The sequence below is a fragment of the Haliotis asinina genome, chromosome 14 (genome assembly GCF_037392515.1).
Source record: "Haliotis asinina isolate JCU_RB_2024 chromosome 14, JCU_Hal_asi_v2, whole genome shotgun sequence".
In the NCBI taxonomy this organism is placed as follows: domain Eukaryota; kingdom Metazoa; phylum Mollusca; class Gastropoda; order Lepetellida; family Haliotidae; genus Haliotis; species Haliotis asinina.
Window position 1 is genome coordinate 22,930,041 of NC_090293.1, and position 72,089 is coordinate 23,002,129.

The 72,089-nt window shown below is 39.2% G+C and overlaps 2 protein-coding genes across 2 annotated transcripts; both read left to right on the forward strand.

Annotated features, from left to right (window-relative positions):
* Positions 1-26,205: 26,205 nt before the first annotated feature.
* On the forward strand, positions 26,206-37,832 carry LOC137261598 (serine-rich adhesin for platelets-like). Its single transcript, XM_067799376.1, has 12 exons — positions 26,206-26,284; positions 26,814-26,895; positions 27,491-27,606; positions 28,380-28,458; positions 29,540-29,667; positions 34,067-34,139; positions 34,446-34,567; positions 34,908-34,980; positions 35,738-35,868; positions 36,442-36,514; positions 36,789-36,910; positions 37,145-37,832. The coding sequence occupies exons 1-12, from the start codon at positions 26,254-26,256 to the stop codon at positions 37,219-37,221; spliced, it is 1,107 nt and encodes a 368-aa protein (XP_067655477.1). The 5' UTR covers positions 26,206-26,253; the 3' UTR covers positions 37,222-37,832.
* A 20,143-nt stretch (positions 37,833-57,975) lies between these two features.
* LOC137260711 (uncharacterized) lies at positions 57,976-69,096 on the forward strand. The gene is made up of 8 exons (XM_067798295.1): positions 57,976-58,204; positions 61,267-61,363; positions 65,254-65,381; positions 65,645-65,717; positions 66,810-66,940; positions 67,508-67,580; positions 68,222-68,343; positions 69,026-69,096. Exons 1-8 carry the CDS (start codon positions 57,976-57,978, stop codon positions 69,094-69,096), a joined length of 924 nt encoding a protein of 307 aa, XP_067654396.1.
* Positions 69,097-72,089: the final 2,993 nt, after the last annotated feature.

Sequence of the window (72,089 nt, forward strand, 5' to 3'; positions counted from 1 at the left end):
CTCTCAGAACTAACTCCATCTGCTTCTCCATCACATACAAGATGGAACTTTTCGAAGGCTGACTGGCCTTTATTCCAAACTATTTGTAAATCGAAACTGCGACCTGGCTGTTTCAGTGATATAACCGAACCGATAACCTTTGCTGACATTTTAAATGAAATAGCTGATGAGTGTATACCTAAGTCCTCTACGACTCCACATGTACGAAAGCCATGGTTTAATACAGATTGTAGACAAGCTAGAAAAGCGAGAAAAAAGGCAGAAAATTATTTCCGTCGTCACCCAACCGTCCACAACTTGAATAAATTTAAAATACTCAATGCGAAGGCACGTCGCACCTTCAAACAAAATAAAAGGCAATCTTGGAGGAACTATGTGTCCAAACTTAATTCACGTACACCAATATCAAAGGTATGGAACATGGTTCAAAGAATTAAAGGTAAAGGTTCAAAAGCTGCTGTTCACCATCTTAAAGATGGGGATAATTTAATTACTGGCACATCTGAAATTGCAAATAAAATTGGCGAAACTCTTGCCAAGAATTCATCGTCGGCGAATTATGTCCCTGAGTTTCAGAGATATCAGAAACAACAGGAAAAGATAAAGCTTAATTTCGATTCACATAACGGCGAAGATTACAATGAAGTGTTTTCTTTACATGAGCTCCATACGGCTCTTGAGCAAGCTCATGACACTGCAACAGGTGATGACAATATACATTACCAGCTTCTGAAGCACTTACCTGAATCATGTTTGATGACACTTTTGGATCTATTTGACCAAATATGGACGTCTGGAAAATTTCCTCCTTCATGGAGAAATGCCATTGTAGTTCCAATACCAAAACCTGGTAAGGATCATACAGATCCGTCGAATTATAGACCAATATCGTTAACTAGCTGTGTTTGCAAAACCATGGAACGTATGGTGAATAATAGACTTGTTTGGTATCTTGAAACCAATAACCTTATCACAAATATTCAATGTGGTTTCAGAAAAAATCATAGTACCATTGATCATCTGGTACGTTTAGAATCCTTCGTTAAAAATGCTATAGTCAACAAACAACATGCTGTATCAATTTTCTTTGATCTTGAAAAGGCTTATGATACCACCTGGAAGCATGGCATTTTGAAGGATCTGCATGATTTTGGTTTGAGAGGCCGTTTGCCTCTTTTTATATCACAATTTTTAAAAGACAGGCAATTTCAAGTCCGTGTGGGTTCAACCCTGTCTGATCATTATAATCAGGACCAGGGTGTTCCCCAGGGCAGTATTTTGTCGGTGACCTTATTTAGCATTAAGATCAATAGTTTATCCAAGGTTTTAAATGATTCAATTGATGGATCGCTTTTTGTGGATGATTTTAATATTTCCTGCTGTGGTAAAAATATGCATACTATTGAACGGCAATTACAGTTGTGTTTAAATAAAATAAATAAATGGTGTCTTGAAAACGGTTTCAAATTCTCAAAGTCGAAAACTAACTGTCTACACTTTTGTAGGAAATATAAACCGCATAAAGACCCTGAACTATATTTAAGTGGCACTCCCATTAAAGTTGTAAAGGAGGCCAAGTTCTTGGGCCTAGTTTTCGATTCCCATTTAACCTTTTTGCCGCATATCAAATCCCTAAAAGCCAAATGCCTGAAAGCACTCGATCTGTTGAAAGTTGTTTCCAACTCAAAGTGGGGAGGGGATCAAGCTACCCTCCTACAACTATATCGATCACTGGTCCGTTCAAAACTTGATTATGGCTCCATCGTATATGGTGGAGCCTGCAAAAGCAACCTGCAACTACTAGATTCTGTCCACCATCAAGGTCTAAGACTTTGCCTTGGGTCATTCCGAACTTCACCTATTGACAGTCTTTACGTTGAGGCCGATGAACCATCTCTTACACAACGTCGTATAAAATTATCCTTACAATACATGACTAAATTATATTCTAATGAATCTAACCCTGCATATACCTGTGTGTTCAATCCACTTTATGAGGATCTGTACGACAAGAAGTCTTCTCTTGTTCCACCTCTAGGGCACAGAATTAAACCCTTTCTTTCTTCGGCCGGCATTGGGCTGGAAAACATAGCTCCCTCCCGTCTTCTTTCTTCTCCTCCTTGGCAATTGGTTAGGCCACAAGTTGACCTAACATTGACTTCATTTAAAAAATCAGAAACTAATGAACTACAATATAAACAAGAATATAATCAATTAAAAACTAAATATAGCAATTACAAACCCTTATATACAGATGGGTCCAAGGACGGTGATGCAGTGGCTTGTGCCACTGTCATTGGATCCAGAACAATATCTTCTAGACTACCAGATAACAGCTCTATTTTTACAGCTGAAGCTAACGCCATACTAACGGCTCTTAAATATATTCAAAGACACCCTAAACGTAAACAATATATAATCTATTCAGACTCTCTTTCGTGCCTTCAGGCTATTAAAAAATTGTCGTGCAAACATCCACTTTTAATTGAAATTATTGAAATGTATAATGATCTTGCAACTGGCCAATACGACATCGTCTTTTGTTGGTTACCTAGCCACGTAGGTATTTCAGGGAATACACTGGCTGACATTGCTGCGAAGGCAGCACTCAACAAATCTGTGACTCCACTTCTTATTCCATACAGTGATTATAAAAGTGCAATTAGATCTTATGTCCGTCATCTGATGCAGAAGAAGTGGGACACCCAAGTGGGTATCAATAAATTACATGAAATAAAACCTTACATTGGTTATACCCACTTGGGTTGTCCGTCCAGATTTGAAGAGGTCATTTTGCGACGATGTCGTATTGGTCATACAAGGTTTACCCATGCATACCTGTTGAAGGGTGAAGATCCACCATTTTGCATCCCTTGTGATGAGAGAACCACGGTCAAGCATATCTTGCTTGACTGTGTTGAATTCTCCATCATAAGGGATAAATATTTCAATGTAAAAACACTTTCGGATCTTTTTAACACAGTCAATACTCATTTAATTATTGGATTTTTAAGGGAAATTGATTTCCTTGTTGACTTATAATTGATATGTTCTGTAGATAGTTGTATTTTAATGGTTGGTAGTATATATAAGGAACATTGATCATTAGTGGCTGTACCCTCAACGGGGGTTGAAGTATTGTAAAATAATTGTCCTCCTGAGAGGGTACGTAAGTCCCAAAATTTTCAAAGTCAATTTATACTTTCCAGGACTTTTAAGTGTAGTCTTTGTGTTATTTTAATTTTGGCTAAAATTTCTTAAAATTGCCAGCGGCTGAGGGGATGGTGTAAATCCAACTAGGGACCATGCAGGTAGCAAAGGTACTGTAAGTCCCCATGGTCCCTAGTCTGGTGTTCTACCTTCTGTTGTTGGCGATCTATAGCCTGTTTTTATATTGTATTGTCCATATAACGATATCAGTTTTACCTTTCCACACTAGTTTTAATGCTAACTGTGATATCCTAGTTGTTTTACTGTCCTTCGTTGACAGGTTTTATAATGGACACAATAGTCGTTTTCATTGATGAATGTTCTCGTCACGATATGGCTGAAACAGTGCCGATGTGACGTTAAATTGTAACTCACTCACTCACTCCTTCGTTGACGGGTTTTTACAATGTTTATATGCTCTCTTTCATTGTTGAATGTTCTCGTCACGATATGGCTGAGATATTGCCGATGTGACGTTAAACATTGACTCACTCTGTGCTTATGCTGTTGATCACTGAACTGTCTGGTCCAGACTCGTTTATTAACAGACCGTCCCCATATGATTGGAATATTGCTGAGTTTAGAACTAAAGTCGCTCAAGCTTCACTAGTATGCAACGAAACATCCAAAACTGTAGATACATTTGTTTTTAACAACGTTTCATATCCTTTCATAACGATTTTTGGTCGAATATTGATTGATTACATCCAAACAAATGAGTGAAAATAGTTTGTGAGAAACCCGCACCTATCTGGTCATTACACATCGTTGTTCTATCCTATCCCATTAATGGCTTACAATGCTAAATGACTCGATGTCTTTTGGAAATCTTGCTCAAAGAAGGAAAAACTTTCAAGGATCACAAACTGGATGTTTGATATGATTATTGCTACTTAACCACATACAGATTTCCTTAAATATCACGAATCATGGATCATGTTCCAGCTATAAAACATATCTAACAACAGATATTGTTGGGTACAGTTTCTTTTAACGTATCGCCCTTTAATGAACCATTTGATGGTACGAAATATTGCAATTCTTTCAGAATAGTTAAACCAGTATTAAAGACGTTGTTGCCGTTAACGTGTAGAGAAAACGTTTTACTTTTCATCACACTTTGATCATAAATTCACGGCCCCAGGAACACCTTACCATAGTTATATATCAGTCAGATATATAAACTACAAGAGACCGGTGGCTGAAGAAAATCAAATGAGTCAAGGACGAAACATCAGTTAAAGCTACATTCGACTACATTCGACATTAGTCACACAGAATATGACATTGGACGATACATTTGTTGTTCTCCATGCAACACTGAACTGCGAAATTTCTGTTTCTTCCAACACCCTCTACACGTCACGCCCTCCTCCATTTCGGCTGCCATCAATCACTCCTGCGCAGCCAAAAACGACTTACATTAGTGAAGACGTCACGTCACGTCACTCTGATAGGCATTTTGCTGCCAACGATAAGGAAACCGGTCTATAAGCCATAACTCTTTAAGGTCACATGCAACCAAAGAATCAAACATAATTAAAAGTCAATTTTCACTTATTCATGACATATCATATGCACTGCTGCTTGTAAAAAACACATAAACATCATTATAACCGTACAATCGCGATTCAAAAGTGCAATATTTTGTACTAGGGCTTACTTCCCTCTAAATGAAGCCCTCGGGAGACCGAACCCAGTTACAGCGGGTGCGTGTGCACTCAAGTGTAACGACGGCTTCCGATTGGCTGGTTCATTTACTGATACGCTTAGGGCTCGTCGTGTGTACAGAAATATGATCTGTTTATTTTAGAAGTATGGCGAGGCACAAGAAAGTAGAATTCCTTAAAGATAATAACTTCTTTTATTGTACTTGATGCGTCGTTTCAGTATAGATTCATATACCGTTGTCAAACAAAATCATATACACTCGAAGAAGTTGTTATCCATAAAGAATGTATATAGAGATGTTTGAATTTGAAATAAATGTACTCGGAATTTGCGTTCGATCCAATAAAAAAACCCTTCTCAGTAGAGATGGTAAACTACTGCGTGGCTGGAAACTGTCATTCGTCCAAGTACAACGAAAGACTTGAAACTGACAAGAGTTTGCACCACTTTCCGTCAGTTCCAGTCATCCGAGAAAAATGGATGTAGTTTGTTTCCAACCCACAGACATGTCATGTGCACATGTGTATGTATGTTTGCCTAATTATATAATGTGGCAGAAACTGGACTTGGGTGCACGAGTCATAAATCAATTTATTTTGCTTATGGCGTATAGCCTGATAGGTGTTAAGTTCAAACTGAACGTGGTTAATGATTGAAGCTGTGTATTTCATATTATCTTTCAACAGTCAGGCAGACATATAGGTGTCAGTGAACCACACATTTAGCTTTCTCTGCGACAGAGGCTGCTTACCACAATCAACAAGACTTTTTTAAAGTAACGAGTAGATTATTTACTTGTTTGTGTACACAACCAGGATTAGACAACTGCTCACGACCTCATACTGCGGGCATGCATACTGTTTCAAGCTCCGCGAACCTATTCACTGCGCATGCGTTATGGGTGCAACGCAGCACAGCTGTTGAAATCACATTTTTCCCCAGCGCTGGGTGAAATTTATTGAATCCTTTGAACTCCGATTTTGCGGGCTTTGTTTTAATCGCGTTTTTTCAACTTTTTAGGTTGATTTGGTATTTTAATGATTTTTTTCGGTATGTGCATACTAAAAAGTATCAAAATCTGCACAGTTGTGTTTTACGTTGCATGTGACCTTTAAGAGACCAGACTCGCTCGACCACTGTCAGTTGATTTATTATGGGTGGCACCCATCTGTATCATACCCAGGGATATTCGGATTCCTACCTTTGAAATATATGTTTGTGTGCGTTATCCATGACGTCTTTTAGAGATATGTGCATATTAATATTAAACAAATGTTGGTCCCATACGATTAATGTTTTGTTTCTGTCATTGACTTTCTCATCATAAAAGTTTCCAACAAGTTTGAAACAATAATTTTCAAATGTCTGTATTGCTTTAGCATAGAAAATAAGATTTAACACAGAGTTGTAACTTCCTTGTCTGTGCAAGGTGCGAGAACTGGGCCTGTCCATGCATGCACATACACGCAGTTAGTGAAGTGTTATGGAGTTGATGTGTTTAAGGAGGAAATGCAAACACCACAACAGTTGTCCACCTTTTTCCAACGCAAACACTCACTAGTAACTCCGCTGCAACATCCGCTGTCCCAGAAAGAAAATCTTCACCGTCGTTGTCTGTTTGCTCAGTCAGTACACCAGGCATAGCAATCTCACATATGAGCCTCAAATCACCTCAACCTGAATGATGAATAATTTAATCTCGACAGCACTGACCCTGTGTAATGATCACTGTAAACTATGTCGCTGCTTTCTAACTCTCACGGGCACCCGTGGCGAGCCACCTCCTCGTGGTGGGTGCTGGGTAACGCCAAGAGCTCGCCGACACCCCCGTAGTGGACCCGGGGGAATATTTGGTCCACCAACCCGTTTGCCGTGGGTTGCGGCCCTGTGTCGGCGGAGAATGGGATCCTGGTGGTTGAGGGCAATAGGGGCCTGCAATCGTGCTCCTGTTGCTCAATACACCACTTTGGCCCTGACTTCGCCTAGACGGGTGGTCGAATGGGCCCGGTTCGACCAATCGGCTGGTCATGCCAAGCCCTGAGTATGTATATTCTAATGCATAAATTTCCGAAACTTTTTAAAGTTTCTCAAATGTCTTGGCTAAATCTTTATATATTTGAATTCAAATGAGTCACTTCAATTGTGTGTTGTAATTTGCCTAGAGTCTTATGCCCAGAAGGCGGTGGCTCATGGGCCAATCTGGTAGAATATATCTTCTCAAGATATGTTTCTACTTGAGTATACCCTCCTGGTATCCTTGGTGCCATCTGGTGGAAATCCACAGATATGAGGCATTGTCCTTGTTGACACTCCGTGGTGGGTGGGGAGCCAGGAGGCACCCCCTTACAAAAAACGTTCGCATGATCCTGAAGATTCATTCTCATCTGAGGATGATGATGCTTCACCATCACAAAATAATCAGAAGAATTGGTCTAGGTTTCTGGTCATGTCTGCTGCAGATGGAAATCCACTCAAGTTGAACCCTTTTGCTATAGCAAAGGGTATTGAAGGTTTAGTTGGAGAAGTAAAGGAGGTTAAAAAGCTCCGTTCTGGCTGCCTTTTGATTGAATGTAAGAAACAAATACAATCAAACATTCTCCTTTCAACTAAAGTACTGGCTAATGTTCCTGTCCAGGTTTCCCCTCACAGGACATTGAATTGTAGTAAAGGCATTGTCCGTGACACAATACGTTGCCTCTCAGACATGCCTGAAAAGGACATTCTGTCAGAATTGACATCACAAGGAGTCACTGATGTTAAACGCTTCACATTTAAAAGGAACAATGAAATTTTAAATACCAATACTTATTTATTCACATTTGGTGTCCCAACTCGTCCAGACTCACTTAAAGCTGGCTATTGTAAACTGAGAGTGGATGCTTTCATCCCTAATCCCTTAAGATGTTACAAATGTCAAAAATATGGTCATGGATCAAACTCCTGTCGTAATCCAGCTGCTTGCCATCGATGTGGTGGAACTTGTGAAGATAGTACACAATGTGACAAATCTCCTTCTTGTGTTAACTGCTCGGGTAACCATCCGTCCTCGTCTAAGGAATGTCCCTCATGGAAACTACAGACTAAAATCTCTCAAGTCAAACAGGCACCCGTGGCGAGCCACCTCCTCGTGGTGGGTGCTGGGTAACGCTAAGAGCTCGCCGACACCCCCGTTGTGGACCCGGGGGGATATTTGGTCCACCAACCCGTTTGCCGTGGGTTGCGGCCCTGTGTCGGTGGAGGAAGGGATCCTGGTGGTTGAGGGCAACAGGGGCCTGGAACCGTGTTCCTGTTGCTCAACACACCACTTTGGCCCTGACTTCACCTAGACGGGTGGTAGAACTGGCCCGGTTCTATCAATCGGCTGGTCACGCCAAGCCCTGTGCATGGTGATTATTTTGTGCACATTTCTGTTACTGGGTCTTGGATATTTCGATTTTCCATGCAAAATTATATGTGAAATAACTTGCCTAGAGTCCTATGCCAGAAGGCGGTGGCTCATGGGCCAATCTGGCAATCTAGACCTCCGGGTTCTGTTTGTCTTCAGGGATCTGTCTAGGGCAGAACCAGCCTGACTTATACCTTGTTTGGCAAAAATAGCTACCCGTGTCCATTTTGCTGGAGTATAGCATCTCTGTAACCCTGGTGTCTGTAGTTGGCTTCCACTACAACACCGTCCGCGTTGACACTCCATGGTGGGTGGGGAGCAGGGCTGTTGAATATATTTCCTTCATTATGGCTACCCCACAACTAACTGGTTCTCGGTCAAAAACTAAGAGAAGACACGTTGATGCAGATATTGCTACTTCTTCGGATGAGGAATCTGTACACAATGCTGATTACTGGCCACGATTTTTAGTCGTAACAGGTGTTGATGGTGAACCCCTCAAAATCAATCCCTTCGTAATTTCGAAGTCAATTGAGGGCATATGTGGCAACGTAAAGAATGTTACCCGTCTCCGCTCTGGTTCATTGCTTGTGGAATGTGCTCGGAGACAACAGTCTGTGAATCTCCTCAAAGCCCATCATTTTGCAAATACTGAGATTGTTGTCTCAGTACACAAAACTTTAAATTCATGTAGAGGTATTGTCCGTGACCGTGCAAAGTGCCTCTCAGACATGTCAGAGGATGAGATTACAGCAGAGCTGCAGAGTCAAGGCGTTACGCATGTGAGACGGTTCACTAGGAAAGATGGTGAGAGAGTTATCAAAACAAACACTTACCTTTTCACGTTTGCACTATCAAAAACACCTTCATCAATTAAAGCCGGGTATTTCAACATTGGAGTTGATGTATATATCCCAAATCCTCTCCGGTGTTTCAGATGTCAACAATTTGGACATGGTGCAAAATCTTGCCGTAACTCTCCAGTTTGCTCCCGCTGCAGTGGGAAACATGACGGTACAGACTGCACAGATGTAATCAAGTGTGCAAACTGCAGCGGCGACCACATGTCCTTCTCAAAATCATGCCCATGCTACATGCAACAAAATAAAATTCTCACCATAAAATATTCTAAAGATGTTTCTTTCTCTGAGGCCAAAAAAATAGTAGAAAAGGAGTCCTCTTCTTCCACTTCTGCAGTGTCTTACTCTGCTGTAGTTTCTTCCTCACGTACAAAGGTTGATCAAGGATGTCAAACGTCAATTAACTGGATATCTGATGTACAGACGGTTCTTTATGAAATAGATGCTGAAGTCACACCTTCCCGTTCCACATCTTCCTCACAAACGACTGTGTCTGCTGAAACAGTACCAGAAACTGAAAGTCAGCCTGAACCTGAGATAAAACGAACTACTTTGCTCACAAAGAAGGAAAAACAAAAGCTCAAGAAAAAAGAATCAAAGGGCCTCAAACATATTGAGGTGCCTTTACCCTTGACTGTTCCTCTGGAGGTTCACAATATCTTCGAATCTCTAGATATGGAGGTCTCTCCATCGCTGCCATTGCAGCATAAAGGCCCTCCTCATTCACGATCTCCTATTATGCCCCCATGAACTGCCCTGACAGTTTATTACAGTGGAATTGTAGAGGTCTTCGGAATAATTTATCTGATCTTCAGCTATTGATCCAAGATTTAAAACCTTCTGCTCTTTGTTTACAAGAAACATTCCTCAAAAGCACAGATAAAATTGATTTAAGACAATATGACTCATATCATCACTTTTCTCCCCCAGGCGATAAAGCAACTGGGGGATCTTCTGTTTTGGTGAGGCAGGGTGTCATTCATAGCCCTGTCCCTCTTCGTACCCCTCTCCAGGCTGTTGCAGTTCGTGTGACATTGAATGTCGTGTTCACTTTATGTTCTTTATACATCCCACCGTCATATTGTCTTCAACAATATGATCTTCAGTCACTTTATGACCAACTCCCGAAACCCTGTATAATCATGGGAGATTTAAATGGTCACAACCCACTTTGGGGTAGCAATGACAGCAATACGAAAGGTAAAGTTTTGGAGGATTTTTTCTTAAACAATGACTTATGCATATTCAATGATGGTTCTTCTACATATTTGCATCCAGGAACTGGAACGTATTCGTGTCTTGATTTAGCTGTTGTTGATTCTCATCTGCTAAGTGAGTTCGAATGGTCAGTTCACGATGACCTCTGTGGAAGTGATCATTTTCCCACTTTATTACAATCTGTGACACCATCGGATGTCTTTCCTTCATCACGATGGAACTTTGCTAAAGCTAACTGGGCTTGGTATGAAATTCTTTGTTCTAATAAACTAACACCTGATGTTTTTCTTGATGTTCCTGATCCTATAAATTCTTTCTCTACCGAACTTCATAAAATAGCTGATGAATGTGTTCCGAAGTCCTCTTCTAATCCACATATACGTAAACCATGGTTTACTGATGACTGCAAACAAGCTAGGAAGGCACGAAAGAAAGCAGAACAGTATTTCCGTCGCCATCCTATGGTCCATAATTTAAATAAATTTAAAATTTTAAATGCTAAAGCGAGGCGTACCTTTAAAATGAATAAACGTCAATCTTGGAAAAATTATGTCTCCAAAATAAATTCTCGAACGCCCATGTCTAAAGTGTGGAACATGGTACAGAAAATTAAAGGTAAGGGTACACAATCTAGTGTCCATCATCTTAAACATGGAGATCAATTACTTACTGATAAATCAGATATAGCAAATAAACTGGGTGAAACGCTTGCTAAACATTCTTCCTCTTCTAACTATATGCCGAAATTCCAACAGTATCAAAGACAACAAGAAAAGAAACCTATTAATTTCCATTCAGATAACGGGGAAGATTATAACGAACTATTTTCTATTCATGAGCTTCATACTGCTCTTAATCAAGCTTACGATACTGCTACAGGGCCTGATAACATACATTATCAACTCCTGAAGCATTTACCAGAATCCTGCCTAGGAACTCTCCTAAATATTTTTGATGATATTTGGACATCGGGTAAATTTCCTCCTTCATGGCGTGACGCTATAGTAGTACCCATACCTAAACCTGGACGTGATCATACCGATCCGTGTAATTATAGACCCATTTCACTAACTAGCTGTGTTTGCAAGACCATGGAGCGCATGATTAATAATCGACTTGTTTGGTACTTGGAAACCAATAACCTTATAACAGATATACAATGTGGTTTCCGTAAAAACAGAAGTACTCTTGATCACTTAGTGCGTTTAGAATCATTTGTCAAAAACGCTCTAATTAATAAACAACACGCTGTGTCTATCTTTTTTGATCTTGAGAAAGCATATGACACAACCTGGAAATATGGCATTTTAAGAGATTTACATGATTTCGGTTTGCGAGGTCGTTTGCCTGAATTCATATCCAACTTTTTAAGTAACAGACAATTTCAAGTCCGCGTGGGTTCTACCCTGTCTGATCATTACAATCAGGATCAGGGTGTTCCACAAGGCAGTATTTTGTCTGTCACTCTTTTTAGCATCAAGATCAACAGTCTATGTAAAGTTTTAAACGATTCAATAGATGGTTCGTTATTTGTGGATGATTTTAATATATCTTGCCGAGGTAAAAATATGCACACTACTGAACGGCAACTGCAGCTGTGCTTAAACAAAATAGATAAATGGTGTCTCGAAAATGGCTTCAAATTTTCTAAATCAAAAACCAATTGTATACACTTCTGCCGTAAATATAAACCCCATAAAGACCCAGAACTATTTCTCAGTGGCACCCCTATCAAAGTTGTCAAGGAGGCTAAGTTCTTGGGACTTATTTTTGATTCACATTTGACCTTTGTGCCCCATATTAAATCCCTAAAAGCCAAATGCTTAAAGGCTCTCGATTTATTAAAGGTTGTGTCCAATTCAAAATGGGGAGGAGATCAGACTACCCTCCTTCACTTATATAGATCACTTGTGCGGTCAAAACTTGATTATGGTTCCATCATATATGGTGGAGCCTATCAAAGCAACCTAAAACTACTTGATTCTGTCCATCACCAAGGCCTAAGACTTTGTCTTGGTTCTTTTAGAACCTCTCCTATTGACAGTCTTTATGTTGAAGCCGATGAGCCTTCTCTCAACCAACGCCGTATAAAACTGTCTTTACAATACATCACAAAATTAGCTTCCAATGAGTCTAATCCCGCATTTAATTGTGTCTTTAATCCTCTGTATGAGGATTTGTATAACAAAAAGTCTTCTCTTGTTCCGCCTCTTGGTCTCAGAATTAAGCCATTTCTTGCTGCTTCCGGCCTTGAGTTGGAAAATATAGCTCCTTTCCGACTTTTTTCTTCTCCTCCTTGGCAGTTGATTAGGCCACAAGTTGACCTAACATTAACTACATATAAAAAATCAGAAACGAATGAATTACAGTATAAACAAGAATATAATCAATTGAAACATAAATATAACACTTATAACTCCTTATTTACAGATGGGTCCAAGGACGGCGGTGCAGTGGCTTGTGCCACTGTCATTGGATCCAGAACAATATCTTTCAGATTACCGGATAATAGTTCTATTTTCACAGCGGAAGCAAACGCTATACTAACGGCTCTTAAATATATTGAAAGACATCCTAGACATAAACAGTATATTATCTACTCCGATTCTCTTTCTTGCCTCCAGGCAATTAAAAACCTGTCATGTAAACATCCATTTGTAATAGAAATAATTGAACTATATAATAATCTTGCTACTGGCCAATACGACATCATCTTTTGTTGGTTACCAAGCCATGTGGGCATTTCTGGCAACACAATGGCTGATCTTGCTGCCAAGGCAGCACTCAGCAAATCTGTGACTCCATTTCTTATTCCATTCTCTGATTATAAAGCTACTATTAGAGCGTATATCCGTGATCTGATGCAGAAGAAGTGGGACACCCAAGTGGGTATCAATAAACTACATGAAATAAAACCTTATATTGGTTATACCCACTTGGGTTGTCAGTCCAGATTTGAGGAGGTCATTTTACGGCGATGTCGTATTGGCCATACGAGATATACTCATGAATACCTTTTGAAAGGTGAGGATCCTCCGTTCTGCATCCCTTGTGATGAAAGAATCACAGTCAAGCATATCTTGCTTGACTGTGTTGAGTATTCCATCACAAGGGATCAGTATTTTAATTCACAATCTGTGCAGGATCTTTTTAGCAATATTAGTCCTCATTTAATTATTGCATTTTTAAAGGAATTGGATTTGTTGAATGAACTGTAAATAGATAAATGTTTTACAATTGGAAGATTAAAATAGTAACTCAAATCGTTAGTGGCTGTACCCTCAAAGGGGGTTGAAGTACCGTAAAATAATTGTCCTCCTGAGAGGGTACGTAAGTCCAAAAACATTTGAAGTAAATTTCAGTTTTCCAGCTTTTTAATCGTAGAATAAGTGTGTTTTTACTTTATGGCTAGATTTGTCTAAATTGCTAACATCTGAAGGGATGATGTAAATCCAACTAGGGTCCATGCAGGAAGCAAATGTACTGTAAGACCCCATGGTCCTTAGTATGGTGATCTACCTTCAGTTGTTGGCAACCTATAGCTCATTTTTATATTGTACTGTCCTCTATAGATACGTTGTTTTAGGTCTATTCACTTGTTTTACCTTCTACTCTGTGATATTCTAGTTAGTTTTACTGTCCTTCGTTGACAGGGTTTTACACTGTATGTGCTATCAATTCATTTGTATTTTTATAATTAATCATTCTCGTCACGCTATGGCTGCAATATTGCCGATGTGACGTTAAATATTAACTCACTCACTCACTCACTCAAGTCAAACATGATCGTAATATAGGCTTTATGGAAGCAAAGAAAATTGTTCTTGCGAAAGAGCAACCAGGACCTACTTTTGCCAGTGTTGCATCAGGTGCGCTCACTCATCCAAAACCAAACCTTGCATCTCTCAAAACCATAGGTTGCCAGACTGATTACACATGGGCGAAGACATCTGCACCCACGTTGTTATCTGCTGTAGTGACAGTGCCGCCTTCACAAGAGACGTCCAGCTCACAGACCGTTCTTACATCACAATCAACTCTTCCTTCTCAGAAATCTTGTGATACGGATTCGTCTTTAAGTGAGACACAGACGTCATCACAGCCAGTACGGCTGTCCAGATCAGAAACAAATGTACAACATATTGCAAAAAACAAATCTAAATCAAAAACCGAACCTTCAAAACAGTGTCAGAGTGGTAGAACCTCTAAAGGGGCTAAAAATCAGGTCCAGCTGTTCAATAAATTTGGATCACTTGAAGAGATGGATGTGTCAGACGCCGGCCATTGTCGGGCACACAGCTTGTCACCTTCAAGAAAGGTGAAAGGTCGATCTCCTGTTCATCCGCCTAAGCGATAACTTCGTCACCACTAGTCCAGTGGAATTGTAGAGGACTAAGAACTAATTTTAATGATTTACAACTATTAGTTCAGGACTTTAACCCGTCAGCATTCTGCTTACAGGAAACTTACTTAAAGCAGAATAACAATTTTGAGATACGGAACTATATTGCCTATCATTGTTTTTCTCCTCCAGGCGATAGGGCCATTGGCGGATCATCCATTCTAGTCAAACAAAACGTTATTCAAAGCCCTGTTTCACTTAATACTAATATGGAGGCTGTTGCAGTGAGAATTACTTTACATGTAGCGTTTACACTATGCTCGCTCTATATTTCGCCGTCTTCGACGTTTGCCAAAACTGATCTTCAAGCCCTGTATGACCAACTCCCGAAGCCCTGTATTATAATGGGAGATTTAAATGGGCACAACCCACTCTGGGGTAGTGTAACTTCAAACACTAAAGGGAAATTGTTGGAAGACTTTTGTTCTGACAATGATTTATGTATTTACAATGATGGTTCCAACACATATTTACACCCTGGTACAGGGACCTATTCTGCTCTCGACTTGTCACTCACAAATTCAGAACTACTAAATGAATTTGAATGGTCAGTCCACGATGACCTTTGTGGAAGTGACCATTTTCCTACTATTCTAAAATCTGTAACTCCATCTGATGTTCCTCCATCATCAAGGCGGAATTTTAAAAAGGCTAACTGGGCTTTATATGAAACACTGTGTGCGGAGAAACTTAATCCTGAACGTTTTATTGACGTTCCTGATGCTATTAAATGTTTTTCTGATGACCTAAATTCCATAGCTGATGAGTGTATACCAAAGTCCTCTGTAGTTCCACACATAAGAAAACCATGGTTCAACGATGTGTGCAAACAAGCTAGGAAGGCAAGGAAAAAAGCAGAACATTATTTCCGTCGCCATCCTATGGTGCATAATTTAAATAAATGTAAGATTTTAAATGCTAAAGCACGGCGTACTTTCAAACAGAACAAACGCCAATCTTGGCAAAATTATGTATCCAAAATAAATTCTAGGACACCCATGTCCAAGGTATGGAACATGGTCCAGAAAATCAAAGGTAAAGGTACTAAATCTACTGTCCATCATCTTAAACATGGAGATCAATTGCTTACTGATAAATCAGATATTGCTAATAAACTGGGTGAAACCCTTGCTAAACACTCGTCCTCTTCTAATTATGTACCAAAATTCCAGCAATATCAAAAACAAGAAGAAAAGAAAACTATTAATTTCAATTCTGATAATGGGGAAGATTACAATGAAACGTTTTCTATTCATGAACTCCATACTGCTCTTGATCAAGCTCATGACACTGCTACAGGAGCTGATAACATACATTATCAACTCCTGAAACATTTACCAGAATCCTGTCTGGAAACTCTCCTAAATATTTTTGATGATATTTGGACATCGGGTAACTTTCCTCCCTCATGGCGTGACGCCATAGTAGTACCAATACCTAAACCTGGACGTGATCATACGGATCCATCGAATTATCGTCCGATTTCATTAACTAGCTGTGTTTGCAAGACCATGGAACGCATGATAAATAATCGACTTGTTTGGTACTTGGAAACAAATAATCTCATAACAGATATACAGTGTGGTTTCCGTAAAAACAGAAGTACTGTCGATCACTTGGTGCGACTGGAATCATTTGTTAAAAACGCACTAATTAATAAACAACACGCTGTGTCTATCTTTTTTGATCTCGAAAAAGCATATGACACAACTTGGAAATATGGCATTTTACGAGATTTACATGATTTTGGCTTGCGAGGTCGTTTGCCTGAATTTATTGCCAACTTTTTAAATGACAGACAATTCCAGGTCCGAGTGGGTTCTACCCTGTCTGATCATTACAGTCAGGATCAGGGTGTTCCACAAGGCAGTATTTTGTCTGTCACACTTTTTAGCATCAAGATCAACAGTTTATCAAAGGTTTTAAACGATTCAATTGATGGATCGTTATTTGTGGATGATTTTAATATATCTTGTCGTGGTAAAAATATGCATACCATTGAGCGGCAATTGCAGTTGTGTTTAAACAAGATTAACAAATGGTGTCTTGAAAACGGCTTTAAATTTTCTAAATCGAAAACTAACTGCATACATTTTTGTCGTAAATACAAACCACATAAAGACCCTGAACTATCCCTAGATGGGACTCCCATTAAAGTTGTGAAGGAAGCCAAATTCTTGGGTCTAATCTTTGATTCACATTTAACGTTTTTACCACATATTAAATCACTCAAAACCAAATGCCTGAAAGCACTTGACTTGTTGAAAGTTGTCTCAAATTCAAAATGGGGAGGGGATCAAGCTACCCTTCTCCATCTCTATCGATCACTCGTTCGTTCTAAACTTGATTATGGCTCCATCGTATATGGTGGAGCCTGCAAAAGTAATCTTAAACTTCTTGATCCTGTCCATCACCAAGGTCTAAGACTTTGTCTTGGGTCCTTCAGAACTTCACCTGTTGACAGTCTGTACGTTGAGGCCGATGAACCATCTCTTGCACAACGCCGTATCAAATTATCTTTACAATATATCACAAAACTATACTCTAACGAATCTAACCCTGCATATAACTGTGTCTTCAGTCCTCTTTATGAGGATATATATAGCAAAAAGTCTTCTATTGTTCCACCTCTTGGGCTCAGAATAAAGCCGTTTATTGCTGCTGCTGGAATTGAGCTGGACAATATAGCTCCCATCCGTCTTCTTTCCTCTCCCCCTTGGCAGTTGGTTAGGCCACAGGTTGACCTAACATTAACTACATTTAAAAAATCAGAAACGAGTGAATTACAGTATAAACAAGAATATAATCAATTGAAACATACATATAACAATTACAAACCCTTATTTACAGATGGTTCCAAGGACGGTGGCGCAGTTGCTTGTGCCACTGTCATTGGATCCAGAACAATATCTTCTAGAATTCCAGATAAAAGCTCCATTTTTACTGCCGAAGCAAATGCAATATTAACAGCTCTTAAATATATTCAAAGACACCCTAAACGTAAACAATATATAATCTTTTCTGACTCTCTTTCTTGCCTTCAGGCTATTAAAAATATTTTTTGTAAACATCCACTTTTAATAGAAATTATTGAATTGTATAATGATCTTGCTACTGGCCAATACGACATCGTCTTTTGTTGGTTACCCAGCCACGTTGGCATTTCTGGGAACACACTCGCTGACCTTGCTGCTAAAGCAGCACTCAACAAATCTGTGACACCAATTCTCATTCCACACACTGATTATAAAGCTACAATTAGGTATTACATTCGTGATCTGATGCAGAAAAGGTGGGACACTCAAGTCGGTATCAACAAGTTACATGAAATACAACCCTACATCGGTTACACCTACTTGGGTTGTCAGTCCAGATTTGAAGAGGTCATCATGCGACGATGTCGCATTGGCCACACAAGATATACGCATGAATATTTGCTTAAAGGTGAAGATCCTCCGTTCTGTATCCCTTGTGATGAAAGAATCACAGTCAAGCACGTTTTGCTTGACTGTGTTGAATATTCCATCACAAGGGATAACTATTTTAAATCGGGAACTATGAAGGATCTTTTTAGTAACGTTAGTAATCATTTAATCATTTCGTTTTTAAAAGAATTAGATTTATTACATGACTTGTAAATAGATAAATATTTTAAGATTGGAAGTTGAATCAGGAACTACGATTTTTAGTGGCTGTATCCTCGAAGGGGGTTGAAGTACCGTAAAAATATTGTCCTCCTGAGAGGGTACGTAAGTCCCAAACAGTTGAAGTCAGATTTATTCTTCCACTTTTTTAGCAGTAGAATATGTGTCATTTTAATTTGTGGCTAATCGTGCATACAATCGCTAGCAGCTGAGGGGATGGTGTAAATCCAGCTAGGGACCATGCAGGTAGCAGAGGTATTGTAAGTCCCCATGGTCCCTAGTATGGTGATCTACCCTCTGTTGTTGGCGATCTATGGCCTGGTTTTATATTGTGCTGTCCAAATAATGATACTGTTATATTTTTATAAGTTTCCACACTAGTTTTAATATGAACTGTGATAATCTAGTGTTTTTACTGTCCTTCGTCGACAGGTTCTACATCATATGCACATATATATATATATATATTTTTATGGCACGTATGTTTTCGTCACGATATTGCTGAAATATTGCCGATGTGACGTTAAATATTAACTCACTCACTCACTCACTAACTCTCACGTGAAGACTGATGGTGAACCTATTTGCAAATTATTATCGATACCGAATAAACAAAACATATCTGTATAATGAGTTGATTTCGAGTTACACGTTGAATCCCACTGAGGTTGCATTTCAGTATCCAGTATATATCACTTTAAATTTATCGCATGTTTCTGTTATTCAGACGAGACGCGGAGAACGAGAAGAACCTCTGACAATACTGGAATACTGGAAGTGATGATCTTATCTCTCTGACTTTCGCCCTCACTCACTCATATGTAATAATATACTCTCTTCGTGGACACAGCATCGTCACGGAATTCTCATTACATAATGATGTTTTACACTGCCGCTAACCTAAACAATAACCATTAATCAATTGTTATTGCAATATGCAATCAAAACACAACTGAGCTGAGCATAAGTGCTACTTGTGTCGTAATATGTTGCTGTGGACTTTACCCAAACAGAAAGCTATATCTGAGCCTGACTCCACTTTTCAACGTTTTACATGGGACGAAACGTGGCGGGGACAAACGGTTAGCTTTTTCAAAGAAAATATAACGAATGCGTGTTGCTTTAGGTTTAATATATAACAAACTACTTAACATCTGAAATGAAATATTCTGAGTAATTACGCCATGGTGATGGCACTTTTGAGTTAGAAAACAAAAAAAACTGCATGTATTAGTGCCTGTAAATGTTTCAGGAGGTTCACCGACAACTTGATGGCAAACAGTTCTCCGAGAGGACATTTGAAAAGGCCCCATACCATGTTTCCAAGGACCTAGAAAATATCAACGCAATCTCCCAACCTAGTTTATGTTGGGTGTTTAATCCCAAAAAATGTCAGGTTTAACATATATGTAGCTTCAAAAGTTCACGTCTGTATTTAAAGGAATTTCACTTGATTCAAGTTATAAACCCTGAGCAGAGCTGGTTCTGAATACTCCAAGAACCTGCAATCCCCCGTTCTTTGGCATGGCAGTTTTATCCACAGTTCTACGAAGGATCACTGTAAAGACATAGATTGTTTCCACAAGGATAGCCAAAGATTGTTTGTCAGTATGAATCATGTGTTCCTCACAAGACGAGCCCAGCGTATCTCCTACGTATTACTACTTAATATCTCCTTCGTAGAACTGAATACTTAATGTCTCCTACGTAGGACTTATTATCACCACGCAGAACTTATTATCACCTACGTAAGACTTCTTATCTCCTACGTAGGACTTATCCTCACCTACGTAGGACTTACTATCCCCTGCCTGAGATGATCGATATATGTTAATATACATTAATCTGAAATGGACAACTTAGCTCTCCCAGACACGGGAACCATTTCTTTTTTGAATATTTCAGTCACTGTTTTAGAGTTTACAGCCATGTGTATTATTAGCGTTTAGAGTCTACAGATATGTGTTATATTTACCATTAGAGTCTACTATCATGCGTTTCATTTACTCTAAGAGTCTACTGTTTCCTTCACCATTACACTCGAGTGTTCATCTATACTACCCATAAAACGTTTAGACACACTAGTGTAAATGTAGCCGCATGCACCAGTCAACTGTCCTGAACTAAATTTTGCAAAATATTCCATACTGTTTATAGGTACTGTTGTATAATAAAAGAAATTCGTAACGATGCGTGGTTACTGTCATGCGTTCAACAGATGATTAAACTCGGTGAAACCATGTTAATTCTTATCAAAACTTTACACCAGTTCACATGCACGATATTTGCATATGCTTTTCAGCATTTTGATGAATCATACTCGTGCAGTTAATCTGCATAAGGTTTGCAGTTGTTTCCCCAAGATGATGGAGAAATTCATCTTCGTTGTAACCATGTATACATATATAACATATTGTAGGTGTTTTAAGTGAGTCTAGACTTTTGATGGGTGGTATAATTGTTGCATATTACTATCATGTGTTGTACCGACTGTTGTGCTTCACTGCCTCGCGTTCAGTTTGCAGTATACGTCCCAAAACATTCGATGTTAATTTAAGTCTACCGAGTTTTTAATCGTAGTATTCTTGTTATATTTAATTTTGGCTAGCATTTCGTACACACTATGCTTATATGAACCATTTCAGTGTTAAATGTTCTCGATCACATCGGCAATATTTCAGCCATATCGTGACAAAACATGTCGACGACTGACAGGAAATATACTAGAATATCAAAGATATGAAACACTGTGCAGTAACACTGCGTTAGTGTCATAAATAGCATCGCCGTGCATTTCTACTATCTACCGTCCTACATAACCAAACATTTCTCAATTTAATAACCACACTTCAAAATCCAAACGTTTGAAAGGATATGTTAAGTACTTCGTGGAAAATAGTATGTCCTACCTCGGAGATACCAAGTCCTACGTAGGAGATAATAAATCCTGCATTGTATGTCCTACGTAGGAGATAGTGACACCTAAAACACTTTTTCACCGTGGCCCTACTACGCTTCCGTACCATGTTGGGTGGGGAGCAGGGATGAAATAATGAATTTGGGACATTATATTCCTAAACTGAATATACGAAAATACATAGTATGTTACCACACTGGCATACATATATGGGAAGAACAGATGAACATTCCAATATTTGTGAACTGTTGAATTAAGGGTAAATTTTACCTATGAAACCGGTCATGAAAACTGTAGTTTTCATGGCTTTAATTCAGTATCAGTGTATACATTTGCTGTACACTGATTAATTTGAACATAATAAGCTTGGTGTTCTTAGAATACATCTGAACCAAATCATCTGACATCAGCAATTGTTCAGTCAGATTAGTTAACCAGTTTGGTTACATACTGTTATGGACATTTTGCTTTACTTTGTTATACTGTACATCAGTGCATGCATACAGAAATTAACTGACCATCAGTGATTTTGCTTTATGAATTTTGAGTAATTTGCTCAGTATTGTATCATTATATAGACATTTGCTCAAATTGTATCATTATATAGACACTGAGTAGTATGCTAAACTTACCTGGACTAAAGCATTAACTACTCTTGGTGCAAAAAGTGAAATGGATGTTATGCCATTGTACAAAAGAAGGTTGTAAATAAAATAATGTCAAGATTAATATGATATTTATTGTTATGTTTGTTCCTGTGGTGTGTAAATGTGCAGACATATAGGGGACCTCATGCTGTAAAATTATTGAAGATGTACAAAAAGAATGTGTAAACGGTTTCTCAAAACTGCAAACACTACTACAGTTTGGGGAAGATGTGGCAGAACCATTCTCCAACTTGAAAAGGTATTACTGCAGACTACTGTAATTGGATGAACGCAAACTGTCTCCCCAGTGCCCCAAAGCATGGGCTGCTCATTAAAAATATTCTGTTTAGATTTGAATTTGAAGATTAGCACAATGTGTGAAGATAATCATTCACCTTTTGAAACAAAGGTCATTTTACAACCTAAAACAATCATGATGTCGTTCTATCAATAGTTTGTCTGATTTCTTCTATTAGCAACAAATATGCCTGTATCATGCAATCAAACATTGTATTAAACAGTCTGTTTATTGTGATTTTAATAACAAGAGAATTCAAAATTGAATGTATCCCATGTTCCACTCCTCTCCAACCCCAGATATAGCTACAGTGTTTTTACGTAATTGAACACAATATGAAATACTTAATAACTGTTGTTTTTACTAAATATGTATTTAACAAACATGAGGGCCATCTTGTAGTGTATCAGTGTCTTTAAGACAAGGCACACTTTCCTTTTATGAATGGGCGCTTTCAAAGCAAGCATAAATACACAAATATGAATATTGCATGATGTGTCCGTTTTCCTCCTATATACAAAACTGTAACTCTGTATGGGTTGAGGAATTGGGTATATTCAATCTTATATAATGCTCCGATGTGTAATCAGCCTCCCAGTAGCATCACCCAGATATTGCCATACCTGGGAGTATTATTAATTTTTTTAAGATCAATGCCAATTGCATCACTATGATCAGCAAAGGGTTATATTGAAATGATATATACCAAATGAATACAGATAATAAATAGGCCATATTCTTCTGTTATTATTCGATATTTGAAAGCACATATACATTGTTATAAAAACATTGTTGAGTGAATCCTTTATGCGTTTCAAAAGTATTAGATCTAATTGTTATTACTTGTATAATTTTCTAGTTACAATGACTGGGCCTTCATTTTCTTTCCAACACACCTAATAGGAGAAAATGGGGCCAAATTTCGCATCATCAAATTCCCCCCAAATGAAGTATTCAGTCCAAATATCCAAATATTCAGTCAGTGTGGTCGTTCAGGTCCACGTTTTATGTATACGATTTCGTCATGACATGAAATATCAAAGCACATGTCGGTGATAAAAGAAGGAGGTGTGTCATTGTTCACATATTGCCCACGTAACGACGCTTTTCGTGTCTCGAAACTGCTTAAATAACGTTTTCCAACACTGAAGGTAACGATGGCCGTTGTTCTGGTAACTTACACTTTGCCACAGTATCGATGAAAATACTATGAATAACTCCTAACCACCCGTCCTCGGATATTTCCATAGTAAATGTTTGGCGCGTCTCCAACGCAGTGAAGGCCGACATTCGGCAGAGGTCGCCTGGGTCAGTGTTGGAGCTTTAGCGTAGGTGCAACAGACCCAGGGAACCAGTCTCGTAAACCATTTTGCCAAGAAGTAGTCATCCCTGTGAGCACCAAATATGCTCGGCTCTCTACGAATTCTACAGAATTTCTGCTTGAGTTGGCAAACCAAAACAGGGAAATTTAGTCGAAGAGTTCAACTTAAGCTTCTAATACATAACTTCTAATGTCAGATGATTTAATATCGTCCCTAATAGCCTTCCACTGATTTACCCACCTGAATTTGAAATTGAGGAGGCAAGCAAGGCCGCCTCAACTGTTTCACAATTAGACCTATTCAGACTGACAAAGACCTCCCCACTAGACTGTATGACAAAAGGGATTATGTCAACTTTCCAAAAGTCAACTTCCCTTTCATTTCAAGCAAAATGTTAATGGTTCCGTCCAATGACGTTTACATTCCACTATGTCTGAAGTACAACTGAGCGTGCTCTTTTTATCACGGCTTCATAGGGTACCATTCACTCTTACACAGATCAAAGTTGCAACATTCGAGACCTCAGTAAAGCTTTCAAGGAAGTTTGTTGTAGACATGTGGAAACAGTTTCCCAATTTGATGCATCAGTGTCAGAAAAACTGCAATTCCCCAGCTTGACTTATAGCATGTGTTACCGAATTATTTCAGGTGAACATATGACTAGACTTTGAGTATGATTATGATGCGTGCCACCGGGTAGGGCAGGATACGTTCACAGAACACACGGTATCATTATTATTTCATCATATCGCATTGTGACAAAAAACTGGATTGTCTAGTTCAGACCCGATTGTTTTACAAACAACATCATACATGCAAGCTGAAATGCTGCTGAGACAAGTATCTAGTCATGTAATAGCCATAATTGTAAAATCTGCTTTTGACAGAGATTTCTAAACTAGAATTCTTCACACGCAACGTAAAACATAACTTTGCAGATTCTGATACATTTCAGTATGCACTTACCATCAAACATGCCAATTCAACCTATAAAGCTGAAAAACGAGATGAAAAAAAGCCCGCGAAATTGGAGTTCAAACGATTCACTAATTCCTGCAGCGCGGGATAAAAGTGGCTTCAACAGCTATGATGCGCTGCGCTCATAACGCATGCACGGAGGATAGGTTCGCAGAGTGTGAAACAGTATGCATGCCCGGAGTATGAGGTCGTGAGCAGTAGTCTATTCTTGGTTGTGTACACAAACAAGTACATAATCTACCCGTTACATAGAATAAAGCCCCAAAAATGTTGATTGTGACAAGCAGACTCTGTCACAGAAAAAAACTCAATGTCTGGTTTATTGACCCCTGTATACGTATGTGTGCCTGCCTTGCTGCTAATGACAATTTTTTTCTCAATCAACAATGCATTTCTTATGTCATGAACAGGTGATGTTTGAGTTTTTGGTTGAATGTGATCTTTAAGAATGTGGAAAACGTTTTGTCGCTTCCATTAACTGTTATGCTTTAAGGAACCAAGATATTTTCACCAAAGAGTGAAGTTTGAAGTTCTGTGAAAATCATTTGTCTTACTTCTGACTCGGTATGGTTTGTATTTGAGTCATAGTTCACATACAATGCCCTTCAGCCGAAAAATACGCCCTAACAGTTATTTGCAGATGCATCCATTCAAGGACACTTGTGTGCAATGTTTCAGTTGTTATTGTGACTTTACCAACCGTTTAAGGTTTGCTGCTTCACTATAGATACTGTAGTAGGAGTAGTAGTAGCAGCAGCAGCAGTAGCAGCAATAGTAGTAGCAGTAGTAGTAGTAGCAGTAGCAGTAGTAGCAGCAGCAGTAGTGTAGTAGTAGCAGCAGTAGTAGAAGTAGTAGTAGTAGCAGTAGTAGTAGCAGCAGCATTAGTAGTAGCAGTAGCAGCCAGTAGTGGCAGTAGTAGTAGCAGTAGTAGTAGTAGTAGTAGCAGCAGCAGTAGTAGTAATAGCAGCAGTAGTAGTAGCAGTAGTAGCAGTGGTAGTAGCAGCAGCAGTAGTAGTAGTAGTAATAGTTGTAGCAGCAGCAGTAGTAGTAATAGCAGCAGTAGTAGTAGTAGTAGTAGTAGTAGCAGTAGTAGCAGTGGTAGTAGCAGTAGCAGTAGCAGTAGTAGCAGTAGTAGTAGCAGTAGTAGCAGCAGCAGGAGCACTAGTAGTAGTGCACAAACAAATAGAAAAAAAAAATACCAAAAACAGTCCGGGGGTAACAAAACACGTTGACCTGTTGATGTGCCAGTATGTAGGTTCGTGCAACGTCTTGCCTCTAACGAGAAAGGAAGTTGCGTATTTGCCAGTCAGTTGCTGGCATTTTAAGAAGGGAGCATATGACTCAGTCACTAAACCTATTGTGGAAACACACAATAACGCTATTCATTATTCTTTAACAAATGTTTCTTAAGTTTTAGATTCTTGACATTGGTTTTAAGATTTCAAAGTGTCATTAAGCCAAACGTAATTGCTCAGTTGATGGCGATAAATAACTGAAAGTTGAAGACAAGATAAATCAAATCATATGTCCAGTTTTTAAATACTGGATTTACAGGACCATCTTACTGTTATGTTGAAGTCATGTGACCCAACATGTCGGTGCTATGGAGACGGGCGTTACAAATAGAGGGCTACACTGATCACAGCCACAGTGCCTGTCCGTGCAGACGTGGAAGCAGTTCTCAGGCAAGCATCGGCAGTCATGCTGAAATTTGGCGTCATAGTTCTTCTAGGTAGGGTTTCATTTTGTCTAAATTGATCACAATTAGGCTCGTTTCAGTTGTTTAACAGTTATATCAGACAACAAAGTTTAGTCGTAAGATTTATGAAAATACCTGCACTTATACTTTTATCAGTCGGAATATCCTGTATATGGAAATACTCCAGACTGGACATTACCACTGCTGACACCGTCACCAATTCCTTAGTTCGATGTTCATGTGCATACTACTGGTCATTCAATTGTCTACTTCAGCGTCGATTATATACAAACCGCCGACGACAATGTAGCTAGAATACTGGCGAGTGTGGTTTAAAAAAATCAAAGCAAATATAAAGTGCGACCAGTGGCCTCCTGCTTTATAACTCGTAAACAAGTTAATCACTTGTTGGCTTATGGAGGTTACAGTAATATAATTCTTAATACCTACTATTTTAATTACATGCTTAGGAAATACTTCACACTTCATGATTTCATTAGAGCCATTTGTGCTTTGATAAAAATTTTGTCAGCCTGAAATATCACCTTTGATTCTTTTGCAGTATACTGTCCACCAAGCTGGGCAGAAACTTGTACGGAATGTAAAACAGATTATGGTACACCGGCCGAGGGAGCGAAATGCGCGTAAGTCAATTTACATATCACCTTGTTTGCAAATCATACATTAGATGTGAAAACATGTGATAACCTGATAAAATGTATATCTGTATGCGTACTTGTATGGCTCTGTATACAGTGTTTCGTTAGCTTGTCCATGCTCCTGGTTTGGTGATCAACCTAGAGTTGTTGGCGATCTATAGCCCGTGTTTTATATTGTATTGTCTGCTTCACTTAAAATGTGTTAGTTTCTTGTGCTAGTTTCATATTCATATGTTTGACACCCTAGTCTGTTTGCTGTCCATCGTCGACGGGTTTACGCCTCTTCAAAATGTCTTTATTTTGTACTGTATAAATTGTTTTCGTCACGATATGAGATACTACCGATTTGACGTTAAATATTTACTCACTCACTCATCTTGTTCATGCAAAGTATTCATCTAATAGCAGTTTATTTATTCTTGAGGCATTCTGCTACAAACAGCAGAAACTTGAATCTGCAGCAGATGCGGGAGCAAGTATTGAACATTTCCATTACGTCAGTGCATGCACCTAGCGAGGTACACGTATGTGCGTGCGTCATGTTGAGGCGAATTGATTGTATTTTTCCTTTTCTTTTCAGAGCACTGAAGACGTACCTGACCTGCCTGGAGGGATCTGGGAAGGGTGACGACGGGTGTCCACCTGCAACTGCTGACGCTGCGCTCATACAGGCAGATTTTACAGCAGATTCCTGTAGTAAGTATAGTTTGATTTATCCTCAAGAACTGTTGCGTTCCAGATATTACTTGTGTGAGATCAGACGAGATTTCCTATGAGTTATCTTTTGACAGTATTTTTTTGCACAATGCCATGATATTGCTATGACGTCATGAACTTTATGACATTACAGGGCTCTGACATCGCTTTACTGTGTGATGGCGTGCGCATTTTTCATTGCAATGCAATGACGAGTGATTGTCTTATGATGAACAGAGTGAGTTTAATTTCACTCTCGTGTCTAATGATATCAAATATCAAATATATCAACACTCTTTGATGGAAGTACAAATATCCACTTGTGATTATACAGTTGACATCAGTAGACACTAGGGTGAGATTCTCTACATAGCATTGTATGTCTAGATACGTCAACAGAGTATACAATGCACAGATCTAATGTGTCTTTGAGAGAACAGTGGAATGATTTGACCTTCTGGGGGAGTTGTGTATCATGAACCGATAGATGATTCATGGCGTTGTGTTCATGCTGTCCGTTTGTCCTGTTCCACGGGGTGGAAGGAATACATGCGAATATATAATAATCTTTGAGTTGAATGGTTGTTAACAAACGTTTTCTAAAATGTCCTAAAATTTATTACGTACATTTTGGACTGACTTATGAGAAACAAGATGTAGCAGGTATCTCAGAAGAAAGAAAATAACATGTACACTACCGATGTCTGTCAGGGTATGCGTACAATGGAATGTGTCCCTCTAAATCTGAACTTTCTTCGTCTGTATATTTGCAGCATTTACCGATACCTGTATTTGTCAGAAAGATTTTTGGAAAACTGACCAGAGCGCAGCTCAGGAAGCAGATACTTGCAGGTAATAAATAATTGATAATAGACGTATGAATGTAGAGAGTAGCTGGAGTTTCTTTGAAAATTAGTAATCCTCTCCTATTATAAATACATAGCAGCAAATGTTCTGTGAAAGATTTCAGCGTAAAGTGTTAAATTTGAAGGAACAATATTACTGTTTTCAAACAGTGACAGAAAACATATATTGTCTTTTAGAAAGAAACACAACCTAGAGCCCTTTTGCAAACGCAAAACATGGTCGGTGTTATATAGCGTAGGATCATACAGGATCAGGTATGATCTACACATCTTTAAGGAAAACTGCCATGTTTGAATAGTCGCAACTCGGTCGGACTATCTCTAACCAGATATGCTTTTGTTTTAGATGTATTGAAGTGCTATTGGTCTTTAGGCCTTACCCGTAAGGTAACCCCCTCAAAATAATCTTAATATATAAAGTATATTGACCCAGTTGGAATGATAGTGGATGACGTGTCCGATGTAGTATATCCTTTCTGCTACGAAAAATCAAATTAAATAAACTAAATGCCAGTGAAAATGATGCTGTATGAATGAAAACTGGATGAATGAAAAATATACATATATGTTGATTAGTTCCCATGTATAATGTACTTAGTGCTAAAATTCACGCTCAGTGCGTAACATAGAATATATTTATAATAAAAGATATTTCAAAAGCCGGCGTTTGCTATAAATACGTCACCGCTATCTATGTTTAGCACACAAACTCTTTACATCACGTCTTACCCAATGCCAATCCGTACCGAGACGACCGACCGAACACCGAGAAGGGCTTAGGCACACTCAATAATCCACCTACAGTTAAACCTGACTGGGGATTGTGAGTAAAACAAAATTTCCAAATTGCGTCATAAGGTGTTGTGATGGAATTTGTGAAAGATGTAGGGCTGTATTCTAAAGGTAGGCCAAAACATTACGATATCAGTTCATTATTGCTATCATATCATTTCATGTTGTGATTCCTTGCATAAATAGACACTTCGTGACACTCCATTTGATAGTAAAAGTGTGGTTTGAATTACACTAGCGTCTGTAGTGTTGTCATCGCTTTTGGTTCTACACAGTGCTATCCAGACCTACATCACGTGTTTAAAGGGAAAGACAGCTCTAGCCTGTGATGGCACTGCCACTGTAACTGCCCTAGCTGCCGGTGTAGAGACAAGGATGAAAGCCCTCGATGATCCAGCCTGCAGTAAGTTGTCACAAACTGAATTATAAACGGTTGATTAGATAACGTTGACAACTTCTGTCATTTTGACACTTTACGGGGTTATGGAGGATAAATTTTCTTTTACCAAAACCAACAGCTACAAGATAACTGCCCAGTAGATGATTTGTCACTGAAATTTCAATGTCGTAACTGTTGTCGTCTGCCCACATCTGACGTATTTAATGCAATGACGTACATTTGCTTTCTTCTAACATGCTTTGAGCAAGCACATGATACAGCAACAAAGGCGGATGATATTCATTATGAAACATTTACCTGAATCATTCCTGGAAACACTTATAAATATATTTGATATGACTACAGGGACTTTCCCACATGCCATTGTAGTTCCTATAACAAAGACTGACCGGGATCATACTGATCCTTCGAATTACAGGCCAATCTCTTGTCTGTAAAACCATGGAACGAATGGTAAATAATAGATTAACTTGGTATATTGAAACCAATAATTTAATAACAAATATTCAATGTGGTTTCAGGAAAACTCGTAGTGCCATTGACCATTTGGTACGTCTACAATCCTTTGTAAAAAAAATGCTATAGTAAATAAACAACGTGCAGTATCGATATTCTTTGATCTGGAGAAAGCATACAATACCACTTGGAAGCATGGCATTTAAAGGACTTACATGGTTTTGCAGTATGGCAGTATTTTGTCTGTCACTTTTTAGTATCAAGATCAACAGTCTATCCCAGGTTTTAAATGATTCATTTTTCTTGTCACGGTAAAAATATGCATGCTGTTGAACGGCAATTGCAATTGTGTTTCAACAAAATAAATAAATGGTGTTGCTACGGTTAAGAATTTACCCTGACAACAGCTTAAGAAATCCCCTTGTAAACCAGCAAAACAGAACAAAGACAAGTTGTTTACGTTCAAATTCTATATTGTTATGTAACGAGAGCAAGATATACAAAGTCACAATTCAATATAACAATGCAGATTTCAGGTACAATTCAAGAGAGACAAAATCTAAGTCAGTGGGTCACAAAAATACAATATATCAAACTCACCAAAGTCTTGATGTGAGAGGGAACAGCTATGGCAGAATGTAAACAGTACTAAACACAGCGATCGGTGCGACAGCAGAAAATGTAGATTCACGTGTTGACAGGATTTCAAGCGTTGGCAGTAATCCAGTGTGAATGTCGCCTCTGCACGACAACCACCCTTTATATATATTTACAAAGTCATTTCCCGAAAGTTCGGGCACAAACGAACATTGTCAACACTGTAGAATGGTCTCGAAACAGTATCCCAGAAGTAAACATCGAAAACTAGGAACAGATAAATTCCGGAATGCCAGAATGCTAAAAGTGTTGACCAGATATCAAAACGAAATGTGACCCATAATATTTACTATTCAAAACACTAAACATTGTGACCCAATAATAATTTATTACTGAATTAATAACAAAATATACGGAAAATACATACTCGCAACAGTGTCTAGAAGTTTTCTAAATCAAAAACTAATTGTATACACTTTTCTAGAAAATATAAGCCCCATAAGCACCCAGAACTACTTTTAAATGGCACTCACATGCAAGTTGTAAAGGAGGCCAGTTCTTGGTTCTAATTTTCGATTCACACTTAGCTTTGTTGCCGCATATCAAATCACTAAAAACAAAATTCCCGAAGCCACTCAGTTTACTGAAAGTTGTATCTAACTCAAAGTGGGAAGGGGAACAAGCTACTCTGCTACATCAGTATAGGTCAGTTGTCCGCTCGAAGCTTGATTATGGCTCTATCGTCTATAGTGGAGCCTGTAATAGTAATATGAAACTTCTTGATTCTGTCCACCACCAAGGACTTAGGCTTTGTCTTGGGTCTTTTATAACTTCTCCGATGTTGAAGCCGATGAACCATCTCTTTCACAGCGCCGTATAAAACTATCTTTACAATATATTAAAAAACTATATTCTAGCGAGCCTAATCCTGCTTTCTAACTCTATTCTGACTGTGTCTTTAATCCTCAATACGAGGATTTGTCAAACAAAATGTCTACTCTTGTTACGCCTCTTGGGCTAAGATTTAAACCATTCACTTCTGCTGCCGGCATTGAGCTGGACAATATATCTCCTTCCTGCCTGCTGTCTTCTCCAATCCGTTACGGCACAGGTTGACAAGTCAGAAACCAATGAATTACAATATAAACAAGAATATCATCAATTAAAAGGTAAATATAATACATACAAACCCTTATTTTGACAGATGGGTCCAATGATGGTGACGCAGTGGCTTTTGCTACTGTCATGAGATTCAGGACACTTTCTACTAGAATACCAGATAACAGCTCTATTTTTACTGCAATATGCAAACGCCATATTAACGGCTCTTAACTACATTCAAAGAAACCCTAAATATAAACAAACTATTATCTTTTCCGACTCTCATTCTTGCCTTCAAGCTATTAAAAATCTACTTTTAACTGAAATCACTGAATTGTATGATGATCTTGCTACTGGACCAAACGACATCTTCTTTTGTTGGTTATCCAGTCATGTTGGCATTTCTGTTAACACAATGGCCGATCTTGCTGCCAAGGCATCACTCAACAAATCTGTGACATCACGTTTTATTCCATACAATGATTATAAAGCTACCATCAGACTTTACATCCGTAATCAGATGCAGAAAAAGTGGGACACTCAAGTAGGTATCAATAAATTACATGCAATAAAACCCTATGTCGGATACACCTACTTGGGTTTTCCGTTCAGATTTAAGGAGATCATTATGCGACGATGTCGTATTGGTCTTACGCGGTATTCACACGAATACTTGTTAAAAGGTGAGGATCCTCCGTTGTGTATCCCTTGTGATGAAAGAATCATCGTCAGGCATGTCTTGTTTGACTGTGTTGAATATTCCATCACAAGGGATTCCATTTTTAAATCACGTACTATGAACGATCTTTTTACTAATATCATTTCTCATTCACTTAATGCCTATTTAAAAGAACTGGATTTGTTAAATGAGTTATACATAGATATTTTTTTAGTATTGGTAGTGTCCCAGTGACAAAATGTGCACCTTTTTCATATTTTAATATAAAATATTTTAGAGTATTTTACTGTAATATTTTAATATAATTTGTGTCTATTTATATTGTCCACTTTTATTGTCATAAGTTTCAAGCTTGGCAGACGCTAATCCGTTAATCTCTTGTAACAACATCTAGTTGCCAGGTAAACAGCTTGTAATTAATATAGCTCACCTAGTCAACCGCCAATTCAATTAATTAGTATTGTTTCATAGTTCTCCATGCCATTGTTTAACAAAAGCATGTAGTTTGGTTTTATCGTTAAGTTAAAAGTCTAAATTATAAGTAACTCTGCAACCTATGTCACACTTCCAGAATAAACTTTGGAAACTACATCAGCGACTCCTCATCCTTAACTATTATCTTATGATGTTTTAAGGGTTCTTAGTGGTGAGAAAGAGCACTTTCTCAGTAGTCTAGACTAGTAACCGAGATTGTTAGTGGCTGTACCATCAAAAGGGGTTGAAGCATTGTAAAATTATTGTCCTCCTGAGAGGGTACGTAAGTCCCACAACATTTGATGTAAATTTAGGTCTCCCAGGTTTTTAATCGTAGTATTCGTGTTATTTTAATTTTGGCTAGCATTTTGCACTGTCTCCAGCAGCTAAATGGATGATGTAAATCCAACTAGGGTCCATGCAGGTAGCAAAGGTACTGCAAGTTCCCATGGCCCCTAGTATGGTACTAACGGGATTGGGTGGTCAAGCTCGCTGATTTGGCTGACACATGTCATCGGTTCCCATTTGCACAGATCGATGCTCATGTTGTTGGTTACTGGAGTGTCTGGTCCAGACTCGATTATTTACAGACCGCCGCCATATTGCTGGAATATTGCTGAGTGCGACGTAAAACTAAACTCAGTCACTCACTCACCCTAGTATGTTCGCTCGTCACGCCGAAGACCCGGGTTCGATTCCCCACATGGGTACAACGTGTGAAGCCCATTTTCTGGTGTCCCCCGCCGTGATATTGCTGGAATATTGCTAAAAGCGGCGTAAAACTAAACTCACTCACTCACCCTAGTATGGTGATCTACCTTCAATCGTTGGCGATCTATAGCCCGTGTTTTATGTTGCATTGTCTGCTTTAATTACTAGAATGTTTTACGTTTCCATGCTAGCTTCATACCCATATCTGTGATACCCTAGTAATTTCACTTTCCATCGTGACAGATTTCATTTTCAAAATGTTTTCATTTTTCTCATTGTTTTCGTCACCATATGGCTGAGATATTGCCGATGTGACGTTAAATTTTAACTCAATCACTCAATTCTTTTAACAAAATGTACTAACACACGGACCTGTGTCATTAGCTGTCACCACCGCCTGCCAGTGTGAGATTGATGCCGCAAAAGCAGACATCTCCACTGATGAGAAGAAGTGCACGTGAGTAACAAAAATTAGTACTTTGAAAGTATTATGGTCGAGTATTTCCCAAAGTAACTTTCACGTTTCTCACGCTTTCTTATCTCTAGAAAACGTTCAGAGAATGTGTTATCTACAATGAATTATGTGCACGTTCTAGCTATTTTGAGATAAAGTTATATTCACTATCGTGGGAAAATCCAGAAGCTGCTTCCTGCTACAGGCGAAATCTACAGTGCTAAACATACAACTATCTGTTTTACATAGATTTAACAGGGACTGTGACTGATAAGTGAGTACATGTAATTATATTCTTGTCGTTCACAGTGCCTACAAGGCCCAGTATGCATGCCTCTACCCACTGAGCACAGCTCCCTGTGTCTCCACCACAACTATAGATGCTCTGAAGACGGCTGCAGCTTCGTCGGTCACAGATACAACATCCTGCAGTAATTATGGCATTTGTTGAAAGTATACTTATATTAGTGAATACTATTGACGAGAACATCCATTCCATACACACCAGGATGGCCCGATCTTAAGGGACAGCTGCCAAATCAGACATATCTTTGAACTAACTTTATTGTTACAGTAATCTTGCATAAATACATTTATATTGTGAAGAAAATTTCTCCTTTGCTCTTCAACAAGACCCGAAGCATTCTACAAGCATATCGCAAAAAAGTGTGCAATCTACCACAAAATCTCACCCTTACCCCTCGTACCCCTGCCGCAACTACAGCATATTAAATAGTCGTTCCCTAACAGGAATGGTATTATTTTTCACAGCTTTCGATGACACGTGCCTGTGCCAGAGAACCTATGACTCCGCAGAAACAGAGACGAATCAAGAAAGATGCGCGTACGATTTTCATATTTTCTAATCAAGGTTGTTTCTTGTTTATCAATGGCGTTGATCAATGTGAGTACATTTTATTTACTTTAGGGTAATACTAATGAAGAAAAGAAAACAAAAAATGATTTTTCACTGCTGACTTTAAGTGGTTAATACAATTAGTTATTTCCGCCAGTTGTTTCAAGTGTGTAACTATCTTATTAAAACTGTTTTGTTTGTTAAATAAATGATCCACTTTTGTTAGTGATTTTGTTTCTCTCTGCACAGTGTGACTAAACCCGACAAAAGTGCTTGAATTACTGAGACCACTTGCCCACTTTTCTAAGTGGCATTGTATGGACATACCTTTCTAGCTATGCCAGTTTATATTTGTTTTTAGTGAGTCGAACACTAAGTACGAGATGCGGGCTGTCAATTACCCAGCTTCCATTGTGGAAGCCACGTTGGCAGTGTGCCTGGGATTCATAGCGAATTCCAGCCCTAACAAAAGTGTTAGAATCTGTACCTTTCTTAGGATCATTTACATTTGACCAAACTCCAAATGTCAAGGTGGATACAAAGCCTTCGACCACGCACACGCACACGCACACATTATATATATATATATATATACACAAAGCATGAATATATTTACGGTCATCACACGCATCTAAGTACACCTCGTAATTACTCCATCTCAAATGTGAAATAAGTGTTTGTCTGTGTACAGGCCTGCTGGCTCGCCGAGGATATTCATCTCATTGCAGCTACATCTTTATTACAGGGCTTATAAAACCCAGCTGAGTTGTCTGAGAACTGCACAATCATCCGGCTGTGATGGTACTACCAATAAAAGCGCCATTGCAACGGCAGCTGAAAATGAAAGAGCAGCACTGCCAGATGCGGACTGTCCAGGTAAGACTCTTGCATTATAGAATATAGTTTTTCTGTCGATGATCAGATTTTTTAAGGAAATGCTGATAAGATGAAAACCGTATTACCATGCCCATTTTTGTACAGTGCAATTACAGGTGCACAGAAACATGCACACACAGATCATTGTTCGATAAGCAAAACAATTCTCTTTTTATGTTGAACCAATGTGGACACACGCCGTAAAAATACGTGAATATGCGTTAGGTGGATGTTTTGTACATATTCGACTTTAGTGCTCTGGGCAGAGGTCACAGTTTGCGGTCTAAGATAAATCCAAAGCAACATGTTTCTATACATGCTGTAATCCATTATCAGCACATCCTGGCATCTCTAACAGAGGCAACTCATACACCTAAGCACATTTACTGAATGATTCTGTCAGTGACTCTTGTCAAGTCATCTACATTTTTCCAGGAATTACCAATGGTACTGAACATACTCAAATTCGCAACACCAATAAAAACCAGTCCTAATTATATATTACGTATTCCTCTAGCAGTATGCCCCATGGATAAAGCCATATATATTAACTAAATATTCACATACCTTCAGCTCTGAGTGCCACGTGTCAGTGCGAGGTCAACGCTGCGAACGGAGACGCTTCCACCAACAACAAGTATTGCACGTGAGTGAATTATCGTCAATCAAAGTGTATCAGTCTGAGAATTGGAGGACCACATGAAATCGGTTTGATTTTATTCTGGAATTTGCCACAAAGTAGTAGATACGATGTACCCATTCCCACATCCTGCACTGTGTATCACTACACTACTTTTCTCATCACGCTGTCGTCACCTTAAACTCACCCGATGTTTTCCTCATTCACCCAGAAACTTTCACATCTAAATATTTCAGGGTGATTAATGAAAATAACGTTCTTAGCGTATATTTTCTTGCAGTGTTCTCACCGATCTGAAGACCTGCCTGAATAAAATCACCACCACTACCGAAGTTGGGTGTTCCACCCTCACCCAGGCAGATCTTGTAAAGGACACTGACACCAAGATAACTGCTGCCAAGTGTACGTAAATGGATTCCTAATATTCTATATATCCAAGAGTGTTTCACACTGTACTCGCACTACATACACATGTTTTCCGTATCCAGCTGACATATCAGTACACTATTATTCTGTGGAAATATTCGAAAATTACTTTTGCAGCAAGGCGGCAAGACCTTTTACCCCACCAAAAGACTATGTTGAGATTAAAAATGCTAATCAATATATTTAAGAAATTACCTCTTACATTTTCAGGTGGGAGCTCTGCGGACCATGTTACTTATACCATGGCGTCACTGATCGTACCTGTTCTTATACACTTGTTTACGTAAATGTAATTCATCTCCAGTTGGCTTTTGGACGTTAAGGATTCTTCCAAATTCTTACCAATACAGTATCACCTGCTGTGCCTAACTATGACATAATGAGTGTTTAATGCTTACATTTGACTTCTACATATGCGTCACCTGTTTCCAATAGGTATTACTTGTTTCCAATATGTATTACAAACAAAAGTTTATTCAAATTCATGTTCGCTCTGCTGTGACTACTAGTGTTTTCCTGAACCCGTTTATTCATATAAGACGGTATTATGGTTTGACTTATTTGAGCATCTAGATGATTTTATCATTAAAAATAGAATTTCTGAAAACTGAAAAATGCAATTATTTGACTGCCATGTATGACGTGGATTATATATAATTCATGTAACCACTGACAAAACAATGTGTGGTCATACGAAGCGTGAGACATGCCTGAATTTATACTCTAGGTTCAGCTTTTGACAATTTATATCACTTCTTAGCTGTTTATTTATTCTGTTTTGGAGCTTGAAAATCTGCGAGATGCTCAAATGACTCAACCCACGTGTCCCGTACCCGAATGATGTGTTGAGCTTACCACGGTGTTTGTTCCGCTGAAATAAACGGTACTGTTCACGACATCTATTGGCATCTTTGTTGTAGTTTACTTAGAATCAGTCATTTTATGCTCATAGTCATGGTACGTATACACTCAAAGGTGAAATTATGCATAGATTAGCCGTTGACTGAGAGTGTCAGGTTTTTAACAAGTCGGGACTGACAAAAGTATTTTTTACTCAAGCAGGACGTGCTTGAATCATGGCGTATGAAACCACCCCTAAAAGAAATGCTGAGACTGATCCTGATGATAACTACTGCCGGAATCATTTCCTAGAGTTACTGAGTTCAGGACTTAGTCACATCGGCACAATTTCAGCCATATTGTGACAAAATCGTGTCATGGTTATATGAACATTATACGAAAATTATAAACACCTGTCTGTACAATGCACAGTTCTCGAAATTGGGAGATGCACGGGACCGAATCAATGTTGATACAATAATAATAGATGTTTTGAGAATGCATCACCACATGGATTTCATTCAAAGCATAGTTGTTCGTTCAGTTACCACCTTGTTCGGTGACTGGAGCATGACATGAAAATTTCAGGTTTATAATTTTCAGTCAATAGTGTGTGATTTGAACCTGAAAAACCTGACCAAGCACACATCCAAGAAAATTATCAAAAAATTGTCTACAGTGATTTATCAACCTGCCGGTAAAACGTCAAGATTTATAATGACACCTCATGCACGTGTAGGAGGCTCCCACCTTGTGCACGTGCTACGCATGCATTGTCTTTGCGTGTTGTGATAGCATGAAATGATGCTGCACACACAAGATGAATGTCATTGTAACGTTCCTCTTTCTACCTGACCTCAAAATTCCGGTTCCATAGCTTTTATTTTAAGTGTATAGTTACTACACCATTTAAGTTGATCCCTTTTGCAATATCACCAGCATATGTGATTGAGATCGTATGAGATCGGGATCGACTGTTCGGGGAAATGGCAGACATCGATGTTGTTTCACAGATGAAATACCTAGACCAAACGTATGCTCATGGTGTAAATACTGGAGCATTGCCTGTTGCGTAGGCACACTGTGGTGGTGGTAAGTCTTAAACAACAGAGGCTAGTGACAGTAATTTTCAAAAATGTACCAACTGCGCAAAAAATCACGTGTCCTATGTGAAAGAACAAAATTCAAACGAATTGGCGAATGCGTGAAAACTTATCAAAAGCTTTGAACCTAAGGAAACCTATGCTGCGATTACCACAACAACAATACCGATTCTCCTGAAGTTATGCAACCTCAAGTCTCCTCAAACTCGATTCACAATGCGTGTCACGTGTCTCCAGCCGTGATATTGCTGCAGTTTTGCTAAATCCAGCTGTTTACCGAAAATCAGAACCATTTGGAATGGAACATCGTCGTTTCTACGGCCATAGCCTATTGCATAAAAATGTGCGGGGTAGGTCTCCGATTACATAGTCACTTACTCGCTCGCGCGCACACACAGAGACAAATTATCTCCGTCGCAAACATCAAAGAGTCATCGTCATCTATAGTTAAGCTCTTTTAGTAGTTAAATTAAGATATAAAATATGAATATTTTTGTCGTTTTACCGCTCAATGCTGACAAGTGTTTATAATTCAGTTTTTAATCATTACGAATCTCCACCTTGTTTTTTAGTCACGATATAGCTAAAATATTGCCGAAGTGGCTGGAGATTTTAACTCAATCACTCACTCCTATTCCCTTCATATGTGAAGACAGAGACCACGGACAACAGGAACAGTTAAAGTCACTCACAAACAGCAAGGATTTTATCCGCCATGCGCGACCCTGTCATGACGGACGGAAGTTTAGGTTGACAATCAAAGGTTTATTGCAGTCGAAATTGTACAATATTATTCCAGGAGAAATGACAAGTAACTGTGTCACTGTGCCGGTAATGTTTGATTTATCACAGTGATGGGCTCCGAGTCTGAATAGGTTGAGGTAGGTAATATGCAGTCTAACAAACTAAACTTGTCCAAAACAAGTCAGTGAGTCAACAAGTCAAGTTAATTTCGTGAGTGCATATAACGTTGTCTTTCGTGACAGTGTTTATGTACTTAGACGCAGGACAAACACTAAGCGATTCTTTTAAACTTAAAGACTAGTCTTTAAAGTAAGGAAATGTTTTGTAGGTCACATATGGTCATCTTCGATTACTGGCGTTTCAATGTATATTTCAGTTTCAATCTTTTATCGCGTCTTGACTCCGCCAGGTGATTTAAGGACGGTAGGCACCTGGAACGCCAAGACTAATTTTATACGTCAGTACCTACACAAAGAGAAATTGTCTGTTAACCATTCGCTTGCCAAAAGCGTTTTCACACACGTTTGCATTCACTAACTGAAATGTATCCATGTGCTTACACATAACACTAATTCACGCAACATATAGGTATGTGTGGCAGTTGCGTGATTTTATGAAACCGGTTCTACTACAAGTGTCCAGGGGTCTTTAGTTTACAATAAAAACTGAATGGCGATTGTGTCTTTGTAATGTATGTGTCTATATCGCATAAAAGGGGTGAAACATCCACTATTATGCAGCATTTCATTCTTTTCTCTCTTTTCTTCTACTTTGTTTCGGTCTGTAGTTGTATTTCCACGCATCACCCATTAGGCGACACACTTCATCCGTGAAGCGTTCATAAAATACTTAAACACATTCCCCCGCAATACATTCCTCTTTCAAGCAATCATTTACATGGAACAAACGGAATGGGTATCGCAGATCTTGTCACTTTCCTTTAACTTGTGTAAAGCTTATTAGTTAGTCAATCAATATTAAAGCTATACGTAATTACTGGCATCCAGACCAGACAATCCTGTGAATGATATTCTGGTGGAAAAGCTGCAGCCTGTGAGCCTATCCGTACTATCCGCCATCGCCTGTCACGACAATCATGAGTTACTGATATTTAGTTCGACTCTACTTCGTAAGGATCGTTAGAGATATGTTCAATGGCTGAACCGTCTCACTTGACTGTTACAGGCGTTGTAGTACATTGTTACTCTACCAGTGTTAGTATGCAGCTTTATGTATATACGATCTGACTGTATAGGCGTTAGTACGAAGGCTGGCTGAAAAGAGAGACAACAACTTCTTTTGGTTAAGGCTGTCTGTCACATTGTGAAATTGTATTCAATTGTCCTCAAAGTGCTCGATGCGTTACCAGTTTTTGATGACCCTATGACCAGAAACATCCCTCTCATCGACACGTGGGAGTAATATCCTATCATATAATACCATCAGTATGTAAAACATTAATTTTAAATCTAAAACAAAAAAGGAAACTTATACGTTTATATTGATCAACAAAATGTTTGCGAAAGACCACCAGTTTCATTTTGTTGCTCTGAAAGGAATTGAATTTAACGTCACCGTTTCTGTTATTCTGTCATATTATGCATCTCAAAGTAATAATAATTATATAATGTAATATATATTGGATAGTGGTTAAACTTTGGCTATTCGAATTCAGTTAGCAACAAATCATACTCCGATTATAAAGCTGTCATTAGATCTTATATCCGTGATCTAATGCAGAAGAAGTTGGGCACTCAAGTAGGTATTAATAAATTACATGCTATAAAACCCTATATTGGTTACACGTACTTGGGTTGTCCAGATTTTGAAGAGGTCATTATTAGACGATGTCGTATTGGCCATACGGGATATACTCATCAATATCTATTGAAAGGTGAAGATTCGCCATTCTGCATCCCACGTGATGAAAGAATCAAGGTCAAGCCTGCGTGACTGTGTTGAATATTGAATCACAAGGAATAAATATTTTAATTCCCTAACTATAAAGGATCTTATTAATAACACAAGTTCTCATTTAGTCATTGCATTTTTAAAGGAATTAGATTTATTAACTGAATTGCAAATAGATAAATATTTTATTACTGGAAGTTAAAATTCGTACATGTGCTTGTTAGAGACTGTATTCTCAGAGGGGATTGAAGCTCGGTAAAACTATTGTCCTCCTGAGAGTCCACAAACAGTCAAAGTAAATTCAAACTTTCCACGTTTTTAATCGTAGAATAAGTGTCTTTTTACTGTATGGCTAAATTTCCCAAACTGCTGACGGCTGAGGGGATGATGCAAATCCAGCAAGGGTCCTTGCAGGTAACAAAAGTACTGTAAGTCCCCATGGTCCTTAGTATGATGATCTATCTTCAGTTGTTAGCAATCTATAGCCCATGTTTATATTGTATTGTCCTCTAAAGATAAACCGTTTTAGGTCTAATTACTATTTTTACATTCCTTTCTGTGATATTCTAGTTGTTTTTCTGTTCTTTGTCGATAGCTTTTTATAATACACATATATTCCCCTTCAGTGTTATGTTCCCATCATGATATGGCTGAAATATTGCCGATGTGACGTTAAACTCACTCACTCACAAATCAACTTAATAACATCAAATCTTCTGGATATATAGAAACCGAGCTGAGCTTCTGAGAGGGTGTCATTACATGAAGTAATACTAGAAATTGACAAACGGTCACAGTGTCACTTTCGGCAGCTAAATATAAGTACAATTATAAAATGAGTGAGTTGGTTTAGTTTTACGCCGCACTCAGCAATATTTATACTATATGGCGGCAGTCTGTAGACACTGGAGTCTGGACCAAACAATCCAGTGACCAACAACATGAACATCGATTTGCGCAATTGAGAACCGCTGACGTGTCAACCAAGTCAGCGAGTCTGACCACCCGATCCCGTTAATCGCCTCGTACGACAAGCATAGTCGCCTTTTATGGCAAGCATGGATTGCTGAAGACCTATTCTACCCCGGGACCTTCACGGGTCACAATTACAGAATGCATGGATCCCCATGCAAAGGTTGATTGGCTCAGCATGCGTAAACACGCAATCTGATAAGCTAAGCAAACGTATTATCTCAGTTACTAACGGTGTCACAAACCGCTCACTGGCAGAATGAATCAATAACTTGCAAAGACAGGCAATGAAATCGATCGCGAAAACCTGTAAAACGGGAGTAACTGACTTAGTTCTCTTGAGCGCAACTAGACCCGCGAAAATCCGTGTTATAATGTGTTGTCAGCAACCCATGCTTGTCGTAAGGGGCAAGGATTGGGTGGTCAGGTACGCTGACTTGGTTGACACATGTCTCCGTATCCCGTTTGCATACATCGACGTTCATGTTGTGATCACTGGATCACAGTAAATACCTTTGTTTGTATATTTCTGGTTTAACCCATAGTTTGAACTTGGAATATTTCAGAAAACAGTGGTAGTGGGGTAGTGGGGTAGCCTAGTGCTGAAGACCCAGGATTGATTCCCCACATGGGTACATTTTGTGAATCCTGTTTCTGGTGTGCCTTCACCATCACCTTTCTAGACTACTGTTAGAGGTGGCGTAAAACTAAAATCACTCACTGATGCTCACTCATTAGTTATAAGCGCTTCATATCATATATAATACGTTTTCACCAAAACGGAAGATATGATTGTTTGTTGTTCAGCAACAGGGTGAGCAACGCTAGCAATGTAGAAAATCTCACACGGACAAAAACAATCGGTATTTAGGAACAATAGGACTTATCGAGCCTGACAGTCTCATTTATGGAGACGTTCGGTACAAACACATATCCAACAGATCAGTTTGCACATGCACGTCTTGTTTTAGGACATGTCACTTTCATTGTGGTCTCACTGTACTTTTAAACTTTACATTTACCACATATCCTCGGAAACATCAGGCCTGCTGACTTGCGTGTATAACACCTTCGATCCGATATTTCCCCATCCCGCGACAGACGTTATGTTGATCGTGATACTTTTATTCAATATTGAGCTATGGCTGGGTTTGTTGTCATTAATGTTGATAATTTGTGGGGTATACATAGAAGCGTATAAGGCTAATATCCCTGACTTTCAGCATGGGAATAGTCATTCTCACCAGTTTGTAGAACCTGCACGAAGATATCTCATATGAGCGCATTTACATTTGTGTCCAAACACGTGTAATCCCAAGATGGCTTTTCATGAAATTGTCATATATTTTGTTCTTATTGACGTGTTTCAACGCCAGTTTACAGCAGGCATCTAACATATTAGACCAACTGTGCACGTTTCTTTGAGTATGTACATATAGACTCTACGCAGGGGGCCGCTATGTGTGTTTATCATTTGACTTTGATTAAAACTCTTGCTTGTACAGGTTGGTAAGATTACTGAATGCCCGATACCTTCCGTCATCTTTGAAAACTTACGAACTGCGCAACAAATGTGGGCAATTTTAGTAACATGCGATCTTCCACTATTTACTTTTTTTGCCCTTGGCTACCTGTTATCGTCTTTAAGAGTATTTCAACCAATATGTCTTTGGCTAGGCTTAGGAAACTTTCCCTCACTCATTCGATCCAAGTCCCAGATTTCCATAGTTCCGACTTTTCAAACACGCACATATTTTTTATGTATTGCTTAATTATAATAACGGGATGTCGCCTCAAACGATCCGATTTACTGGTTATTTTTTTTTGTTTTTATGCTTCCTTATTTTTCGAATTTTATAGCTTGGCAATTCTCTTCCCCATAATAGAAGCACACAAGACACTAAAGAACATGGCTGTTAGTTATCAGGTGTCCTGTAACTGTGCCTACAATATTGTTGTATATTATTACATTGTCCCTCTGATATGGTTTCAAAGACTACCAACGCGCTACAGAGGAATGCTGTATAATGCTTAAAGTACCCATAATACTTAGCCTGTCGGTGACTCAACACATTTGTTCGCGAACTGTGAGTTTGTTTTTAGGAGCAGTGCAGTTAATTACATTAATGTACGTAACGGCGGTAACCATAGCATGCTGGTTAATAAATCATATTGACACAGACTTCCAGGCACGCTGATGCTTGAAAATGAGGCAGAAATCATGATCTTCGTAAAGCGCAAATGTTTACTCGAGAAGTGTGTTCTCTGCACAATGAACATTATGTGTTCAAATACAAGCATATGCGCACTAAAACTGCCACTGGAATAATCCATTCAGCTCACAACTTTTCCTGTCGATTATCGTACCTATGTTTACCGAGGACATGCGATTGACGTCGGACGGGTATGCATGGCCAATGCATAACAACGCTGCCCATTTTTTAATGACCCATTAGCACGATCAACAAAATATAAAGTGTCATCCTTTATTGTCAGATTTATCAATGTGGCAATCATTGTGTCATTACGCATCTCATAGGTTTTCGTAGGTGTTTCCTCCGACTTCCAATTCACATACCACTAATGTCATCGATATGCTGCCAAAACAGCTGCCAGTGAAATACCAGCCTTCAGCAACCCATGTTTGCATATATTTACATGTAATATGAGATCAAGTCTGTATTTTCCTGTTTACCATTGTGTCCATGTGGGATCTTGTGAAGCATGCAAAAACAATTCCACAGTTTTCTCAATAGATTCGTGCTTCTGAATGGAGAGTTCACTAGCCAGCAAATATAGACGACTATTGGTAACTTGTCGTGGTTCCATTTCGCTGGAATAATCGGAAGACTACTGCAATTCAGCATGGCAATTGTAGACACCACTGACCCTAACTTGTTATCCACGAAAAAGCATACTGACATCGGACTGATGCCCAAATATGACACGAAAAGAGCATTTGTGAATGTATGCCATAGAACCAGCATCTGCCCAAACTGCCAAGCTTCGGGAAGCTCTTCAGGCAGACGATGCATTCTTTTTCAAAAGAAAATATACGAATACCTTTCTAAATTATACAAGGGGCTGTCGGGTAAGGGTTCTTTCATCGCGCCAGGGTTCTATTCTCCATATGGGTTTAATGTGTGAATATAATTTCTGGTGTCATATGGCATTGTATTGCGCTCAAAATATTAAAAGCGGCGCAAAACCCAACTCACTCACTCAATCACTCTAATTTTCACACGCTTGTGAAAAAAATCTATTACGATTAATAGCATTGTTGAGTGTGCCTTTCGCAAGCATTTGAATCCTTGTTGGTGATGAATGATTTTAACAACTGGGTTAGGATCAAGTCAATGATTCGAGGGCATTTGAAACTGATCCACAAAGACTTTCTTATGTCATTATAGCACTGTCTTGTGGATGTGTTAGGACATGCTTATGATAAGCCTGTAAGAGATTTCTTGGTTTTATTTCAATGTGTTATACATACAAGATAATCGTTCTTAAATAACTATTTAATGATAAGATTACTCAGTAACATTGAGTAGATGGAGAATCGTCCTCGGCGAACCCTCCATATTTGATCAATTGTCGGTGCCAGGTTGATGGGAAACGGCATGCACACATACATCTCACACACTGCATACTGCACCAACTATTGATGTCTCCACGTGTCTCCACGCCGTGCATTCGTTTTCACAGTCATGTATAACGTTGCAGCGGCCGTTATTCTTCTGGGTAAGTTGCTTACTAGTTCGATGTCAAATCGGAATTATTCATATCATAATACCCATCAAAAGTTTAGACTCGCTTGAAGCACAAAATATCTGTTATATAGTTATATATGGTTTCGAAGATGAATTTCTCCACTAACTTGGGTGAACCAGCTGCGACCATTGTGCAAATGAACTACACCATAATCAGACATCAGATTGTCGAAAACCATGTACAAATATGGTAACTACGAACAGCTGCGCTCAGATGAAACGTTTTGTTAAAAATTCACGTATGAGAAAAATCCTTTTTTACAATACATCACTTTACGCGTAAACAGTATCTTTGAACAGTATGGACAATTTTGCAAAATCAAGCATAGAACGGATGACAGAATTTAGTGGCTACATTTACACTGGTGAGTCTGAACTTTTGATGTGTATTATACATCAGCTCAAAATACAGCATTTAATTGATTTTTCCAGTTTATGCAATGCACATGCAGGGGATGTTTTTTTCTTTGCCGAAAGGTTTCTTTACAAGCTCGAATGAAGCTAGTTGTGAAGCATTGCTTATTTTATCAGATGTACAAAACATGTTGAGCTTTCTGGTAACGTTTCATCTCGTCATAGTGAGTGAGTTAATATTTAACGTCACATCGGCAATATTGCAGCCATATCGTGACGAGAACATACATGACAAAAAAGAATGTATATGTATATTATGAACACCCTGTCTACGAAGGACAGTAAAACCACTAGATTATCACAGTTAGTATTAAAACTAGCGTGGAAACTTAAAAAATTATAGTATGACTATTTGGACAGTACAATATAAAAACAGGCCATGGATCGCCAACAACAGAGGGTAGATCACCATACCAGGGACCATGGGGACTTACAGTACCTCTGCTACCTGCATGGTCCCTGGCTGGATTTACACCATCCACGCAGCTGTTGGCGACTGTATGCTAAATTAGCCACAAATTAAAATGACACATATTCTACGATTAAAAATGTGGAAGATTGAATCTGACTTAAATCGTTTTGGGACTTACGTACCCTCTCAGGAGGACAATAATTTTACGGTACTTCAACCCCCTTCGAGGATACAGCCACTAACAATCTTAGTTGCTAATTCAACTTCCAATCATAAAATACTTATTTATTTACATGTCAGTCAATAAATTCAATTCTTTTAAAAATGCAATAATTAAATGAGAACTTACATTACTAAAAAGGTCTTTCATAGTTCTTGATTTAAAATAATTGTCCCTTTTGATGGAATATTCAACACAGTCAAGCAAGACATGCTTGACCGTGATTATTTCATCACAAGGGACGCAGAACGGAGGATCCTCACCTTTCAAAAGATATTCATGCGTATACCTAGTGTGGCCAATACGACATCGTCGTATAATGACCTCTTCAAATCTGGACCGACATCCCAAGTAGGTGTAACCAACAAATGGTTTTATTGCATGTAATTTATTGATACCTACTTGGGTGTCCCACTTCTTCTGCATGAGATCACGAATGTAAGATCTAATGGTGGCTTTATAATCACTGTAAGGAATAAGAAGTTTTGATTTGTTGAGCGCTGCTTTAGCAGCAAGGTCAGCCAGTGTGTTACCAGAGATTCCAACATGGCTGTGTAACCAACAGAAGGCGATGTCGTATTGGCCAGTTGCAAGATAGTTATAAAGTTCAATAATTTCTATTAAAAGTGGATGTTTACATGCTAGGTTTTTAATAGCCTGAAGGCAAGAAAGAGAGTCTGAATAGATTATGTACTGTTTATGTTTAGGATGTCTTTGGATATATTTAAGGGCTGTTAATATGGCGTTAGCTTCAGCTGTAAAAATAGAACTATTGTCTGGTAATCTACAAGATATTGTTCTGGATCCAATGACAGTAGCACAAGCCACTGCGCCACCGTCCTTAGACCCATCTGTAAATAAGGATTTATAACCGCAATATTTATGTTTCAACTGATTATATTCTTGTTTGTATTGTAGTTCATTAGTTTCTGATTTTTTTAAATGTACTTAATGTTAGGTCAACTTGTGGCCTAACCAATTTCCAAGGAGGAGAAGAAAGAAGACGGGAAGGAGCTATGTTTTCCAGCTCAATGCCGGCCGAAGAAAGAAAGGGTTTAATTCTGTGTCCGAGAGGTGGAACAAGAGAACACTTTTTGTTGTATAAATCCTCGTAGAGAGGATTGAAAACACAGTTATATGGCGGGTTAGATTTGTTAGAGTATAGTTTTGTAGCATATTGTAAAGATAATTTTATACGTCGCTGAGTGAGAGATGGCTCATCTGCCTCGACATAGAGACTGTCAACGGGAGAAGTTCGAAAAGATCCAAGACATAATCTTAGACCTTGACGATGGATAGAATCTAACATTTTGAGACTGCTTTTACAGGCTCCACCATATACAATGGAACCATAGTCAAGTTTGGAGCGAATGAGTGATCTGTATAAGTGAAGTAGGGTGGTTTGATCGCCTCCCCATTTTGAATTGGAAACAACTTTTAACAAGTCGAGTGCCTTCAAACATTTAACTTTAAGGGATTTAATATGTGGCAAGAACGTCAAGTGGGAGTCAAATATATGACCCAGAAACTTGGCCTCTTTAACAACTTTAATAGGTGTGCCGTTTAGATACAGTTCAGGGTCTTTATGTGGTTTGTATTTACGGCAGAAATGTATACAGTTAGTTTTTGACTTAGAAAATTTAAAGCCGTTTTCCAAACACCATTTATTTATCTTGTTCAGACACAACTGCATTTGCCGTTCAATAGTATGCATGTTTTTACCTCGACATGAAATGTTAAAATCATCCACAAAAAGTGATCCATGAATTGAATCATTTAAAACCTTTGATAAACTGTTTATCTTGATGCTAAAAAGTGTAACAGACAAAATACTGCCTTGTGGTACACCCTGATCCTGACTGTAATGATCAGACAGGGTAGAACCCACACGGACTTGAAATTGTCTATCATTTAAAAAGTTGGCTATAAATTGAGGCAATCGTCCTCGCAATCCGAAGTCATGTAAATCTTTTAAAATCCCATGTTTCCAAGTGGTGTCATATGCTTTTTCTAGATCAAAAAAGATCGACACTGCATGCTGTTTATTAATTATGGCATTCTTAACATAAGATTCTAAACGCACTAAGTGATCGACTGTACTTCTGTTTTCGCGGAAACCACACTGAATATCTGTTATTAGGTTATTTGTTTCCAAGTACCAGACAAGTCGATTATTTATCATGCGTTCCATGGTCTTGCAAACACAGCTAGTAAGTGAAATTGGCCTATAATTGGAAGGGTCCGTATGATCACGTCCAGGTTTAGGAAGGGGAACAACGATAGCATCACGCCACGACGAAGGAAATTGTCCAGATGTCCAAATATTATCAACAATATGTAACAGCGTCTCTAAGCATGTATCTGGCAAGTGCTTCAGGAGTTGATAATGTATGTTATCAGCTCCTGAAGCAGTATCATGAGCCTGATCAAGAGCAGTATGAAGCTCATGTAACGAAAAAGTTTCATTATAGTCTTCCCCATTATCTGAATTAAAGTTAATAGTTTTCTTTTCTTGCTGTTTTTTATGTGTTTGGAACTTAGGTTCATAATTTGACGAGGAAGAATGTTTTGCCAAAGTTTCACCAAGTTTATTAGCAATATCAGTTTCATTAGTTAATAACTGGTTTCCATCTTTAAGGTGGTGAATACTAGATTTGGAGCCCTTACCTTTGATTTTTTGGATCATATTCCAGACTTTAGATATTGGTGTACGTGAATTAATGTTTGATACATATCGTTGCCAAGATTGGCGTTTGCTTTGTTTGAAAGTACGCCGTGCTTTAGCATTTACAATCTTAAATTTATTCAAATTATGCATCATGGGGTGTCGACGGAAATAGTGTTCTGCCTTTTTCCGTTCCTTTCTAGCTTGTTTACATTGATCATTGAACCATGGTTTGCGAATATGTGGAACTGCAGAGGACTTTGGTATACACTCATGAGCAATAACATTCATTTCATCACAAAAACGTTGAATAGCATCAGGAACATTATCAACAAGTTCAGGTTTCAGCCTGTCAACACACAGAGTTTCATATAAACGCCAGTTAGCCTTTTTGAAGTTCCATCTTGATGATGGAGGAACATCAGATGGATTCACAGGTTTTAGTAATGTTGGGAAATGGTCACTCCCACAGAGGTCATCATGAACTGACCATTCAAATTCATTTAGAAGGCTTGAATCACAAACTGATAAATCAAGGGCTAAATATGTTCCTGTGCCAGGATGTAGATATGTGTTCGACCCATCATTGAAAATACATAAATCATTTTCGGAACAGAACTCCTCTAGTATTTCACCTTTAGCATTTGTAGTTGTACCACCCCAGAGTGGGTTGTGGTCATTTACGTCTCCCATAATAACACAGGGTTTCGGGAGTTGGTTATACAAATTTTGAAGTTCGGTCTTCTGAAGTGTTGAAGACGGTGAGATATATAAAGAGCATAGTGTGAGTGCAACGTGTAAAGTAAGTCTCACGGCAACAGCTTGGAGACCAGTATTAAGAATAATAGGGCTCTGAATAATATTCTGGTTTATAAGGATAGAAGCTCCTCCAGTGGCCCTCTCGCCCGGGGGTGAAAAAGAATGGTAAGCATTGAAATGGCGTAGGTCAAAAGTATCCGTCTGCTTTAAATATGTCTCCTGCAGACAGACTGCTGTTGGAATAAAGTCCTGGATCAATAGCTGTAAATCATTGAAATTATTTTTTAGCCCTCTGCAGTTCCACTGTATGATGTTATAAGAAGAAACTATCTTTTGGGGGGATTTATTGGGGATCTACCCCGCACCTTTTTGGAGGGCGACAGGCTATGTGCCCTGGGATGGAAGTTTTCTGACACTTCCATGGCCTCAAGCGATCCGTATTTATTAAATAATTTTACAGGATTTTCTGAACCCTTCTGGGGTCTGCCACTCTTTTTTGAAGATTCTGTTCTTGAGTCAGTTTTACTTTGAACAATATTCTTCGAGCTTGTTTTTGATCGTGATTTGTGAGTTGGCTGAGACAAAGATTGTTCTCCAGATACAGATGAAGTCTGACTACAGGACTGTGACCCGGCTTTAGATACCACCTGAGTGTTGACAGAAGATGTCAAGGTTTGAGTAGACTGTTCGGGTGCAACGAACTGAGCATTATTTGTTTTAACCCACGTCAAATCTGTCTGGCAATGTATCGACGAGGTAGTTACGTTTGAGGTATATTCAGGAGTTCTTACAACTGATGCAAATGATTCAGTATGTGCTGCAGATTCGACAAGTTTCTTTGCGTCAGAAAAGCTGACGTTCTGGATGAATTTAATTTTATTGATTTCCATTTGTTTTTTCCAGACTGGACACTCTTTGGCGAAAGACGAATGATTTCCCGAACAATTTGTACACTTTTTATGGTCACTGTTACAGTCTTCTGTGACATGAGTATTCTCACTACAGTGGGCGCATGTAATGGGCTTGGTACAAGTGTTAACACCGTGCCCTTACCTTTGACATCTAAAACATTTCAAAGGATTTGGGATGTACACGTCAACTGAAAGACTACAATAACCTGCTTTAACAGACTTCGGAGGATTTGGCGATGAGAAGGAGAACAGATAAGTATTTGCTTGTACCGTTTCATTGTTTCTGCGGATCGTGAATCTTTTAACATAAATCACTCCCTGATCTTTCATCTCAGAAGCAATATCTAACTCTGACATATCAGCAAACAATCCATCTCTGTCTCTGATTATGCCTTTACTGGTATTCAGAGTCCTGTGTCAGTGATAGAGACGGGAATTCCAACAAATACTTCTGTTGACATGAGGTTCTTTGCTTGCTGTTTTCTGTTGCATTCAACCAGCAGAGAGCCTGAACGCAAGCGTCTAACGTTTTTAACCTCACCTGCAATGCCATGTATACCCTTGGAAATGGCGAAAGGGTTAAGTTTCATTGGTGTCTTGTCTACAGTTTCTAGAACTAAAAATCGTGGCCAATAGTCGATTGAGTTGGAAGGTCGTTGGTCGTCATCATCGTTGTCAAGTTGACGTTTATTGCGTTTTTGGGGGGTTTGGTATTCCATAGGTAGTATATATGTTTCATCATCCGAGCTCCCCACCCACCACGGAGTATCACAAAGGACAATGCTAAACACAAGCGGGTCTCCAACTTGCAGCACCAAGGATACTCAGATGATATACTCCAGCAGAAAAACCAAAAGATTAATTTTTCCACCAGATTGGCCCATGAGCCACCTGGGCATAAGACTCTAGGCAGAATTCATGTAAACAAAATTCAAGTCAAATAATATTCTGAACAAAGGGTGCCAAGACTAAAGTTTAAACAATTCCAAATCAAATTTTGTGCAATTACATATTATCTATGCACAGGGCTTGGTATGACCAGCCGATTGGTTGAACCGGGCCCATTCAACCACCCGTCTAGGTGAAGTCAGGGCCAAAGTGGTGTATTGGGCATTAGGAACACTGGTCCTGCTCCCATGCCCTCAACCACCAGGATCCCCTCCTCCACCGACACAGGGCCGCAACCCACGGCAAACGGGTTGGTGGACCAAATATCCCCCCGGGTTCACTACGGGGGTGTTGGCGAGCTCTTGGCGTTACCCAGCACCCACCACGAGGAGGTGGCTCGCCACGGGTGCCTCATCTCGTCATAACTGCCTGCTCAATTGTAACTTAATAATTAAGAAAATAAAATTTCCAAATATCAGTGTCAATTATTTAAGTAAAAGAAGAGCCCACTGAACGATTCTGGCTATGATCTTGAGAAAGTTTGACTAATGATAACTTTTCGCTTAGGAGATAAGCTTTGTATCATGTGTTTTCTGCTTTATCTATTGTTGTTAATACGTTTATATTATCTGCAGCCACTTTTAATGGTTGTGTTGCGATACAACATCGTCCTACAATATACGGACGTTGCTATACTTGGATCTTTAATGTCACCATGACATGTATACCATACCTGTGAAATAGCATTAATGTATAATGATCTGGACATAAAAAGGGACTAATTTGAACAATCAGTTTGAAAACAGGTTCTCAATGGGTGTACTTTTGAGATGTGATTTTTATCATGTCGCTAATATGCACGTCCCAAGACTGATCGCTGTGACGTGTTTTACCTTAGTATTTATAGTCTTCAACTTCTTTAGTCACCGTTCATTAAAAAGCTCCAAATGACAAACGTTTGGGGGTTTTGTTTGTGTGAATGTTACACTCACAGTCTTCCTTCGACTTCCTGTGTGAGGTGTTGGGGTGTGAGGTGTGGAGGTATGGAATTGTGAGTTGTGGGGGTAGGGGATGAAGATGTAGGGGTATGGAGGTGTTGGATATGGGTGTGAGGTGTGGGGTGTTGGGGATGAAATATCGCGATGTTACAGTCACAATTAATGACCACAAACCTTAAAGACATGTACTTCTCATAAATCCTGACAGGACATCGTTGGAGATTTTCCATATTTTCTGCAACTATCACACACTTTAGGCTTACATTGTTGGGTTTAAGCCACCGTTGTTCGTTTTTGTCACACCCTCAGAATATCGCAAATGCTTTTGACCATTCTTCATCACAATGTTGAAATTACCTCTTTCCCCAGTTTTCAACGAATGATGCTCATCCCCACCCCGAAGACAAAAGCAACTGCCATTTATGTAAAACATTGTGTCCAGAAGTTTTTGTGGCGTTTCATCGCCCAGTATCCTTTTCTGCCATAGCAAATCCTCTTGTACATGAGTAATCACGTCAGCTTTTCTCTTATGAATACCGATTCCGCTTAGGGACAATGATCTCATTTTTGCGTCTAACATTTTCCGTAGGGCGGCAAATTCAAAATCAGCATTGAAGTTTACATCCCTACCGCTTTCCCGGAGAAAATATTGAATTGACATGAGGATGTCATGAATGGTATTTCCATGGTATTCGCCCCCTTTCTGTTTTTTCACCCCTGTCACAAACAATACCAAATGTTTACATAAATCCTCATCACTTAAATTCAGAAGAGTCTGTCCAAAACGTAAATCTATGCCCTTTCTTCCTTGTACCATGATTCAAAACTACGAACGGCCCACTGACACTTTTTCTCAGTATTTTTATTTTTGGACATATTTTTTAAATTCATGATTTCCTCGTTTGTCAGAGGTTTTCCAAACCGATAAGCATTTGTGCAGGTAGAAAATTCGCTTTCAATTTGTTGTTAAGCACGCAAAAGCTCCTCATGAGAGGAATCATTGCTTACTTTTGTTTCAGATTTGTCAGAGTCATATTCAATAGCAAAGTCGGGGTTTGCATAGTCTGAATCTAGAAGTTCTTGAAACTCAGAGTCTGTTTCGGGAAATGATATCTCAGCATTTTTTGAGAATTTGGTCTGGGTAAGAAATATTTCGTCATCGGTGTCGTACGACATACTTACTGAACCTTGTTTCTCCATGTGGTTGTTGCAACTATCATGCACGTATATACATCGCCTTATAAATGTCTCCAATAGTCGCGATATGTGAAATGCACGTGCTTCCCGCGCTTTTTCATGCCGCTGGATCTACTCCACTTTCCAGACGCCAATATCCAACAACCTGGATAACGGAGTTCTGAATTTAGGTAAGGAATAAACTCCGAACACGCTAATATACAAAACAAACCATGTCAGGTAAATGGGGTTGCTTGAGCAATGTCTTATTTTTCTGAAGATTTTCCGAATGCATTTTCCGAAGCTTTTGATGGAAGCATGTCACTTTTCACATCAAAGTGAAAGGGGACAAAAATTATATAGATGCAGTTGGGAATTGTTCTTCTGATTAGGATTTGCTGCGTGAGTAGCAAAACCTTGAACGGGAATTTGACCAAATGAATAGTTGAGCAGATGACGAACTGATGCTTGCTTCTTAACAGACAGAAAAAGAAAGTGTACAGTAACCCCAAAAAGCCTCTCAGTTTCTGAATATCAAAGCTTGGAAACTCTCACAAAAAATAAAACTACAGAAAAGGAAAGCAATGAGCAAAGCTATATGGCGGCTGTGTGTAAATAATCGAGTCTCAGTCAGACAGTCCAGTGAACAACAGCATGAGCATCGATCTGTGCAAATGGGAACTGATGAAATGTGTCAAGCAGGGGTTACTGAAGGCCAGTATTGTAACCCGGGTAAGGAACCAAAGGGGAGGCCAATACAAGGGCAACATAATTCATGAGATTATTTCGATGCAGGAATTCTTGCGCCAAAGTGGTCGAGATGTCAACCTAACCGCCGATTTCGATTTAAGGGTTTACGAACAATGTAATCGCTGGCAGAGGCTGGTTTGACATGCATAGAAGGCAAGGCAAACTAACCAGGAGGAGAATGCATTGTGTTGCTTAAAACAGCTTTTTTTATTTGAATGGGCCCGTTGTACATATACAGTTCACCTAAATCACATGTCATTGAGGTGAGCAAATAATATTGCGATTGCTTAAGATCTTAAACTAAAAAAAATAAAATTCATATCATTTAAAAAATAAACATGACTACGGCTACAGTGCGACTTGTATGCAGAGTCTGTATATCTTGACTGCAGATCAGTGGTTTGTGATGACTTGGGAATCGAACCGGCGCCGCAGGCACTATAACCACTAGGCTACCTCACCGCCCATGGACGTAATTAATACGTGAATGAACCTAGTGGTTATAGTGCTTGTGGCGCCGGTTCGATTCCCCGCAAAGGCAGAAAGTGTAAAGCTCATGCGTTGTGTTACCCGTTATACTACTACTGTCGTTGTGGAACGTGACGGTGCTAAAGTGACATTGGACATGTAATGAATGGATGAAAACATTCAGATTTTGTTCCTGTATTTCAATAAGAGGGGTATTACATTTTTTTTCTGATTTCTGCGTTAGGACAGATTCAGGGCGCCAGTATTTGAAAGTGGGACTCCAACATTCGCGTTTAAGTCGCCAGTATACGAAGCTAGGTCGCCAATAAACGACAGGTATTGGCCTCCTGTTCCGTCCTTGTTGGAGGGATATGTTGTGTAATGGAGTCAATTTTAGGCTACCGCGCCTCGGACTAAACACAACTATTAACGTGTTTTCGGGAGTCTTTTCTATACTTGTAAGCTGTTCACTGGCCACAAAGGGAGCATGGGTTCATGTACCCAGGATGTTAATGGTCCAAGAGTCGGAAGGCCCGAATTCTCACTTACTGGCATCAGGGAGTTCTGTGACTTGATATGCATGTTTGTACACTATTGTTCACATAAAATGGTGTTATGTTAAACTTCCTGTTTGTTTTGTTTTCAGTTTACTGTCCATCAACTTGGGCAAAAACCTGTGACGCTTGTAAAACTGCATACGGTACACCGACTTCTGGAGCAAAATGCACGTAAGTCATTTTACATGACACGATGCTTGCACAATTATGAAAGGCTGATGTTTTATATTGTATTGTCTCCTTTAATTACTAGAATATTATACTTCACAGTGCTAGGTTTATACCAATATCTATGATATCCTAGTATTTTCGCTGCTTTATTCTTCAAAATGTTTTAATTTTTCTTTTATACATTGTTTTTGTCTGGATATGGCTGAGATATTGCCGTTAAATATACGTTAAATATTAATTCACTCACTCACTTTACATATAAATTATTCGTTATGGACCCGTGAATGTCCGGGGAAGAATCGGCCATCAGCAACTCATGCTTCCCATCAAAGGTGACTATGCTTGTCGTGAGAGGCGACTACGGAGATCGGGTGGTCAGGCTCGCTGACCTGCATGACACATGTCATCGGTTACCATTTGCGCAGATCGATGCTCATGCTGTTGATCACTGGATCGTCTGGTCCAGACTCGATTACAGACCGCCACCATATGGCTGGAATATTGTTGACTGCGGTGTAAAATTAAACTCACTCACTCACTCTCTCACCATTCTATGGTTTGAGGTATATTCAGGTGTATCCATTCTTTATCTTTCGCAGAGCACTGCAGACGTACCTGACCTGTCTGGACACCTCTGGGAAAGCTGACACCGGGTGCCCCCTGGAAACTGCTGATGCTGCCGCCATAGAAACAGATTATACGGACGATACCTGTAGTACATGTATGTTGAAAATGAATGTTGAGAATATAAACGCATACTGAAGTCAACTTATCTATTATAGATTGGTGATGACATTTTCAAGTGGTCTCTGGAGATAGCTGTCATCTAAACAATACTGTGAGCGTGACTGTTCATTGTCATTTATATAATTTATAATTATTATGAATAATTAAGGTAAGTATTTATAGGGCAAAGGAACACGAACCTAATTTGCGTTCGATGAGTTTGATAGGCAGGTAGAAAGTGTACATTTTATAACTAGGGCGGTTGTCGAATTCATAAGTATACTGCTCATAAAAGGTAGGGGATATTGAAGTTGAAATCAGTGACTACACCATAGGAATGGATACTCCTCCTCCTCCTACTTTAGACATGTTTGAGAACAATCACGAAGAATCTCTCCCATGATGCACTTTGATCTCGGGATGTTCTGGGGTTATGAAACGTTGCTACCAAACGTACCAGGGGTGGGTCTTAAAATCACACCATGCTTCACTCGTGCATTTGGCGACATGCACCTGCCTCATGTGAAATAATGGCTATAAGTGCTGTTCGCGACCAAGTCCTACCATCTTTCTACTAATGTGCACAATGCGAAGACTTCGAGAAGACGAACGATTGAGAGGCATAGGGATGCTCCAGGCCGAAAGAACACAAGCCTACACAGCAGTACAGCTTGGAGTTTCACAGTCTCTCGTCAGCCGGCTGTGGGCACGTTACCAAGCAACTGGTCGAGTAGCCAGACGTGTACCACCAGACGGGACGACCGCTGGATCATCACCGGAGCCCATCGCCATCGTCGACAAAATGCGACACAGATGTAAGTACACAGACAGGCCACCGGGAATCGCATCTCGACACAGAAAATACGTAACCGTCTCCATGCTGCCCACCTCCGATCATGGCGACCTTACATTCCCTTGCCCCTAACAGACCGACACAGGCAGGCCCGGAAAGAGTGGTGTCAAGGTCATCAGAGGTGGACCAATGGCCGGAGGTCCCACGTTATGTTTAGTGACGAGTCAAGGTTCACGTTGGAGTTCAATGACGGTCGTCATCGGGTCTGGCGTTGCCGTGGGGAACGCCAACAACCAGCTGCCATGATTCCACACGATCGATATGGAAGGGGATCTGTGATGGTGTGGTGTGGGATCACCATGACTGGTAGGACCGATCTACACGTTTGCCAAGGGAGAGTCACCGGGCTCTACTACCGTGACAACATCATCACGCCACACGTCCTGCCCTTTGCACGTCGCCACGGTCAAGGTTTTGTGTTCCAGGATGATAACGGCTCACCGTCCTCGTGTTGTCCTTGATCATCTCCAGCAACACCAAATCCAACTCTTCCTTGGCCAGCAATGTCCCCAGACCTCTCCCCCTCTGAGCATGTGTGGGATATGCTTGGACGACGACTGCATCCCCCATGTCAAGACTTGTCGTAACTGGGTGTGGTACACCAAGGGGAATGGCAGAGGATTCCCAAACCTGACATTGGTCGACCCATTAGGAGTATGAGACGTCGGTGTCACGCTTGCCTGGCTGCTAATGGTGGGCCTACCCATTATTTAGCGGACCGTGACGTTTGGGCTACCACCCCTTATGAACTTGACAATGTCCACAAAGGTCATACGCATCATTACCAAGGATCATTTGTTGCCAAGAGTTCATAGACTTACTCGTCTGCACATGTACATAGTTTGCAGACGGTGATTAAACATTTATGTGATTTGATTTGTGTTTACTTTTCAGAAAAGCCGACACGTACCATTGTAGTTCAGCGTGATTTTGCGTCAGTCATGGCATCACGCTGCCCTAAACGTTTGACAGTTTCATATAACTTATGAAATGATTGCATTGTATCTATTATTAATTTGTTATTTCTTGCTACGATACTCTTCCGCTCAATATTCTAAGCGTATTGAGCCATTGTAAGCAATAATTACACGGCTGGATGTTGGAAAATTTCCGAAAATGCTATGCAGTGTAAAATCGGATTTTTTGTTTAGTATACATTTCAAACAAGTGCTGTCTTTCGAGCACAGCGTTACCTAGTATCTTTCGTTTCGTTTTATCTAGACAGTTGGTATTGGTGACAAAGACCATTTGTAATTTGATTCTAAAATGTGTGGGGAATTAAATGATGCATTTGACGCAGCTGACTATGAAACATAAGCGACGTGATATGCATCTCAATACCCGCCTTCTCGAAACGGGATTTTGTAAACACCATCCAATTTGTCGGAAAGTGCACTTCGGCGTTCGTGTAAGTGCATTTTCGAAAACATCCCAACAGATTCTGGGGTCACCGGCGACGTTTCAGAATTATCATTACTGGTTACATGAAAACTTGATATCAGTGATCAATAATGTACTATTTTTGAGGTTCAATTCTCACAATTTTTATCCGATTTTCACATTTCAAAACATACAGCAAATAACGCTGGGAATCGCGATTTTAGATAAGGTGAAAAATGGCGACATTTACGATGAAGCCTATTTTGAAAAGCAATTTGAAGTACTTTAGCTTGTTCTGAGATAATAGTGGATGACATCACGAAACAGGGAATTTTCCACGGAATTCACAACTGTGAAGTGTATATATGTGCGTGGTATATCTCGAATTTTATTGGACTTCAAAGTGAGGGGTGAAGAGGAGGGACATACATGTTCCTGTGGCATCCAGGGGTTACATTTATTTCATTATATTTTTGTTTACTTTTCATTTTCCCCTACTTTTTGTGAGCGGTATATTAGATGGCCACTATGATGTATACTGAAGGTAAGAAACAAGAAATCAGATGTGCACATGTGTTCCTTTATTTTTTTCGAGGTTTAGTCACAATCTCTGTATAGCGTAGCTTTTGAAGAAACCTGGAAAAACAATAAAGGAACATTTGTGTTCATACGAGATCCCTTATTTCTTTCCCTCAGTATATATCCTTTACACAACTTGTGATGAAAGCTTGGAAAAAATAAGGTACATTTGTGTTTTCATGTTATCCCTTCCTTATTTCCCTCAGTTAATCTCCTAGTCGCCATCTAATCCTTTAGAATTCATGTGATTCCCTCGGTATAGTATAGAGCAGTGGGAGCAGGGTAGATGGACCACACGGAGATTAACATCTTCGAGCAGGATGTGTTAAAGCTGCTTATACCTAAGGACCTGGAGTATTTTGATTTTCATTGTTATGAGTACATAATGAACTAAATGGTTTCGCCATGGACATATTACAAACAGATGGATGATCACACAACTGTTGTATGTTGCTCGTCGCAACTACTGCATGGTACAGGAGAAAAGGTCGCATGGCAAAAACGCGTGTTAAGGGGCAAATGAGTTAATATTTAACGTCACATCGGCAATATTACAGCCATACCGTGAAGAGAACATTCTCATAGAAATGAAAAGGACTATATGCACATTAGAATATGACAGTTTGAATTAATACTGGGGTGGAAAGTTGAAACTAATATCAGTATTCGGACAGTACAATATACAATCTGGCTACAGATCGCCAACACTGATGGTAGATCACCATACTAGGGACTATGGGGACTTACATTACATCTGCTACCTGCATTGACCTCACTTGGATTTACCATCGTCTCAGCCGCTAGCGAGTGGAAGAAATGCTAAAAATTAAACTAACAAGATTACTACGTTAAAAAGCCCGGTAGACTTAAATTTACATCGACTGTTTCGGGACTTCCGTAACCCTCTCAGGCGGACAATAACTGAATAAGTGAAAGTCCTGAAATCAGCGAACTGAATGCATAGTGGACAGATGTCTTAGTAATAATGCTAACAGATATCAATAGAAAATGAGATATGTATAAGACTACATACAACTGACGTTTTATGGTTTTATTTATCTGCAGTATACTTTGCCTGTATACTTGCAGCGTTTACCGACACCTGTATTTGTCAGAAAGATTTCTGGAAAACTGACCAGAGCGCAGAAACAGATACTTGCAGGTAATAAACAATATTTTATGAAGGTGTGAAAGAAATGAATGCATGATTTGAAATTTGTATTTTTAGGATGGAACTGGAATTGCAAAGACTACACGAAAGGTTTCGCTACATGGCATAACAACAAATAGTTTTGCAAGGAAGTAAACTGATCAGTTTGTAGGAACGATTCTCTCTTCAACAAAACAAGTTCAGCCACACTCTACATTCCACAAGGACATCATCCGTTCCATTGAAGAAATATGATTTTAAATATGACCTATATCTGAGAAATCCCATTTAGTTTTTCTGTTAGTTATTGCTGCACACAACAACCCAGGTAGCATGACAGCATTGGCCCAATGCTGTATTACTGCCGCGAGTGGCACAAGCGGGCTCACGGCATTGGCACAGCACTGGGCCACCGCCGGGGAGCCACTGTCTCTCAGCCACCAGTTGGTACCAACAGATTCCCAGCACTGACCCATGTGTTCTAAATTTAACCTCTTTATCAGTTCATCTGCCCGGAGCTACGTTTAGTTGTGAAACGTGAAGATTAACTTACAAATATATCTAAAAAGCCCTTGTCCACTTTCACACAATCAATGCACAAGTGTTTTTGTGAAAGATAAAAGTTTACAGTCTAATTATAATTGAATAGAAACTACAAACAATGGAAACATTTGAAACAGGCATTTTCCGCAGACTGTCAACTGAAGAATTTCTCCTTAGAGCGGTATCTTACACCAGTGTTCACTCTTGCACTTGTCCGAGGATTTACAGATTTCAAGTCCCTTTTCCACGTGTTATACCAGGATCATTAAAGAAAGGTATAGTCTACCATATTTTCACATTTTTAAAATATATGCAAACATGTTACTAAAGGATAAATGGGTTATTTGGAAATGGTTGTACATGTAATTTGACACGTAAGTGCCACTGAGTTAACATGGCCATCCTCACGATTCACAGCAGCATTTCATTTCACTACAATACTTGTCACTGTTTTCTGTAATCAGAAATACATATGCTTTTCGATCAATACCACATTTGGTAACAACTGCATACTTGACTGACTGGGATTGTTAATATTTAAAATTATATTATGAAAGGAAAGTGTTTGAAACATACAAACTTGATATAGTTAAATATTAATCAAAATTGAAAGGAGCTTCAGAGGTAAGGCAATCTTGTGACTTTATATATGACAATACACAATAATATACATTGAAATGTTTAATGAAATTAGAGAATTATTGATACAGCAGTTTTATGTACTTTTACGTCCAATTTCAATTTCCATTTCAGAAGCAGCACGGAACTGGAAAGCCTCATAAAACTGCAACAAACGTACAATAAACAACTCCATCATCAAAAACTGTGTTCCACAGGAGATATCGCTTGTATGAGATCGTGTGTCAGCTTCTGGGAGATATCGTTTTGACAGTAGACTTTGTACAGTGCCCTGTCAATGAACTTTATGACGTCACAATGCTATGGCATCATTGCACTGCAAGTCTACTGGTAATACAGTTTTGAGAGTTGTACATTTTCACTGAAAACTAATGAAGCATGATTTTTGATGATGCATAGAATCTCATTTCATCACATATTGTTATAAAAGAGAGAATTAAAGTTAAGAAGATACATTTAATTATTTTGTTTTCTGTTTTCAACCGCATAGATTCAACTGTTTATGACATACACACATTTTAGAACTATTGAATTGCATATCTTAAGACAATTCGTAGATATTTGTTAAAGTTCTATTTTTTGTAAGATATATAATGATATGTGAACACATGTTCCGTTTCATAAAGTTTAAAGGTCACATGCAACGTAAAACACAACTTTGCAGATTCTGGTACCTTTCGGTATGCACTTTCCGAAACAAATCATAAAAAATGCCAATTCAACCTATAAAGTTGAAAAAAACGCGATGAAAAAAAGCCCGCGAAATCTGAGTTCAAACGTTTCACTAAATTCCCCCCAGCGCTGGGGGGAAAACTGGTTTCAACAGCTGTGTTGCGCTGCGTCCATAACGCATGCGCAGTGAATACGTTCGAGGAGCTTGAAACAGTATGCATGCCCAGCGTCTGAGGTCGTGAGCAGTAGTCTAATCTTGGTTGTGTACACAAATAAGTAAATAATCTACTCGTTGCGTAAAACAAGTTGTTGATTGTAGTAAGCAGTCTCCGCCACAGAGAAAGCTCAGTGTCTGGTTTATTCACACCTATGTGTCTGTCTGCCTGTCTGCTAAAGACAACATGCAATACACAGCTTCAGTCACTGACCACGTGCAATTTGAACTTAACACCTATCAGACTATACGACATAAAGAAAATAAGTTGCTTTATGACTCGTGCACCCAAGTCCCGTGTCTGCCACATTATGTAATTAGGCACGTGTGATACACATGACGTTTTTATGTCTCTGGGTTGCAAACAAACTACATTCATTTTTTTCGGATGACTGGATCTGACGGAAACTGGTGCAAACTCTTGTCAGTTTCAAGTCCTGCTTTGTACTTGGACGAATGACAGATTCCAGCCACGCAGTAGTTTACCATCTCTACTGACTTGATTTTGTATTGGATCGAGCGCAAATTCAGAGAACATGTATTTTCCAAACCTAACATCTCTATATACATTCTTCATGGATAACTTCTTTTCGTGTATATGATTTTGTTTGACAACAGTATATGAATCCATACTGAAACGACGCATCAAGTACACACAAAGAAGTTGTTATCCATAAAGAATGTTACTTTCTTGTGACTGGATATACTTCTAAAATGCCCATCAAACAGATCATCTTTCTGTACACACAGCGAACCCTCAGCATATCAGCAAATGAAACAGCCAATCGGAAGCCGTCGTTACACTTGAGTGCATATCCACCCGCTATGACTGGGTTCGGTCTCCCGAGGGCTTCGTTTCAGGGGAAGTAAGCCCAAGTGCAAAATATCGCACTTTTGAATCGCGATTGTACGCTTATAATTGTGTTTATTTGTTTTTTTTAAAGCAGCAATGTATATTATATGTCATGAATAAGTGATAAATGTGTTTTCATTATGTCTGATTTTTTGGTTGCATGTGACCTTTAAGAAACCTTCGAATTTAACTTACAGTTGGTAAATGAAGTGTTTTTAAAGACTTAGTGTTTTACAGTATCTTTACAAATGCTGATTGTCACAATCACAAGGGATGGATGGCAGAGAAAACCAAGATACGATTTCTTGGCCTTAGTCAATGAAGAATCATATATGTAGATTAAAAAGCCGGGATGATATGACTGGCAAAAGGAAAGCACAGTATTGGCTACAGACTGGCACGCCATCATTGGGCCAATGATGGGCCAGTATTGGCTACATATTGGCCTGCCATCATTGGGCCAATGCTGGGCCAACGTTGATAATCAGCATTGACCCAATGCTGAATGCCAGCACTGGCCCAATGTTTTTTACAGCAGTGGCCCAATGCTGGCCCAATGCTGCCATGCTACCTGGGAATATTCAAGGTATATGGTGGCGATCTGTAAATAATCGTGTATGAACTGGATAATCCAGTGATCATCACTTCGATTATCGATCAATCCAACTATGATGCCATAAGTCAACCTCAACTGAACACCCTATCCTGTTAGTGGCCTCCGTACATGGTTGCTAACACAGTTCTTAAAAGTTTTAATTGAATACCATCGGGTACATAGGTTGCCATAACCATCGCAAAACACACGATCCTTAGATACTTTTCAACTACTGTATCGTATGAATCACTTACTTCCATCCACTGACGTTTCTCTCAAACACATCACATCTCTGCTGGATTCAACACTTCCAGCTATGTCGTTCTGGTAACACTGGAAGTAGAAATGTGGCCTTTTTAGATGTCATCACTTTTTATCGTCCATAGTGCCACACAGACCTACATCACATGCTTAAAGGGGAAGACAGCTCTGGCCTGTGATGGATCCACCAGTGTAGCTGCCTTAGCTTCTGCTGTAGAGACCAGGTTGAAAGCCCTCGACAATCCATCCTGCAGTAAGACTCAGGCCTTTATTTGCATCATATTATAGTTATCTTTGTCCATTGCTTTGTTTTATCTTGCTTTGGAAGCTCACTTTTGTTACGAGCAAAAGCATCAAATACGATCAAGATACTTTGTAGATGTACCACAGATCTAGCATTGTGTTCATTACCTAGATGTAACAGGGTCATTACCTAGATGTAACAGGGTCTAATTGCAACAGCTGCCTTTGTTGTAAATGTTATGGCTTGATTTAAACATTGGCCTGTGTTCTCAGATGTCACCACCGCCTGCCAGTGTGAGATTGATGCCGCGAAAGCAAACATCTCCACCGATGCCTTGAAGTGCACGTGAGTAATCAACCAAGCTGAAATGTTGAAGGTATGGACGGCACATTTTGAAACTACATTACTGGCTACCAACTTCACCTCACACACTGAGACGGTTCAGTGACAATGTTAAAAGTAAATGAGGTCGACGAGCTGAAGTTACTTTAACCATCGAATGGACGCTGAGAAGAAGAAGAAAAGACTGGGGCAAATTTTCAGTGGTTCATGTGCGATGCAGTCTGTTTCTCTTGATCTACCGTGGAATATCAGTCTGACTGGTGGGTGAGTATTATTATTAGATATATGTCCCTTGTCATTCACAGTGCCTACAAGGCCCAGTATGCATGCCTCTATTCACTGACCACTGCACCTTGTGACTCCGCTACCACTATAGATGCTCTGAAGACGACTGCAGCTGCGTCGGTGACATCTACAACCTCTTGTAGTAAGTACTGCAATCTTTGAACGTATACTGATGATTTCCACTGTCAAGTAGAAGTTCTCACTGGCGAGAAACTCCACTCTACTATACCAAGATGGCATGTTGTTGAAGGACAGCCGCCAAACCAACTAACTTTACTGTTAAAATAATCTTGCATAAATGCATTTGCTTTAGTCAAGAATATTTGACCTTCAACATGAACCTGAGCAATCAACAAGCCTTATCACAGTAACTGAATTTTCCTCCACAAAATGACGCCATTATGTACCTCTGACGCGAATACAGCATAACACACGGTCAGTTCCTAACAGACATTCTATTATTTTTTGCAGCTTTTGATGACACATGCGTGTGTCAGAATACATATGACGCTGCTACGAAAAGAACTGCTTCGGATCAATGCACGTACGTAGTATATTCATGTACGTAGTTACAGGTTGTAGTTGAAATAAATCTATTTTCTTCAAATGTAGGGAAATTGTTACTAAAATAATTATTGTTCGCACAAAATCTCATGTTCTCTCAGTTGTACTGTTCACTTTATCTACCTGAGAACCCCTGCAAATTTCGTAATACATTCAGATTATCAGACCAGTTTAGTGGACTTCACTATTCTCCTGTTCACGCCCCCAACGACTTCAGCGATGTTGTGTCCACTCACACTGTTTCAGCGCTTACAACACTGAACTGAGCTGTCTGAGAACCGCAAAATCCGCCGGGTGCGACGGCACTAGTACTAAACGCTCAATTGCTATGGCTGCTGAAACAGCAAGAAACGCACTGGCAACAACGGATTGTCCAGGTAGGCACTCGCATTCATCTACTGGCTAACAGTTGTTGTACAGATTATATTAGACAATGAGTGGTTTCATGTTAGACTAATTATAACGTGTCATCATCTCTACTTCTTGCGTTAAAAGGCGAATGATCATTTGCACGTCTACATCTTCATATAATTCCTATATTTTGAGAATGGTAGGGTTAAAAGCATAGGTTAGACGACCCAGGCACACTGTGAGTAATTATAAAGCCCCGTTCGTGTGTCCTCCCAATGTATGTTAATGGCGTATTTCCTACAGCGAAATCAATTTAGCACTCACTCACATCAACGAGACATGCCTTGGACATTGGAATTTAACAAAGTATCGAGAGCTGCACTTTCACTGTTCATGGCTATTCGAAAATGTACACGCTGTTTAAAAAACAGATGACTTAACAAATTATTCTGGAAGTGGCATATAAAAATAAATAGACGAAAATCATGATGTTCCATCGATTTCGATATTCAAATTGTAAGCTTCAGAACCAACTACGTCACTTCTCAAATTACATAAATATATAACAGTAACCATGTGTGATATATTTTAAGCAGCCTCCTCCACATGTCTTTGCGAGATTACTGCCGCAAAGGGAGACACCTCCACTGATGCCAATTACTGCAAGTGAGTGTCATTGAACTTCACTTAGGTTCTTGACGGAAATTTATCTATATCATATATGTGCATTACGTATTGCCTGATTTTAATTCTAAAAATTATTGGCTTTGTCAATTCCTTTTCTAAATTGTAAATAGTATTATTTTAGCCTGCCTTCTTCAATGTAGATATGTAATATTATTTTGCTGTTTAAATGCGTATATGAAAACGTACGTTTGAGTAAGTCGAATGGAAAGTGAGGTACCGGTTGAAGTATATTTTATGAGTGAGAATACCAAATGCCCCGGAAAAACGAAAGAAAATCAACGGTCGAACTTAAGTCTCGCCAGACATCATTCTAGATGTTATGGTTCATTTCGAGTGATATATGTTTATGTAACAAAAGGGCAATAACCTAGGAATGAAAAACACATGACGGTCTTGGTTAGAGATGGTCTTCTGTGACCCATGTTTATTGTAGCAGACATCTAAAGTATCGTGTAGTCAGACTCGGTGACATCATTGGCACATCTAATCACTTTGGGTAGAGAAGTGCTAATGATCCCAACCACTGAAACGCGCAGTAACAGCCTAATGTCATTTTACAAACATGTATAAGATCATACACATAGCCTGTTGCCCATTATGTTGTCCTCTACTTTCAACAGTGTTCTAACAAGTCTGAGGTCCTGTCTCTCTGCCATCACCACCACTACCGAAGGAGGATGTACCACCCTCACCCAGGCAGATCTTCTTAACGACACAAATACCAAGATAACTGCCGCTACGTGTAAGTAGTTACGAAAACGACACACCCGTTTAGAAAAAAAAAACAAAAACAAAAAGACATCGAGACACTCTTGTGGTCTATAGCGAACATGTGTTGTAAAACAGAGTCCATAACAGAAAGGACCCTTGAGCAAAACATGACAGTAACGTTGACATAGTGAGTGAGTGAGTTTAGTTTTACGCTACACCCAGCAACATTCCAGCTATATGGCGGCATTCTGTAAATAATCGAGTCTGGACCAGGCAGTTCAGTGATCAACAACATGAGCATCTAAATTGGGAATTGATGATATGTGTCAACCAAGTGAGCGAGCCTGACCACCCGGTCACCTCTTACGACAAGCATAGTCGTCTTTTATGGCAAGCATGGGTTGCTGAAGGCCTATTCTACCCCGGAATCTTCACGGGTCGTTGACGTACCTGTTCAGAATCAGCTAGACCAACATATGATACATAATGAATCGTACATTATTAAAATAAACTCAGCTCATATTCTGCATTGTGGGGTTAATTTATTCATCACATAGATATCATAAATATATGAACATAAACTTGTAGATATACCATTGTTGTTTCTCTTTTCTCTGACCATGGTCGTTGAATTTTCTGGTCGATACATCTCATTCACCCAATGAAAGATCGCATCCACCCATGGAACACTTATGAGATATTTTTCGTTGTAGGTGGGGGTGAACATGTGACCTTTGCTGTGATGTCACTGATCGTCTCAGTCGTTGCAAGCATGTTCCTGTAGCAGGATACAAATATCACGTTGAGGCTTTGGTTTGCGAATATCATATTATCCTTTCTCAAGAGTTGAATTGTCATTCTACACCGTTTACTCATATTAGATGCTACGGAATCTCTGTAGATTTCTAATCCAGTTACTCAATGAAAATATAGTATTATGTTTCAAGATCCCAAGTGTCTCTGCTCAGTATTTGATTATTTATGATTGACATATAATATACTTTCATCACTGCTTTCTGTACGTTTCTATTCCAATTAACCTTGCACCAACTCCTGGGTTGATCCATGCAATCATCTTCAAATGCGATGTCAAACATTCACTATTTGCGTGATCGCTCTGTATGACGTAAACGTCTACTGACAAACAGGCCGTGATCATGTGACTAGACTTGCAATTTCAATTTTCGAAAATACCTAATACTTCAAACTAAACTGTCTGTTTTGCGTTTAAATCATATTTTGAGCACTAATATGAACTTTGATTACATGATTCAACCCATGCTGCATACTTGAGGGTTTTGTGTTGAGCAGCCATCGATGATGGTTGATCCACGGAAATAAACTGTAATATTCACTCAGTGCCCTTTTGTCTCTTTCCCTTCTGTTGTGATAACAATGATAAGATGATGTGACGAGTGAGTGAATGGCTTGGACCCAAAGCTTTTATAAAACTATTCAGGTTACACGACGGAAAGTCTGTTTAATGTGAGAAGTGAACACGATGGAATGCTGACTTTGATCACTGGTCAAATCCACTATAATACGATTACTGCCGACAAACTGACAGACATTAAGGCAAATGAGAATTTTATGCTAATGTCAGTTTGAAGAACATGATATATTTAGAGGAACATTTTCTAGTTTGTCGAAATCGGTAAAGACGATATCAAAAACGACAATTTTCTTAAGATATTCTTGAGACAGCTTACTGTTGACAGACTCATCAGTCTGTCATCACAAGACCGAGAAATCATGTGCAAAGAACGTTTATAACTATCTCTTTATTACTGTGACCCAGGGGTATAAAATGAAGATCTTTAAGGAATTTGTTTGTTTGTTAAAGTGCCTCAATGTATTCCTCTGTTGGTATCTGTGATACCCCGACGCGAGACCAGTCATCATTACTAGTGTTTCTGGATAGCCCTTTTGTCGGCTGTAGAATATGTGTCATTTTAATTTGTGACTAATCTTGCATACAGTCGCCAGCAGCTGAAGGGATGGTGTAAATCCAGCTGGGATCCATGCAGGAAGCAAAGGTACTGTAAGTCCCCATGGGCCCTACTATGGTGATCTCCCTTCAATTATTGGCAATCTATAACCGGTTTTTATATTGTATTGTCTAAATAGTGTTATTGGTTTTAACTTTCCACGCTAGTTTTAATTCTAATTGTGATATTCTAATTATTGTATTACGGTCCTTCGTCGACAGGGTTTTATGATATTTGTTGCATTTCAGTGATAAATATTCCCGTTACGATATGGCTGAAATATTGCCGATGTGACGTTAAATATTAACTCACTCACTGATGGCCCTTTTTCAGAATATATCTAAGGCGGTACATTATTTCAACTTTAATATGCCACGAAGAGGAAAATTAATGGTATCTAGTGATACACTAATTTATCCATGTTCTTATGAGAAACCAGTGATCAATAAATAAACGCAGTGGACTGTTATCGCACATTGGCAGCACTGGTCCTAATTTGTCTTAAAATATGTTATTGAAAGCATAAATATAAAGGTTATGCAATCGTAAGACAATAACTGAAGCATCTTTCACTTCACCTAAAACCGTTTTTCTTCTCCTTTATTTCGCTGCAATAAAATGGTTCGTCAGTAATTTCTGTTTACAACATTTCGAATGGACCATCCATTTTTCATATTTGTTATGACTTTCAAACAATGACACGCATTGCATACCTTTTAGCAGCCTTTTAAATTATATTTTTCAGTATTCTTCAGATTTGCACTACAAGACATGGCGTAATGTTACAGCATGTTTAGTTAACCCATTATCACGAAGCAAACATATCAGAACATTTAAGGCCGTTTCACACGCTTTTTTGGTTGTCACTGCGTCGTAAAATCACCCAATCTGTAAGACATGTCCCAGTAAACTGTTAAAGGAATTACAACCAACATTGCCAGAATTACCTTTCTCTAATAGGGATATCAGTCAGAATCTATTTTTGCCCGGAAACCAATGTTTGTTGCTTGACGTGCTTTTTGCTATATTTCCTTGTATGGACTTAATAATATTGTGGATCATTGACGGTGTTGATAACGCGCTGGTGAGTCTGGATTACGAATGTTACGTTGTTACACACTGGGTATCTGGTAGGCAGGAATGTCCAAAACCCTAACCGCACCACTTCACGAATGGTAAACAATACAATGATTTCGGCGATGAGCTTTAGTATCTGTAGCCCATTTGTCCCTAAACGAGAATGATGAAATGAAAATATTGTGGAAACAACGCCTGATAATAGCATAAGGATCGTTTCATGATGCTTGTTGTCAGAATTTGTTCATGTCAGGACCCTCGTAGTCAGATGTGATTGTGTAATTGTTGATGGTTACAACTATGGGTGGTAATATTTCGTGCCAAACTCCATGATGTGACCAGCACCTTGACCACAGTAAATGACTTTGGTAACACGACGTTGCTATGTCTCCACTCATACCCGAATGAGAGATTTATTTACAATCGTTTGAACATCCTACTTTTTATGTGCGTTCGTCGAACGTCACCTTTGGCAACAGCCATATTAACTCTGTTGTGTTCCAGTTGTGGAAGGAGGATATCGTGAGACTTTTGTCTCATCTATACCCGGATGCAGGTTTGTTAGAGTTGGGCTGTTTGTTGTCCAGGAAGTCGAGGTCATATACCCGTACCCGTACCGGGACATTGAACATGAGACCTAGCAGGACCAAAAGCAGGGTTGAACAAATATTTCACCCACCCACGAGTCCGTGAGTCCGTGAGTTAATATTTT

Bases quoted from the DNA above. Each gene is read 5' to 3' on its own strand.
- LOC137261598 (XM_067799376.1), top strand. From the start codon at position 26,254: ATGCTGAAATTTGGCGTCATAGTTCTTCTAG. The intron at 34,981-35,737 runs GTACGATTTTCA...TCTTTATTACAG, and splicing joins ACGAATCAAGAAAGATGCGC to GGCTTATAAAACCCAGCTGA. The intron at 35,869-36,441 runs GTAAGACTCTTG...ACATACCTTCAG, and splicing joins GCCAGATGCGGACTGTCCAG to CTCTGAGTGCCACGTGTCAG.
- LOC137260711 (XM_067798295.1), top strand. From the start codon at position 57,976: ATGCGAAGACTTCGAGAAGACGAACGATTGAGAGGCATAGGGATGCTC. The intron at 65,718-66,809 runs GTGAGTAATCAA...ACACTGTTTCAG, and splicing joins ACCGATGCCTTGAAGTGCAC to CGCTTACAACACTGAACTGA. The intron at 66,941-67,507 runs GTAGGCACTCGC...ATATATTTTAAG, and splicing joins GGCAACAACGGATTGTCCAG to CAGCCTCCTCCACATGTCTT.